This window comes from Rhinopithecus roxellana, chromosome 10 (genome assembly GCF_007565055.1).
Source record: "Rhinopithecus roxellana isolate Shanxi Qingling chromosome 10, ASM756505v1, whole genome shotgun sequence".
NCBI classification, from domain to species: Eukaryota; Metazoa; Chordata; class Mammalia; order Primates; family Cercopithecidae; genus Rhinopithecus; species Rhinopithecus roxellana.
Genome location: NC_044558.1, coordinates 54,421,436 through 54,489,291, shown reverse-complemented (window position 1 = coordinate 54,489,291; position 67,856 = coordinate 54,421,436). Strand labels below are relative to the sequence as shown.

The window sequence follows — 67,856 nt, the reverse complement described above, 5'->3', positions numbered from 1 at the left end:
CGCCTCCCGGGTTCAAGTGATTCTCCTGCCTCAGCCTCCGGAGTAGCTGGGATTACAGGGGTGCGCCCCCACACCTGGTGAATCAAGGTCACAAATGCCTCCCCTTTTTTTTTTTGAGACCGAGTCTCGCTCTGTCACCCAGGGTGGAGTGCAGTGGCGCCATCTCATCTCACTGCAAGCTCCGCCTCCCGGGTTCACGCCATTCTCTTGCCTCAGTCTCCAGAGTAGGCTGGGACTACAGGTGCCTACCACTGCCCCCAGCTAATTTTTTGTATTTTTAGTAGAGACAGGGTTTCACCGTGTTAGCCAGGATGGTCTCGATCTCCTGACCTCGTGGCCTCCCAAAGTGCTGGGATTACAGGCGTGAGCCACCGTGCCCGGCCTTTTTTTTTTTTTTTGAGATGGAGTTTTGCTTTGTTGCCCAGGTGGGTGTGCAATGACATGATCTCAGCAAACCGCAACCTCTGCCTCCCAGCTTCAAGCGATTCTCTTGCCTCAGCCTTCAGAGTAGCTGAGATTACAGGTGCCTGACACCAGACTCAGCTAATTTTTATGTTTTTAGTAGAGACGAGGATTCACCTAAAGAGGATTCACTAAAGAGCTTGGCCAGGCTGGTCTCAAGCTCCTGACCTCAAGTAATCTGCCCGCCTCAGCCTCCAAAAGTGCTGCTATTACAGGCGTGAGCCACCGCGCAGGCCCCAAGTGACTCTCATGGGCTGGAGACACAGGCTATTATGAATTGCTAACCACAGTCTCTTAGTCTCCCTTTTAAATAACAAAAGAGGAAATTTCTTCACTTCCTGACACAACTCTCCATCATACAAGAGCAGTTAGCGATTTTCATCCTTAATTTGTGTCCTTTGGGAGTTGCTGCTTTCTTAGAGTCATTAAATGCATGTAGGCAGTGTCTGCTTCTTTAAGCCAGATTTATACCAAATGAAAAGGCAGAAAAATATCTAATTTATTGAAGATTTCTTTTTCTTTTTTTTTTTTTTTTTTGAGACGGCGTTTCACTCTTGTCACCCAGGCTGGAGTGTAATTGGTGGTCTCTGGTCATTGCAATCTCTGCCTCTTGGGTTCAAGCAATTCTCCAGCCTCAGCCTCCCAAGTAGTTGGGATTACAGGTGCCCATGCCCGGCTAATGTTTGTATTTTTAGTACAGACAGGGTTTCACCATGTTGGGCAGGCTGGTCTCGAACCCCTGACCTCAGGTGATCCACCCTCCTTGGCATCCCAAAGTACTGGGATTGTAGGCGTGAGCAACCATGCCTGGTCTTAATGAAGATTTCGAAGAACTAGATCAACAAATCAGTGGGACTGTAAAGGCAACTCTTGGGACACAGGTCAGGAAACTTTGTGCTTAATTCAGAAATCAAAAATCCAGCAATCTCAGTTCTGGGTGTTAGAATTGTGGAAAATAAAATTTAGGCTGGGCGCGGTGGCGCATGCCTGTCATCCCAGCACTTTGGGAGGCCGAGGTGGGTGGATCACAAGGTCAAGAGATCGAGACCATCCTGGCCAACATGGTGAAACCCCCATCTCTACTAAAAATATAAAAATTAGCCAGGTGTGGTGGCGTGTGCCTTTGGTCCCAGCTACTCAGGAGGCTAAGACAGGAGAATTGCTTGAACCCAAGAGGCGGAGGTTGTGGTGAGCTGAGACTGGGCCATTGAACTCCAGGTTTGGCAACAAGGGCGAAACTCTGTCTCAAAAAATAGATAGATAGATAGATAGATAAAAAATAACATTTTAAGCCCCCGAACTGACTGAATGGATCCCCATTTGTCCAAAAGGACCCCTAAACTCCTGAAAAATTAGTTCAGGCGGGCCGATCAGGTGTTTCAGACCAGCCTGGCCAACATGGTGAAACCCTGTTTCTACTAAAAATACAATAATCAGCTGGGCATGGTAGTGCACACCTGTAATCCCAGCTACTCAGGAGGCTGAGGCAGGAGAATCTCTTGAACCTGGGAGACCAAGGTTGCCGTGAGCTGAAATCGAACCACTGTACTTTAGCCTGGGCAACAGAGTGAGACTCTTTCAAAAAAAAATAAAAGGGGACAAAAGAGACTAGCAAAATTCCAACCTGATGCTAGTATAACATCACATGAGAGATAAAAAAGGAAATAAAAATATTTTACCTCAAATACGTTTCTTTGCTATATTTTGAAATGGTGGGCACAGTGGCTCTTGCCTGTAATCCCAGTACTGGGAGGCAGAGGCAGGAGTATTGCTTAAAGTCAGGATTTAGAGACCAGCCTGAGCAACAAAGGCAGACTCTGTCTCTGAAAAATAATTAAATTAAATATAAATAAATAGGCCGGGTGCAGTGGCTTACACACGTAATCCCACAACTTTGGGAGGCCGAGGCAGGCAGATCACGAGGTCAGGAGATCGAGACCATCCTTGCTAACACGCCAAAACTCTGTCTCTACTAAAAATACAAAAAAAAAAAAAAAAAAAAAAAGCCAGGTGTGGTGGTGGGCGCCTGTAGTCCCAGCAAGTCGGGAGGCTGGGGCAGGAAAATGGCGTGAACCCAGGAGGCAGAGCTTGCAGTAAGCCAAGATTGCACCAGTGCACTCCAGCCTGGGCAACAGAGTGAGACTCTGTCTGAAAAAACAAAAATCAATAAGGCTTGGCGTGGTGGCTCACGCCTGTAATCCCAGCACTTTGGGAGGCCGAGGTGGGCAGATCACAAGGTCAGGAGTTCCAGACCAGCCTGACTAACATGGTGAAACCCCGTCTCTACTAAAAATACAAAAATTAGCCGGGTGTGGTGGTGTGCACCTGTAATCCCAGCTACTCAGGCTGAGGCAGAAGAATCGCTGAACCCAGGAGGTGGAGGTTCATTCAGTGAGCTGAGATTGCGCCACTGTACTCCAGCCTGGGCTATAGAGAGAGACTTCCTCTCTAAATAAATACATAAATAAAGGCCTACCAAGCCATCTTTTGTGGGGGAAAATTTGCATCTGTGAGTAATCTGTACTAACATAACTAGATCTTTCTCCTACCAGTTCCACCCAATCCTGAAGAGATTAACTGAGAGTCTAGCATTATTATTATTTTTTTTGAGATGGAGTCTCGCTCTGTTGCCCAGGCTGGAGTGCAGTGTCAGGATCTCAGCTCACTGCAACCTCTGCCTCCCCGGTTCGAGCAATTCTTCTGCCTCAGCCTCCCTAGTAGCCAGGACTACAGGAGCATGCCACCGCTAATTTTTTTTTTTTTTTTTTTTGAGGAGTCTCACTTTGTTGCCCAGGTTGGAGTGCAGTGGCACAGTCTCAGCTTACTGCAACCTCTGCCTCCCGGGTTCAAGTGATTCTTCTGCCTCAGCCTCTGGAGTAGCTGGGACTACAGACATGCACCACCAAGCCCCGTTAATTTTTTTTTTTTTTTTGTATTTTTAGTAGAGGTGGGTTTTCACCATATTGGCTGGGCTGGTCTCAAACTCCTGACCTCATGATCTGCCCGCCTCAGCCTCCCAAAGTGGTGGGATTATAGGCATAAGCCACCGCGCCTGACCTTTTTTTTTTTGAGATGGAGTTTTGCTTTTGTTGTCCAGGCTGGAGTGCAACAGTGGGATCTCGGCTCACCGCAACCTCCACCTCCTGGGTTCAAGCAGAGTTTAAGCAATTCTCCTACCTCAGCTTTTGGAGTAGCTGGGATTACAGGCATGCACCACCATGCCTGGCCAATTTTTATTTTTATTTTTTGTATTTTTAGTAGAGACGGAGTTTCTCCCTGTTGGTCAGGCTGGTCTCGAACTCCTGACCTCAGGTGATCCGCCTGCCTCAGCCTCCCAAAATGCTGAGATTACAGGCGTGAGCCACCGCGCCTGGCCTGTTTGTCTGTTTTTTGAGATGGAGGTCCCGCTCTGTCGCCCAGGCTGTTGTGCAATGGTGTGAGCTCAGCTCACTGCAACCTCTACCTCCCGGGTTCAAGAGATTCTCCCCCATCAGCCTCCTGAGTAGCTGAGATTACAGGCACCTGCCATCATGCCCGGCTAATTGTATTTTTGTAGAGAAGGTGTTTCACCATGTTGGTCAGGCTGGTGGGAGTATAGCAGTGAGGACGACCAGAAGTCACTCTGGTGGCCACCTGGGTTTTGGTGGGATTTAGCTGGCTTCTTTACTGCAACCTGTTTCTTTTGTTTGTTTTTCGAGATGGTGTCTCACTCTGTCTCCCAGGCTGGAGTGCAGTGGAGTGATCTTGGCTTATTGCAACCTAGGCCTTCTGGATTCCAGCGATTCTCCTGTGTCAGCCTCCAGAGTAGCTAGGATTACAGGCGTGCACTACCACAACTGGCTAATGTTTGTATTTTTAGTAGAGACAGGGTTTTGCCATGTTGGCCAGGCTGTTCTCTAACTCTTGACTTCAGGTGATCCACTTGCCTAGACCTCCCAAAGTGCTGGTGTTACAGGCATGAACCAATTACAAGCATGAGCCAACGCGCCTGGCCTGGTTTAAACACCTCTGACATTTACCCCATCCCTTTTATAAGAGAACCCTTAACCTTTTTTTTTTTTTTTTTTTTGAGATGCTGAGTCTCACTCTGTCACCCAGGCTGGAGTGCAGTGGTGCAATCTCCGCTCACTGCAACCTCCACCTCCTGGGCTGAAGCAGTTCTCCTGCCTCAGCCTCCTGAGTAGCTGGGATTACAGGTGCCCCTGACCATGCCTAGCTAATTTTTTTTTGTATTTTTAGTAGAGATGGGCTTTCACTATGTTGGCCAGGCTGGTCTTGAACTCCTGACTTTGTGATCCACCCACCTTGGCCTCCCAAAGTGCTGGAATTACAGGCGTGAGCCACTGGGCCTGGCCTTTTAAAAATTTTTTTTTATTTTTGAAGCAGAGTCTTGCTCTGTTGCCCAGGCTGGAGTCCAGTGGCATGATGTTGGCTCACTCCAACCTCCACCTCCTGGGTTCAAGTTATTCTCCTGCCTCAGCCTCCTGAGTAGCTGGGATTACAGGCATGAGCCACTACACCCGGCTCATTTTTATATTTTTAGTAGAAACGGGGATTCTCTGTGTTGGCCAGGCTGATCTCAAACTCCTGACCTCAGGTGATCCGCCCACCTCGGCTTTCCAAAGTGCTGGGATTGCAGGCATGAGCCACTGCGCCCGGCCTTCTGTAACTTCTTCAGGATGAATAGGGGCGATGATATTCCTGCTTAACTATTAGAATCTCTCAGTTAGAAAGCATTGGTATGGTGAGGGCCATTTATAAATCTTGAGTTCTGACCAAAGGTGATATCTGGAAGATTAGTTAAGTATTCATTTAAGAAAACATTCAGGGGCCAGGCATGGTGAGCTGAGATTGTGCCACTGCACTCCAGCCTGAGTGACAGAGGGAGACTCCAACTCAAAAAAAAAAAAAAAAAAAAAAAAGGAATCATACACTATTTGCCCTTTTGTGGATGGCTCATTTCATTTGGCATAATGTCAACAATTTATGTTTCAGCATGTGACAGAATTTCTTTCCTTTTTAAGGCTGAATAATATATATATTAATATATATAAAATAATATTTTATACACACACATACACACACATTTTTTTTTTTTGAGATGGAGTTTTGGAGTTTTGCTCTTGTTGTCCAGGCTGGAGTGCAATGGCATGATCTTGGCTCACTGCAACCTCAGCCTCCTGGGATCAAAGGACTCTCCTGCCTTAGCCTTCGAAGTAGCTGGGGTTAGGGGCATGGGCAACCACACCTGGCTAATTTTTTTTTTTTTTTTTTAACAACTGGTAATCAATTTATTAAAATAGTTGACTTAAGCATCTGCAATGGTGACTTCCACCTCAACTCCTGGCTCAATACTGATGGAAGTAATCTGCTTAACAATCTCAGAGGGCTGTGCAAGTCAATGAGTCGCTTGTGGATTCTCATCTGGAAACGATCCCATGTCTTAGAACCTTCACCACAAGGAGTTTTTCTTGTAGTGATTCTCAAAGTCTTGGTAGGCATTCGAACTGGTCCTTTCACTTTCAGGTTCTTTTCCTTTGCGCCTCTGATCAAGTCACCACACACCTTTTCCAGGGATTTAACGTTGCGGCTCGTTAGGGTGATTCGAATTCGGTGAATTGCCACCTCCGGCTCCACGGGTGTTTTTCCGGTATCCTTAAAAGCCATGGCTGCTGCGCGGCTTCCTGACCGACTTGTTCCTCGGCGAGAGCGAACAGCGGTGAGTCAGGAGCAGGAGCGTGTGAACCAAAGATCCGCAAGCCCTACAACCGCGTCTTCCTCGAAAAGTAATTTTGTTTTTTTTGAGACAGAGTCTGGCTCTGTCACCCAGGCTGGAGTGCAGTGGTGCCGTGTCAGTTTACGGCAACCTCCACCTCCCAGGTTGAAGTGATTCTTGTGCCTCAGCCACTTGGCTAATTTTGTTTTATATTTTTATAGAGACAGGATTTCACCATGTTGGCCAGGCTGGTCTTGAACTCCTGACCTCAGATGATCTGCCTGCCTCGGGCTGCCAAAATGTTGGGATTAAAGGCGTTAGCCATCATGCCCAGTCTTACATATATTTTTTGACACAGAATCTTTGTCACCCAGGGTGGAGTGTAGTGGTGTGATCATGGCTCACTACAACCTCTGCCTGCCAGGATCAAGGGATCCTCCCACCTCCACCTCTCTAGTAGCTGGGACGTCCCACTATGCCCGGCTAATTTTTTGTGTGTGTGTTTAGACAGAGTTTTGGTCTTGTTGCCCAGGCTGGAGTGCAATGGCATGATCTTGGCGCACTGCAACCTCTGCCTCCTGGGTTCAAGTGATTCTCCTGCCTCAGCCTCCCAAGTAGCGGGATTATAGGCGTCCACAACCATGTCCGGCTCATTTTTGTATTTTTAGTAGTGACCAGGGTTTCACCGTGTTGGCCAGGGTGGTCTTGAACTCCTGACCTCAGATGATCCACCCGCCTCGGTCTCCCAAAGGGCTGGGATTCACCATTTTGCCCAGGCTAGTCTCAAAAGTCCTGAGCTCAGACAATCCTTTATACTCCCTGGCCAAGCGATCCTGGCTTCCCAAAGTGCTGGGATTACAGGCATGAGCCACTGCGCCCAGCCAAATAATATTCTCCTGTTGGCTATATACCACATCTTATTTAAGCATTCATCTGTTGATGGACACTTGGGTTTCTGCTGCCTTTGTCTATTGTGAATAATGCTGCTATGAGTATGGTTGTAACACTGAGTCCCTGATTGTAATTTTTTTTTTTTTTTTTTTTTGAGACAGAGTCTCGCTCTGTCGCCCAGGCTGGAGGGCAGTGGCCGGATGTCAGCTCACTGCAAGCTCCACCTCCCGGGTTCACGCCATTCTCCTGCCTCAGCCTCCTGAGTAGCTGGGACTACAGGCGCCCGCCACCTCGCCCGGCTAGTATTTTTTTTGTATTTTTTTAGTAGAGACGGGGTTTCACCATGTTAGCCAGGATGGTCTCGATCTCCTGACCTCGTGATCCGCCCGTCTCGGCCTCCCAAAGTGCTGGAATTACTGGCTTGAGCCACCGCGCCCGGCCCGATTGTAATTCTTTTGGGTTTAAAACCAGAAATGGAGGCCGGGCGCGGGGGGCTCAAGCCTGTAATCCCAGCACTTTGGGAGGCCGAGACGGGCGGATCACGAGGTCAGGAGATCGAGACCATCCTGGCTAACATGGTGAAACCCCGTCTCTACTAAAAATACAAAAAAAAAACTAGCCGGGAGAGGTGGCGGGTGCCTGTAGTCCCAGCTACTTGGGAGGCTGAGGCAGGAGAATAGCGGGAACCCGGGAGGTGGAGCTTGCAGTGAGCTGAGATCCCGCCACTGCACTCCAGCCTGGGCAACAGAGCAAGACTCTGTCTCAAAAAAAAAAAAAAAAAAAAAAAAAAAAAAAAAAACCAGAAATGGAATTGTGGGATCATCTATGGTAATTCTATTTTTAATTATTTGAGGATCTGCCATACTCTTCCAGAGTGGCTGCACCATTTAACATTCCCACCAACAGTGCACAAGTTCTTCACATTTCTTCACATCCTTGCTAACACTTTTTTTTGATAGCCTAATGGGTTGAGGTGACTTTTAAAAAAAAATTTTTTTTTTTTTTTTTTTTTTTTTTTTTTTGAGGCACATTTTCGCTCTTGTTGCCCAGGCTGGAGTGCAATGGCGTGATGTCGGCTTATGGCAACCTCCACCTCCCAGGTTCAAGCGATTCTCCTGCCACAGCCTCCCTGGTAGCTGGGATTACAGGCATGTGCCACCACACCCAGCTAATTTTTTTTTTTTTTTTTTTTCGAGACAGAGTCTCGCTCTGTCGCCCAGGCTGGAGTGCAGTGGCGTGATCTCGGCTCACTGCAAGCTCCGCCTCCCGGGTTCAGGCCATTCTCCTGCCTCAGCCTCCCAAGTAGCTGGGACTATAGACTCATACCACCATGCCCAGCTAATTTTCTTTTGCATTTTTAGTAGAGATGGGGTTTCACTGTGTTAGCCAGGATGGTCTCGATCTCCTGACCTTGTGATCCGCCTGCCTCGGCCTCCCAAGGTGGTGGGATTACAGGTGTGAGCCACCGCACCCGGCTGGCCTCATTTTTTAAGGAGACCAAAAGACTGAATTCTATAAAAATGCCTTAACTTCTTTAGTTCTAAAGCCCAGTTTTAGATGTTAGCCACATTTATTCCCATTTTAACATCTTCCTTCTAGGTGTATTTTCACATATTCATTTTAGGATTCTTGCCTCTACATTTACTTGTAACTTTCCCATTTCTAAATTGTAGCCCTTTGATTTCTTTCAAACCATTCTCTGACAACTCAAACTCAGTTTAGTTTTCTTGGAATTCCTACATAGCTATCTGTAAACTGTTATGTTTTAGTTAGCCTGGGACAGTCCTAGTTTTCATTTATTGTCCTAATATATAATTATGGCTATCCCAATCAGAAGCTACTTTGTAGATTAAAATGTCTGTAGAAAATTTGCTTAAGAGCAGAAAGTTTACAATATGCTCAAAATCTTCCCCTTCAGGAGGTAGCCTTTTCATGTATCTCCTACCTCCTCTTCAACCCCCTACCAAGCTCTTGTATGTCGAGGAGTTACAATGTAAACTCCTCAGAGGACACAGAAGCCCCAGTGTGCATTCAGAAAGATTGGAGTTCAGTGAAGGGGCTGATTACTAGATACAGAAGAATCAGGATCTGCTAACATTTAACATCTGGGAAAGCGGAAATGAGAAACTAATTTTTTCTTGAGACAGTGTCTCTCACTCTGTCACCCAGGCTAGAGTGCCGTGGTGCGACCTCAGTCATTACTCAGTGATTCTATTTTTTGTAGACGCAGGGTTTTGCCATGTTTCCCAGGCTGGTGTCAAATTCCTGGGCTAAAGTGATCCACCTGCCTTGACCTCCCAGTGTTGGGATTACAGGTGTGAGCCATCCCGCCTGGTCAGAAATGAGAAACTTTATAGTCAAGTTGTATTTCCTAGTTAGGAAGGTCCTAATAACCTAGTATAGTAACTTTTTTTTTTTTGAGACATAGTCTCGCTGTGTCACCCAGGCTGGAGTGCAGTGGCACGATCTCGATCTCGGCTCACTGCAAGCTCTGCCTCCAGGGTTCACGGCATTCTCCTGCCTCGGCCTCCCCAGTAGCTGGGACTACAGGTTCCTGCCACCACACCCAGCTAATTTTTTGTATTTTTAGTGGAGACGGGGTTTCACTGTATTAGGCAGGATGGTCTCGATCTCCTGACCTCGTGATCCACCCCTCCTTGGTTTCCCAAAGTGCTGGGATTACAGGTGTGAGCCACTGGCCAGTGACTTCTTAAAAGACGTACAAAGTCTGAGATTTTAAGCGGGAAATCTGTGGCACTAAACCTTATCAAATGAGGGAGGCCTTAGGAGTAATTAATAAATTATTAGAACCTTTACAAGTTTTTTGTTTGTTTGTTTTGTGGGGGGCGGGGAAGAGACCAGTCATTGACTGAGTTCATCCAACAAGAAGCCATTAACTTTAATTATGATAGAAACAGTACAAATTTCAAACCAAGCTGCAGTTACTCCTTTGAGACACCAAAAAAAGTTGCTTTCAGATGGTTACATTGTTAATTCCTGTAAGACAGAAAAGATAATTAGTGGTTCTTATAGGCAAATCAGGAGAACTCAGGTCACTAAAACCTACGGCAACTCAGAAGAGGCTCTGGAATGAGGTTCCCTAATTGGCTGATATTTAGCAGACAAAATAAAGTCACTCGTAATTGGTCAGGGCAGAGGGAGTCAAGGAACAAAGGCTTGAACACTTACCATAATCGCATTTACAATATCATTACTGTTGTTCTTCAGGGCTCGGACTGCCTTTGCTCTCGACACATTTGCTTGTGACATGACCAATTCTATGTCCTTGACTTCTACACCTGTTTCATCGACCTGAGAGAGGAGAGGGAAAAAGCAGTAAATTAAAGGCAAAAACAATTCCAGCAGTTCTTTGGAGTCTCCTGAATCTAGTTTTTAATATAGCTCACCAACACGAACACATTGCTATATGGCAACAGTTAAAGTATGAAAGATTTCCTAGTATACCTCTTCCTCTTCACTCTCCTCTTGTACGGTTGGAGTCTGTGTGTTTTCTTGAATGTTTGAGACAGCTTCACCTTGAACTTTGAATTTCTCAGCAGCTGCTAGTTGTGCTTGCTGGGATAGATCTTCGATCTACAGGGTACAGAATACAGATTCATGTGAGTAGATCAGCAGTCTTTGAAAAATAAATCATATAGTTTCACAACTCTCTGTAAACCCACTTCAGGTAACTTATTGTATGGCTTTAAACTGCTTGCCCTCACTCGCAGTAGACAGATTAGTTTTTAGGTTTAGAGCGGTGGTTCTCAACTAGGGGGTAGTTATGTCTCCCAGGAGATATATGGCAGTGGAGTTTTTGGGTAATCAAAACTGGATGTAATGCTGCTAAGCATCCATAATGAACAGGATAGCCCTTCCATAACAGAGAACTACCAGAGGCAAAATGTCAGCAGTGCTGAGGTTGAGAAACCCTGGTCTAGAACAACGCCCAAGAAAAGTTTACTCACCTTGGCTTCCCCAAAAACTATGTAAGTATCCGAAGCAGGGCTCTTGTAGACATCTGGTTTTGTGATGACAAAGAGGATATTCTTAGATTTCCGGATAGTGACTCTAGTAACTCCTGTAACCTGTCGAAGACCCAGTTTGGACATAGCCTAAAGAAGAGAAAATAGTATCAAGTTTGCAACCTTTAGAAGCAGCCTAAAGAAGCAAGGAACATAATACAACATCCAAAGCAAAGCCTTTCCCCAGGCTGAGAAAAGTTCATACAAGAATAGAGAATGGGTTTTCTGCCATAGTAACTTCTGCTACTTTATTTTTTAATTTTTGGAGACAGGTCTCACTCCGTCGCCCAGGCTGGAGTGCAGTAGTGCAATCTTGGCTCAATGTAACATCCGCCTCCCAGGTTCAAGCAACTGCCGTGCCTCAACCACCTTCGTAGCTGGGACTACAGGAGTGTACCACCACGCCCTGCTATTTTTTTTTGGTATTTTTAGTAGATAGGGGTTTCGCCATGTTGGCCAGGCTGGTCTTGAACTCTTGACCTCAAGTGATCCACACACCCTGGCCTTCCAGAGTGCTGGGATTATAAGTGTGAGCCACCAATCCAGCTACTTCTGCTACTTTAAACAGGATTCTACCACTACTAAGAATTGGGTTCAGTGTATACTGCTTGGGTGATGGGTGCACCAAAATCGCAAAAATCACCACTAAAGTACTTACTCGTGTAACCAAAATCCACCTGTTCCCCAAAAACCTATGGAAATAAAGAGTTCCACTCTGTATAAAGGTGCTTCATTAGATCCTGAAATCCTTTTCAAATCTTACCTTCCGTGCCTTCTTTTCACTCCGACTCTGTTTTGCTTTACTGACTGGTTCTTCATCAATTTCAGCTGCTGCCGCCAGCTAAGAAGACAAAACAAGTATTAGTTAACCAGAATCCAAGATCTGGATAGCACAATTTCCTTGTGGGTTTTCCTTTATGAAGGTTCACAGTTCCAAATACAAAAGTTGCCCTGATCAACCCTGCTTCCTTGACCCAATACCAGTTAGTAAGAGAATACCCACCTGGGCTTGTTGTGTGGTTGCCTGGGTGGAATCCTGTTCTTCAAGCTCTGGTACTGATTCATCACTGTCAGATTCTGTTCCAGACCCTAAAATGAGAAACAACTTTTACTGCTTTATAGTAGAAATTAGAAGGTACTTCACTACAGCCTGCCTGGACTACAGGTCAACGCTTCATGCAAGACCTAAGAATGTTAAATGTAAACCAACTGGCTTGTGTGAAGCCAGCTTGATAGCCCCTAACTTAGTACTAACTAGTGGGTACACATCTAGTAAAGACCCAACCCTAACCCCAGAAATGAGAAGTAATCACTAGAAATAGCCGAGCAGTTTACCATACTGTAACTGCTTTCTTTCCCTCAAGGTCTTTGTTTCTTGGCACAGGCAAATAATGACCCATATGACTGACTCTAAATTTTACCCAGTAGTCCAATTATCCCTGTAAAGTTCTGTCAGAAGGTGCCCCCAGATACACGTAAGTGAAAAAAAAAAAAAAAAAAATCACACCATGGAGGCGCAACAGGTAGGTTGGATTTCCCCTCAACTTTTTTTTTTTTTTTGAGATGGAGTCTCACTCTGTCACCCAGGCTGGAGTGCAGTGGCGCCATCTTGGCTCACTGCAAGCTCTGCCTCCCGGGTTCACGCCATTCTCCTGCCTCAGCCTCCCCAGTAGCTGGGACTACAGGCGCCCATCACCACGCCCGGCTAATTTTTTCTCTTTTTTTTTTTTAGTAGAGACGGGGTTTTACCCTGTTAGCCAGAATGGTCTTGATCTCATGACCTTGTGATCCGCCCACCTCGGCCTCCCAGAGTGCTGGGATTACAGGCATGAGCCACCAAGCCCAGCCTTTTTTTGTATTTTTGGTAGAGACAGGGTTTCACTGTGTTAGCCAGGATGGTCTCCATCTCTTGAACTCGTGATCCGCCAGCCTCGGCCTTCCAAAGTACTGGGATTACAGGCGTGAGCCACCGCGCCCGGCCATTCCCTCAACTTTTAAACTGGGTTGGAGCAAGTCAAAAGCAGTCACGTGCACATATTCAGCCTCATTTTCAAACCATTCACCCCAGCAATGTGATCTAATCAATATAGTTAGAAGATTCTCAATGATGTTGACTTGTATCTCTTAATTTTTCCAAAATAATTCACATAAATTTCTTTCAATTCAAAGGCCAAGCATCAGTAAAGACTACTGAGGAAAAAAAGCATATACCTGCACCATTTTTAGGCTAGGAAAAACAGGTTTCTACATTTTTATGAAAAGGAAGTCCCTGGGCAACTGGTCATTACTAAGTCTAAGAATTGAAAAAGAAATACAAATAGTTCAATTCTCCAATGTTTTAGCAAATCTCAGGCTCAGGGACGAGGTTAGTTAGTGATGTGGTAGGGATTAGAGCAAATTAAAAGGTCTGGCAGGTCTTGGTTTTCAATGTCAGATCAATTAGGTAAAATAGATGGCATGGTAGGCTCAGGGTAGTCCGGGCCACATTGTACTGAATGATACACAATACACTATGTATCTATCTGAAGTCATGAAAACCAAGATTTAGTTTCATATTCCTAGAGCTTTGTTCTACGTCCAAACCCAAGCAGATTCACTTGAGAAAGTGGCGCATCACAGGTTTAGTATTGGTGGGTAGCCCCCAAGAGGGGTGTGGGCAACAGACACACCATGCACACGGCAAACCAAGGCAAATACCCTTGTTGTTCTTCATAACAGGCTGCTTGGCAGAGGGGGTTGGGACAGGGATTCCAGCAGCTTTGGGGGTGGGCATGTTGACGAGGACTGACTGGAAAGGCACTCCCCCAGAGATTGGTTCCGGGGGTATCAGAGGCGGCAGCTCATCCTCATCAGCAGGGGCTAGGGGTTTAGAGGGTGATTCCAACACCAGCCCAGGAGAGGACGGCAAAAATTGCTGTTTAGGAGGCAGAGTGGGAACTGGGGAGGGAGCAAGAGGCAGAGAGACTGGTGGGGTGGGTGGTGGAGAGACAGATGCTGATTCAGGTTTAGGAAGGACCTTCTCAGAGGCAGCTGCTGTTAGAGGGGTGGATGCCTTAGACTCAGGAGGAGCCAAGGGGCCCTTTGGGGAATGAGAAGCATCTTTGCCTTTTGATGTCTTTGAAGAGCCTTTCTGAGCAGGGAGTAGAGGGGCTGGAGCCACTGTGGAAAGGGGTCCTTCAGAACCATTCTTAGCTGAGGGATCTGGGCACATAGGAGGTGAAGTAGCAGAACTCTTTTGGGTCTGTGGACCTTTCCGAGTGGGAGCTGTGATGACTGGCGTACTTTCTGGAGCTGGGGCAACAAGTACTTCGAGAGCTGTGGGGCCTTTCTTTGCTGGAAGCCCTTTAGATGCTTGAGGAACAGTGGCCCCCATTTTACATGTGACAGAAACTGGGGACGCAGGGAAGTCTTTGAGGGAGGAAGGAGTCACAGGTGGGGAAGTGGGGGTCCCTTTGGGGGCTGGAGTTGCTGGGCCCTTTTTGGGGGATGGAGGAGTCACAGCTGGAGGAGTAGGGGCCTCTTTGGGAGATGGGGCCCCTTTGTAAGAGTAAGGAGTCACTGCTGGGGGACTGGAGGCCTCTTTGGAGGATGGGGTAGCCGGGGCTTCTTTGGGGGCTGGAATTGCTGGGCTCTTTTTGGGGAAGGGAAGAGTCATAGCTGGGGGAATGAGGGCCTCTTTGGGGGCTAGAGTTGCTGGGGTCTTTTTAGAGAGAGGAGTTGCTGTTTGGGCAATGGGGTCCCTTCTGGAGGATGGGGTAGCTGGGACCTCTTTGGAGGAAGAAGGAATCACAGCTGGCAGAGTGGGGGCCCCCATGGGGGCTGGAGTTGCCGGGGCCTTTTTGGGAGAGGAAGAAGTGGGAGCTTGTTTGGGGACTGGGGGCTCCTTGGGGGAAGGAGGAGTCACTGCTGGGAGGGTGGGATCCCCTTTGGAGGATGGGGTAGCTGGGCCTCCTTTGGGGGCTGAAGTTGCTGGGGCCTTTTTGAGGGAGACAGGAGTCACTGCTAGGGGAGTGGTATCCCCACTGGATGGGGTGGCTGGGCCTTCTCTGGTGACTGGAGTTGCTAGAGCCTTTTTGGGGGAGAGAGGAATCACTGCTGGGGAAGTGGGGTCCCCTTTGGGAGATGGGATAGCTGGTCCTCTTTTAGGGGAGAGAGGAGTCATAGCTGGACCTCCTTTGTGGGAGGGAGTTGCAGCTGGGGGAGTGGGGTCCTCTTTGGAGGATGGGGTAGTTGGGCTTCCTTTAGAGGAGGGAGTTGTAGTTGGGAGAGTGGGGGTCCCTTTAAGGGAGGGAGGAGTTGCAGCTGGGGGACTGGGGGCCCCTTTGGGGGGTGAGGTAGCTGGATCTCCTTTTGGAGAGGGAGAAGTTACAACTGAAGGACTGGGGGCCTCTTTGTGGGGTGGGGCAGCTAGATTTCCTTTTGGGGAGGGAGGAGTTGCTGCTGGGGGAGTGGGAGCCCCTTTGTGGGGTGGGATAGCTGGGCCTCCTTTTGGGGAGGGAGGAGTTGCAGCTAGGGGTGTGGGGGCCCCTTTGGGGGAGGGAGGAGTTACAGCTGGGGGTGTGGGGGCCGCTTTGGGGGATGGGGTAGCTGGACCTCCTTTTGAGGAAGGAGGAGTTGCAGCTGGGGGAGTGGGGGCCCCTTTGGGGGATGGGGTAGCTGGACCTCCTTTTGGGGAAGGAGGAGTTGCAGCTGGGGGAGTGGGGGCCCCTTTGGGGGATGGGGTGGCTGGGCCTCCTTTTGGGGGGGGAGGGTTTGCAGCTGGGGAAGTGCGGGCCCCTTTGGGGGAGGGAGGAGTTGCAGCTGGGAGTGTGGGGGCCCCTTTTGGGGATGGAGTAGCTGGACCTCCTTTGCGGGAGGGAGGAGTTGCAGCAGGGGGTGTGGGGGCCCCTTTGGGGGATGGGGGAGCTGGGCCTCCTTTGGGGGAGGGAGGAGATGCAGCTGGGGGAGTGGGGGCCCCTTTGGGGGAGGGAGGAGTTACAGCAGGGGGTGTGGGGGCTCCTTTGGGGGATGGGGTAGCTGCTGGACTTCCTTTTGGGGAGGGAGGAGTTGCAGCTGGGGGTTTGGGGGCCCCTTTGGGGGATGGGGTAGCTGGGCCTCCTTTGGGGGAGGGAGGAGATGCAGCTGGGGGAGTGGGGGCCCCTTTGGGGGATGGGGTAGCTGGACCTCCTTTGGGGGAGGGAGGAGGTACAGCAGGGGGTGTGGGGGCTCCTTTGGGGGATGGGGTAGCTGGACCTCCTTTGGGGGAGGGAGGAGGTGCAGCAGGGGGTGTGGGGGCTCCTTTGGGGGATAGGGTAGCTGCTGGACTTCCTTTTGGGGAGGGAGGAGTTGCAGCTGGGGGTTTGGGGGCCCCTTTGGGGGATGGGGTAGCTGGGCCTTCTTTGGAGGAGGGAGGAGTTGCAGCTGGGGGTGTGGGGGTCCCTTTGGGGGATGGGGTAGCTGGGCCTCCTTTGCAGGAAGGAGGAGTTGCAGCTAGGGGTGTGGGGGCCCCTTTGGGGGATGGGGTAGCTGGGGCCTTTTTGAGGGAGGAAGAAGTCCTGGATAGAGCGGGAGGAGCGGGAGCCTGTTTGGGTGCTGGGGTAGCTGGACCCTCTTTGGGGAAGGGCGGATTCACAATTGAAGGAGTGGAGGTCTCTTTGGGGGGTAGTGTTACTCTTTTGGGAGACAGAGGAGTCATAGCTGAGGGAGGAGGGGCCCCTTTGGGGGATGGAGGAGTGGGAGAATGCTTCGTGGCTGGTGAGTCTTTAGAGTCTTGGAAAGAAAGACTATTCTCTGGAAGAAATGAAGCTTCAACTGGAGAAACGGGGGACGAGAGATTTCCAACAGGAGTATCAGGGCCAGCAGAACCCTTCTTGGTTGGAGGTCTTTTAGTCTGAGACACACTAACCCCTAAAGGAGATGGGGAGTCAGCGAGGTAAGTCAGAGTTTCTTTGGAAGATGCAGTAGCAGAAGCACCAGAGTCCTCAGTTGGGCACTCTTTGGGAGAGGAAGCAACAGGTGCCAATGCTGAAGTATGAGAAATACCATCAACCTTTTTTGTACCTGGAGGAGTCCCAGCTGCGGGAAGAGAGGGTAAGGACACAGACTTTGGGATTTCAGGGGCCAGCACTAAGGTAGCCAGAGGAGCAGAGGTATTCTGGGGGGATGGAGCCACAGGGCAATCTGAAGCTGTAGGAACCAAGGATAAAGTAGTAAGAGTGGAAGTACCTTCCTTAACTGGGTGGTTTTCAGGAGCTAAAGAGACAGTTCCTTCTAGAAAAGGGCTGGCTGTAGCTGTATAAGTTGAGGTACCTTTGGCAACTGTGGGAGCCACCCCAGCAGGGTCAGCACTTTGCAAAGGAAATGCAGTCACTGTTGGGGTAATGAGAGAACTTTTGAGAAGCAGACCAGCAGAGTCTGGGTCTGCAAAAGAATCTGTCTTGATTACAGAGGCCGAGGAGTTAACACCCAGGGGGGAGGTCACAGTGCTGGTTGGCTTACCTATAGGGAGAGGGCCTCCAAGGCTTTTCTTTGCTACAGTGGTTTCAGGAGAAAGAGATATCTCTGGAGAAGAGGATGTACTTTGGAAAGAAGGGGAATTTTTACAGGCTGTCTGGGCTAATGGTAACACAGCAGGGTCTTTCTTGGTGGTGAGTTCTGCTTGGGCTGGAGAGAAAGCAGCTCCATCAGGAGAGGCAGGTACAGTTTGGAGGTCTTTTTGTGTTGGAAATTTAACCAATACTGAACTGGGAAGATTTTTGAGGTCCTCAGGGTCTGGCAGAGGAGGAGAGACTGGTATCCTCAGAGTGGTTGCTACTTGAGTAGAAGGCTCTTTGGGAGCCACAGGTGCCATAACCAAGGCAGCAGGGGAGGTTGGTTCTATATTACTTATGGGACCTGATGAAATTGGAGGAGAAACACAAGTAGCTACCTCAAAGGTAGTAGCTGCTGCATCAATTGTACAGGGGTTAGTCACCACAAGTGGGGTGGTTCCAACAGAAGAAACAGGCATTTGGGCCACTAAAGGATAATGATGAGTGGCATTAGGAGAGCTTTTGAAAATGAGAGGGGTTGTAGGAGATAATGAAGAAGAGGTAGCTACATTTAAGGAGCCAGAAGGGCTGTAGGTTATGCTAGTGATGGTAGAGGGACCTCTGTCAACAGATGGAGCCACCACTGGAAAGGCAGCCACAGTAGCAGGAACTACCTCATTTCTGGAAGGAAGGGGAGGAATTACAGATCTCTGAGAAGGATAAGAGGCCCCTGTGGAAGAATGATCTATAGAAATGGTCTTCACTGTAGGGTCTGTCAAAGCACTGGGACTTGTTTGACCTAAAGGTTGGACAGAACCAAAAGAACTCTGATGTAAAGGTGCAAGATGAGAGCCCAGATAAACGGGAAGATCTGGGGGGGTGTTGGGACCCGCAGTCTTTTGATAAGAGGTCACCACAGGAAGACACTGAGTTGAAAGAGGTAAGGCAGCAGATGGACTAACAGGCCCCTTCAGGCTGAGGCTTCCTGGGTTTTGCGGAGAAGTCAGAGCTGAGGAAATGGTGGTATCTTTGACTTGAGGGGAAGTGATGGCTAGGGAAGTTGTAGGTGTTGTCTGAGGAAGGGAGGCCATTCCAGATTGAACAGAGGCCACAGGAGTCACACAGTGGTAAGGAACCGTACTGACTATACATGGAGGACTGGAGGTGCCTTTTGGATTAGGGACTACCTCAGAGGGAACTTTAATAAGATTAGTCTTTGGTTCTGAGGGAGCAATGGGAGCTGACAGGGATATCACTGACCCTGACTCAGCTACAGCCACTGAAGGAGGTGAAGAAAGAAGGTTAGGTGGAAAAGCAGAACTCTTCTGAACTGAGTGGGGAGCCAGGGCAACCAGAGCTAAGGGAGCTGAAGAGGAAGGGGTCCCTTTCAGAGTTGGAGCTATCATGGGAGAGGCCAGAGCTAAGGCAGCTGGGGAGATGGGAGGCCCTATTAGGTTTGGTAGGAAGGTTGGGGCTTCAGGGGCAGTTCCCAAAGGTAGGGCTGTTCCAGAGGATGACTGGGTAAAAGGAACTTCAAAAGGGGTCGAGGCAATAGTAGAGGGGGAAGGGAATGGGGCAGCCTGGTTAGCAGTCGACAGAGGGCACTGTTGTGGGGCAGGAGAGCAAGGAGGGGGGAGGGTAGGTCCAGGCTGCCCTAAGGCAGCAGCGACACTCAAGGCTGAAGACATAGGTAGCACAGCTGGAGAAAGGCAAAAGGAGATAAAGAAAGGGGGGGGGGGGGAGAAAAAAGGTGAGTTATGCAGCCCAACTTGGTACAACATGCCTCCTAGGAAACACTGGAGTTTAAAATCTGACAGTCTAAGTGACCACGCAGGATTAGATAAAGGTGACAGGCAACAATAACCTTCCCCAAACATTTTTCAGTGGTCAAGTGAGAAGACATTCCTCTCCTAATTTCTCACACTTCCCCAAGTTCTACCAAAGTAAACCAACTATTTTAGGGTGAGAACAGTCTAAGAGTAGCCTATCTCTAAATGGGGAGCACAGACCCTTGGGAGGTTGGGAACAACATGCTTTCTACCCTTTCCCAGTTGTGCTCTCCCCTTACTACTTAAAATGGACTGTATTCCCAAGTCTTTCTCACAGCCAACAAAATTACCACAAAGAACAGCTAGCTATGCTACTCTGTCCACCCAAGTATCATGAACTAATGGAAAAAATATCAAAAACTGGAACAAAGAAGATAGTGAGCAGTGATGATGATGGGGAATCTGAAGTGAGTAAGAAAAAACAGGCTTTTATACTTTCAGGCTCCCACTAGGCTAGGAAAAATCTGAATCTGTTAGAATAATTTTGGGAAGGAGGTGCACAGCACAATTCAGTTCTTCCTAAAGTTGAAACGCTTCAGAATTTAATAGCAAGTATTAAAATCACTTAGCTTCTTTATACCTTACCAGTTTACTTACTCACAAAACCCAAACAAGAAAACCAATCACAAAAGGACTGTAATAGTCTCTATAAACCTTCCTAGATGATGTTAATTCTTCAGACATCAATCCAAGATGAATTAGACCTCCAGGCAGAGAGCTTACTCACAAGGGTAGGGACTGTATTATGAAACTGTAACCTAACTTGTTAAACCAGATCGTAGTGCTATTTTGGAAGAAGAGAACTGGAGGGCCGTGAGCTCACGCCTGTAATCCCAGCACTTTGGGATGCCTAGGAGGGCGGATCATGAGGTCAAGAGTTCGAGACAGACCTGACCAACATGGTGAAGCCCCATCTCTACTAAAAATACAAAAATTAGCTGGGCATCGTGGCACGCACCTGTAATACCAGCTACTCAGGAGGCTGAGGCAGGAGAATTGTTTGAACCCAGGAGGTGGAGGTTGCAGTGAGCCGAGATTGCACCACTGCACTCCAGCCTAGGCGACGGGGAGAAACTCCGTCTCAAAAAAAAAAAAAGAAAAGAAAAAAGAAAAGAAGAAGGGCCGGGCGCGGTGGCTCAAGCCTGTAATCCCAGCACTTTGGGAGGCCGAGACGGGCGGATCACGAGGTCAGGAGATCGAGACCCTCCTGGCTAACACGGTGAAACCTCGTCTCTACTAAAAAATACAAAAAACTAGCCGGGCGAGGTGGCGGGCGCCTGTAGCTCCAGCTACTCGGGAGGCTGAGGCAGGAGAATGGCTTAAACCCGGGAGGCGGAGCTTGCAGTGAGCTGAGATCCGGCCACTGCACTCCAGCCTGGGCGACAGAGCGAGACTCTGTCTCAAAAAAAAAAAAAAAAGGAAAAGAAGAAGAAGAGAATTGGAGTGGCGAGAATACACTGGATCCCCACTCCTTAACTTGGAATTTAAGTATTTCATTATGTCAAAATACACCAATATTTGGCATGACAGTAAGACAGTATCTCTGGCATTCAGGAGGTAACACAGAATTGGATCAACAAATGCTCAATGCTTAGAGGGCAATGTTAAACGGGGGGAAAAAAAGTCCATGGTACCAAAATTCAAATTTCAAAATTCACTCAACCAGTAATTCTGAAGTTCTTTTTTTTTTTTTTTTGAGACGGAGTCTCGCTCTGTCGCCCAGGCTGGAGTGCAGTGGCCGGATCTCAGCTCACTGCAAGCTCCGCCTCCCGGGTTTACGCCATTCTCCTGCCTCAGCCTCCCGAGTAGCTGGGACTACAGGCGCCCACCACCTCGCCCGGCTAGTTTTTTGTATTTTTTAGTAGAGACGGGGTTTCACAGTGTTAGCCAGGATGGTCTCGATCTCCTGACCTCGTGATCCGCCCGTCTCGGCCTCCCAAAGTGCTGGGATTACAGGCTTGAGCCACCGCGCCCGGCCAATTCTGAAGTTCTTATGGCATGCTACCATGGAAAAGACAAGGTGGCTCAACCAGTTTTTCCTGTAGAGTGGGTAGGCCAAAGTCTAACGATTACAGGAAAACACTACCAAACATAATGAATCAGAAAAACATGGAATGTATTTTCTTCTGACTGTACCTCAAATGGAATAAGGCCCCAAATACTTGCTTTGACACCATAACCAATTCCTTGAGCTTCCTACTTCATTCTAATAGACTATCATTACAGACAAAATCCTGTGTATTTATCATTGGTAATTCCTTAATATAAGCCTACTATACAACTCAGACAATTCACGAATACATTTAATAGCATTAAGGACTGTTGCAGAAGTAAATGCATTAGTTTTGAAGCTTGAATCAGATTTTTCTAAATTCATCTGAATTTCAAGTCTTCATATTTGTAAAATTAAGTTGTTCAATGACACAATCTCTAAAATCTCGTTTTGTACTGAAATCACAGAATCTTTAGAGAAGAGCACTTTATTTTTTCCCTTCCTTAAGCCCCTTGTACTTCAAGAATTTCATATTGTTTATACTCCAGCTCAGAACTCCCCATTCTTCCTAGCAGCTGTATTAATCCCTTCAGCTGCTAAAATCAAACAGGTGGGAAGCTTAATGCTTTCAACCATAAGCAACTCTACTGTAACTCCAAAAAGGGAAAGGACTTGCCCTTAAATAACAAATAAAATAAAAAAAATCATAAAAAGGTGAGAATGAAGATTACAGCCTGAAGAGTTCCTTCATTTAGCACTGCACAACTGACTCAGAAAGGCTATCATTTTAAGAACTTTTCACTACCTCCTCCTAAGTTTTTTACAGAGATATGTTTTAACCAGAATTTAAAAAGTAGCCTTCACAGTCACTACTTTCAACGTTGAGGATAAAAGAAGGATTTATTTCAATCCTGGGTTTCACACAATGATGCAGGAACTATTCCAGCACACTAGAAATATCTCAGTACCACCAATCCATAAACAAGTTATACGACCTACGAGGACTCTGGGGCCCAGTAGGACACACCTACCACCAGTACACATCTCATCCAGACATGTGATAAAGGCACAATGCCAAGCTCTGCTAACTAAAACCTTGATGCAACTTGCTGGCTGGAGCTTCACAAATGCTCCGGGCTCCTTGGCCTGTGTCATCTAGTTCCAATAGGTAAGAATCACCGAGCCCCTTCCCTGCTCAGTTTTCCTACGTGAGGTGGGGGTTCCACACGAGAGCTTCTTTAGAGGCAACAGGCATAATAGAAAGCAAGCTAGGGAACTTTTAACGTCCACGAATCTTAAAAATATTACTTTTACTCCAAATTCCTAAAGAAGTATCTCCAGGATAGTAATTTTACGGTCTATCCTCCTCGGTAAAGCTGCAACCCCATCCTCTTCTTACACAGTGTACTTCCTCTTGGTCATTTTGCAACCAAATGGCCTTAGGGTCAATTTTAATTAATGGCAAGTGGGGGTAGGGGAACCTACCTGTCTCAGCCTGGGGCTGCGGCAACTCCTGCTCTGTAGCAGGGACGGTTTCTGTGGCTTCGCCGGGCATTTCTGAAGGAAGGGAATATAAAGGAGGCCTGAATGGTTGGGATACATTCACTTGCCCAACCCAGAGACAAGTATTCCTAAAAACTCCGTGGAGGGCCGTTAGAAAAAAATCGTGAGTGTGTTCGGGGACAACTTTCCCCAAAGCACCTGGGAATAAGAGGTAAATATGTGACCCTCACGCCTCTATCAAGGCCAGCAATTCCCAGTTGCATTCTCAACCCGAGGGAGAGGTAATGGCTGGCTCCCGATCATGGGCGACTTCAGACGCTACCGTGAACCCCTTCTACTCCTAATACTCACACTGGCTGGGCTGGGGCCTCCTGGACTACGTTTGTCGACTTTGGGGACCCAGGAGGGGAAAGACGGTGCTGTAAATTCAACACTTGCTTGTCACAATGAGAACGGTGTTGGAGGTTCTAAGGCTGTGACCCCTGACCCTTTGCTGGATCCCTTGAAGCAGTTCCCAAAACAAGACGAACTTCTCTTCTGCCTTCAACACTGCAACTGCTTCCATCTCTGCAGGCTCGGATTCCGGGCCCGGCCTGCAGCCCTTCTACTCTGCTTTTGCCAGGACACCAACTGCAGACCCCATTTTGTCAGGAGGCCCAGGGGCGAGCAGGAACCCTGTGGCCCCGTAAAGCCTCCAACTCTCCTTAACTCTCAGTCCCCAGGGCAGCTTAGCCCGAAAGAAAGGCGGATGGCTGCGGATAGAGAGTAGCGGCACAGAAAGTACTTACTGTGCAGGGAACGCGGAATCAAGATGGCGGCAGAAAGAGAGCGAGCGAGAGCGTAACCCACGCCTGTTGCAGAAGGAAGCCTGGAGCAGAGGGGGTGGGACTAGGATCCCATTCCGGGTCAAGAGCTGCCGGCAGCCACTTCCTTTGACGAGTGGCCGTCAGGCCGTTCCCACGACGGAGGTGGTGTCAAGGACTAAATAAGGGTAAGAATTCAGAACAGGACTCGCAGGCCTAGCAGGAGCTCTCTGCGCGGAGCCACGCAGTCCTCAGAACGAAGCAGACTCCGCCCTCCAGTCCGCAAAGTGGCGACTGCGGTATTAAGGCGACGTAGCGATTTCTCAAATAGCTCGGGAAGATAAGACATTAAATAGCGAATGCTACAGAGACTGTATTCACAGCGTTGGAGGGTGGAAGTGACCTAGGCTAATCAATTATTTTTGGAACACACGATGTGAAAATTAACATTTAAAAGCTGCTGGACGCTCCCCCCACCAAAAAAACAGAACCCGTTTTAAAACTTGACAGATGTGATGGGTCACATATAACTTCAGATTATAAATTTAATTCGATTTATTTTTCTTGTTCTGTTCAATGACTGGAGAGACTCAAACGATGTCACCATATGACAGCAACTCATGAGTGTTAAACTCTCCGTAAAACAATGTTAGCTGTACCCCACCTCAAAAAAAGAAAAAAAAAAAAAAAAAAAACCCAAAACACTGCTTGTAACCAAATTCTGTAATTATGTTCCAACCTTGTATAGATAACGTAATCCAGCTAAAAACTTCTGTCCGCCTAAATAAATGAAATCTTAACTTCCCTACTTCTGAAGGCTGACCTCCATTCTTTGGAGTTGGTTTTTTGGTTGGTCCATCCTCACACTGCCCTTGAATAAATTCTTTAAACAGATTCTGGCCCTTTTGATTGTTTTAGGTTCACGACGGTTTAGGCTGATGTTGAAATTATAAAGCTGCAGATTCTCCTTTCCAGAAAAAAAGAACATAGGCACGTATACAATTCCTTTGCTTGCTATTTTGGGCACTTCTTGGATATTCTTTTTTTTTTTTTTTTTTTTTTTTTTTTTTTTTTTTTGAGACGGAGTCTCGCTCTGTCACCCGGGCTGGAGTGCTGTGGCCGGATCTCAGCTCACTGCAAGCTCCGCCTCCCGGGTTCACGTCATTCTCCTGCCTCAGCCTCCCGAGTAGCTGGGACTACAGGCGCCGCTACCTCACCCGGCTAGTTTTTTGTAGTTTTTAGTAGAGACGGGGTTTCACCGTGTTAGCCAGGATGGTCTCGATCTCCTGACCTCGTGATCCGCCCGTCTCGGCCTCCCAAAGTGCTGGGATTACAGGCTTGAGCCACCGCGCCCGGCCTCTTTTTTTTTTTTTGAGAGAGAGTCTTGCTGTGTTGGCCAGGCTGGAGTGCAGTGGCATGATCTCAGCTCACTGCAATCTCCACCTCCTGGGCTCAAGTAATTGTCCCACCTCAGCCTCCTGAGTAGCTGGGATTACAGGTGTTTGCCACCATGCCCAGCTAATTTTTGTATTTTTAGTAGTGATGGGGTTTCACCATGTTGGCCAGGCTGGTCTTGAACTCCTGACCTCAGGTAATCCGCCTGCCTCGGCCTCCCAAAGTGCTGGGATTATATGCGTGAGTCACTGTGCCTGACCTGTTTTGTTTTTGAGACAGAGTCTCGCTCTTACTGCCCAGGCTGGGGTGCAAAGGTGGGATCTCTGCTCACTGCAACCTCTCCATCCCCGGTTCAAGCAATTCTCCTGTCTCAGCCTCCTGGGTACCTGGGATTACAGGCATGCGCCACCATGCCAGGGTAATTTTTTTGTATTTTTAGTAGAGACAGGGTTTCTCCATGTTGGCCAGGCTGGTCTGCTCCTGACTTCAGGTGATCCGCCTGCTTCGGCCTCCCAAAGTGCTGGGATTACACGCGTGAGCTACTGCCCCCAGCACTTCTTGGATATTCTAAACTTACTCATTCTAGGTGTCTGGGACCCCACCGTAAACCATGCTATGTACAACTGTATTTTTGAAAAGTAGAATGTAAAATCAGTGTTAATGAAAAGGCTCCCATTTCTTCCCATAGCCCTACAAAAGAACTCAACAAATATGTGCTGTACCTGAATTAGCTAAACCAGTCAACGCTTTTTTATTTATTTATTTTTTTGAGGCAGAGTCTCACTCTGTCACCCAGGCTGGAGTGCAGTGGCGTGATCTCCGTTTACTGCAATCTCCGCCTCCCAGGTTCAAGCAATTCTCTTACCTCGGAGTAGCTGGGATTATAGGTACCCGCCACCCCGCCTGGACTCCTGACCTTAAGTTACCCGCCTGCCTCAGCCTCCCGAAGTGCTGGGATTACAGGTGTGAGCCACTGTGCCTGGCCTGATTTAATAGCTTTAAGATGACTGTGGCCGCCTTTTTTTTTTTTTTTTTTTTGAGATGGAGTCTTGCTCTGTCACCCAGTCTGGAGTGCAGTGGCGCGATCTCAGCTTACTGCAACCTCCACCTCCCGGGTTCTGGCAATTCTCCTGCCAGAAAAATTCTCCTGTTTCACCGTGTTGCCCCGGCTGGTCTCGAACTCCTGAGCTCAGGCAATCCACCCGCCTTGGCCTCCCATAGTGCTAGGATTACAGGCGTGAGCCACCGCACCTGGTGTGGCCGCCTTTTAAGGGAAGCAGTGAAAATTTAAAATGCTTTGAAAGCTACTTTAACATTTCTGAAATCCTTAGTGTAGTGAAATGAGGATTAGGATTGGTGAATTAGAATTAAGTGAGATAGTGGGGTTTGCCAGGAATGGGAAATTCTGAAATCCTCCTCAAATAGGAGAGGCAATATTGTGGAGTCATTACAGACAGATTCTGAAATAAGACTCCTTTGTTTGAATCTATGAGGTCAGTTTAGGCAATTAACCTATATATATATTCATCTCAGTTTCCTGATCTGTAAAATGGGAAAAATCGTAGCTACTTGATAGGATTGTTAGGAAGATTAAATTAGTCTGTGTATACACACACACTCTCACACTCTAATTGGAAGGAAAAAGTCTTATAAAATTATCACATGTAATCTTTATATAAAACTTAAAAAGTTTGTTACTATTAAATTGTAGATATAATCAGTTTCTACCTAATAAATACATGATCTGGAAGATTTTCAATGCAGTCCTTTAGTCCATTTACGTTCAGAAGTACCAGAAATAACCAGTCTCCTTAGACAAAACTACATATTGACAATTTTTCTTTCTTCCCCAGCAAGCCCACTTACTTTTTCCTCTCTCTGTGGTAATGACTAGCCAAGGAAGAATGTATTTTTTTCTTTTCCTTTTTTTGAGGTAGGGTCTGGCTTTGTTGCTCAGGCTGGAGTACAGTGGGGTGATTATGGCTCATTGCAGCCTCCGCCTCCTGGGCTTAAACGATTCTCCCACCTCAGTCTCCCGAGTAGCTGGGACTATAGGCGCACACCACCACACCTGGTTAATTTTTGTATTTTTTGTAGAGACAGGGTTTTGCCATGTTGCCCAGGCTGGTCTTGAACTCCTGGCCTCAAGTGATCTGCCTACTCGGCCTCCTAAAGTGCTGGGATTACAGGTGTGAGCCACCATGCCCAGCTAGTGTTTTTCTCAAGTTGGCAATTTTGAAGATAGAAGCCGTTTCTGTGACCCTTTGTTTCTACAGTTCTAATATGTTACTGAATTGGCAAATCAAGAAAAGGGGAAGTCAATAGTCTTTGGGTATATTTTTGCTATCTTTAAGAACTAAACATTGGCTGGGTGCTGTGACTCACACCTGTAATCTCAGCAGTTTGGGAGGCCAACGCAGGTGGACTGCTTAACCCAGGAATTAGAGACCAGCCTAGGTAAGATGGCAAGACCCCGTCTCCACAACAAAATAAAACATAAACCTAGCAAGGTGGTGCATACCTGTAGTCTCAACTACTCCAGCAGCTGAAGCATGAGGATCCCTTGAGCCCAGGAGTTAAGACACTTTAATGCTAGACATATTTATAAAATAATAATGAAAGCTTAAAATGTCTCTTTTTGAGGCTGGGCGCCGTGGCTCACGCCTGTAATCCCAGCACTTTGGGAGACTGAGGCGGGCGGATCATGAGGTCAGGAGATCGAGACCATCCTGGCTAACACAGTGAAACCCCGTCTCTATTAAAAATACAAAAAATTGGCCGGGCGCAATGGCATGCGCCTGTAGTCCCAGCTACTCAGGAGGCTGAGACAGGAGAATGGCGTGAACCCGGGAGGCGGAGCTTGCAGTGAGCCGAGATGGTGCCACTGCACTCCAGCCAGGGCCGCAGAGTGAGACTCCGTCTCAAAAAAAAAAAAAAAAGTCTCTTTTTAAAAGCATACTAATCTTTCTTTTTTTTTTTTTTTTTTTTTTTTTTTTTTTTTTTTTTTTTGAGACGGAGTCTGGCTCTGTCGCCTAGGCTGGAGTGCAGTGGCCGGATCTCAGCTCACTGCAAGCTCCGCCTCCCGGGTTTACGCCATTCTCCTGCCTCAGCCTCCCGAGTAGCTGGGACTACAGGCGCCCGCCACCTCGCCCGGCTAGATTTTTGTATTTTTTAGTAGAGGCGGGGTTTCACTGTGTTAGCCAGGATGGTCTCGATCTCCTGACCTCGTGATCCGCCCGTCTCGGCCTCCCAAAGTGCTGGGATTACAGGCTTGAGCCACCGCGCCCGGCCAAGCATACTAATCTTTCCACTGTCCTGAGTTCTTTACTGATTAGTTCTGGACTAATGAGTCTCTAGTGATTTTGTATTCAGGAATTTTAATCGACCCACTGTTTCTAGAACCTGAAGACTTAATAACCTATAGTACACAGAGCTCAAATAATGAAGAATTTTTGGGCCAGGCAAGGTGGTTCATGCCTAGGAGGCCAAGGCAGGTGGATTGCCTGAGCTCAGGAGTTCGACACCAGCCTGGGCAACATGGTGAAAACTTGTCTCTACTAAAAGTACAAAAAATTAACTGGGTGTGGCGGCGTGCGCCTGTAGTCCCAGCTGCTTGGGAAGCTGAGGCAGGAAAATCGCTTGAACCTGGGAGGCGGAGGTTGCAGGGAGGCGGATTGCCCCACTGCACTCCAGCCTAGATGACAGAATGAGACTCTGGCTAAAAAACAAACAAAAAAAACACAAACAAATAATGAGGAATTTCTTTTTTTTTAGATGGAGTTTCACTCTTATTGCCCAGGCTGGAGTGCAATGGTGCAATTTTGGCTCACTGCAACCTCTACCTCCTGGGTTCCAGTGATTCTCCTGCCTCAGCCTCCCAAGTAGCTGGGATTACAGGCGTGCATCACCAGGTCTGTATTTTTAGTAGTTTCACCATGCTGGTCAGGCTGGTCTGAAATTCCTGACCTCAAGTGATCTACCTGCCTTGGCCTCCCAAAGTGCTGAGATTACAGGTGTGAGCCACTGCACGTGGCAGGAATTTTCTTAAAATATAGGTCAAGGAATCAATGTGAGTCTGTTTCATATAAGCCAGAAGATAAAAAAAGACTGATTGTAGCAGAAACAATGTTAAAGGAAATGCAAAGGAAGGAAAATTTTCTTTTTTTTTGAGATGGAGTCTTGCTCTGTCGCCCAGGCTGGAGTGCAGTGGCCGGATCTCAGCTCACTGCAAGCTCCGCCTCCCGGGTTTACCCCATTCTCCTGCCTCAGCCTCCCGAGTAGCTGGGACTACAGGCCCCCGCCATCGCTGCCCGGCTAGTTTTTTGTATTTTTTAGTAGAGATGGGGTTTCACCATATTAGCCGGGATGGTCTGGATCTCCTGACCTCGTGATCCGCCTGTCAAGGCCTCCCACAGTGCTTAGATTACAGGCTTGAGCCTCCGCGCCCGGCCGGGGGAAAATTTTCATTGTCATTAAAAGCACCAGCCTGACAGCTTGCTTCTCAATGTTTCTCAGAAGACAGAATATAAACTAGAATGACTGTTTTGTTTACATTGGTTGTAAAACAGGGCAAGAGAAATCTGACACATTAAAACCTATCTCACAAAATCAAACTTTAAAAATTGAAGTACCTAGATATATAAAAAGTCCCAAGTGTTTTCTTATTTTTTTTTTTTGAGACGGAGTCTCACTCTGTCGCCCAGGCTGGAGTGCAGTGGCCGGATCTCAGCCCACTGCAAGCTCCGCCCCCCGGGTTTACGCCATTCTCCTGCCTCAGCCTCCCAAGTAGCTGGGACTACAGGCGCCCGCCACCTCACCCGGCTAGTTTTTTGTATTTTTTAGTAGAGACGGGGTTTCACCGTATTAGCCAGGATGGTCTCGATCTCCTGACCTCGGATCCGCCCGTCTCAGCCTCCCAAAGTGCTGGGATTACAAGCTTAAGCCACCGTGCCCAGCCAAAAGTCCCAAGAGTTTTCACAAGTGTAATAGGTTTTATTTATTTTATAATTTTTATTTACGTTGCCCAGGATGGAGTGCAGTGGCGTGATCTCGGCTCAGTGTAACCTCCACCGGGTTCAGGCGATTCTCCTGCCTCAGCCTCCCTAGTAGCTGGGATTACAGGTGCCTGTCACCACACCCGGCTAATTTTCTTGTATTTTTTTTTTTTTTTTTTGAGGCGGAGTCTTGCTCTGTCGCCCGGACTGGAGTGCAGTGGCCAGATCTCAGCTCACTGCAAGCTCCGCCTTCCGGGTTTACGCCATTCTCCTGCCTCAGCCTTCCGAGTAGCTGGGACTACAGGCGCCCGCCACTTCGCCCGGCTAGTTTTTGTATTTTTAGTAGAGACGGGGTTTCACCGTGTTAGCCAGGATGGTCTCGATCTCCTGACCTCGTGATCCGCCCGTCTCGGCCTCCCAAAGTGCTGGGATTACAGGTTTGAGCCACCGCGCCCGGCTAATTTTCTTGTATTTTTAGTGGAGACCAGGTTTCACCATGTTGGCCAAGGTGGTCTTGAACTCCCGACTTCAAGTAATCTGCCTGCCTTGGCCTCCCAAAGTGTTGGGATTACAGGTGTGAGCCACTGTGCCTGGCCCTCTAGATACAATTAAATGTCTAAAACTTAAGGAAAAAACAATCATTCACCCAAATATATGACGTATCAAGTGAGCTGAGAGTCCTATTACTGCTCACTTACCTCTATATATGGCAAGTAGTAGAACTGGGTATTTATATTAGAAGCCTTAGAATTATCCTTGTATAATACTCAATTTTACAAAATTATCTGCAATCCACTTATGCCTCCTTTTATTTCTCCTTCCAGGAACCTGACACTCTCCTTTGGTGGTCTCAGGAAATCTAATTTTTTTTTTGTTTTGTTTCTTTTTTGAGATGGAGTCTTGCCTGTCACCCATTGGCTGCGATCTTGGCTCACTGCAACCGTTGCCTCCTGGGTTCAAGCAATTCTCCTGCCTCAGCCTCCCAAGTAGCTAGGATTACTGTATGCACCACCACACCCAACTAATTTTTGTAGTTTTAGTAGAGATGGGGGTTTTGCCATGTTGGCCAGGCTAGTCTTGAACTGCTGACCTCAGGTGATCCGCCTGCCTCAGCCTCCCAAAGTGCTGGGATTACAGGTGTGAGCCACTGTGCCCGGCCAGGAAATCTTTTCAACATAAATTATTTCTCAAGTAAAGGAAAATGTACTTTGAGGTTTAAGACACATACATAGTTCTGCTGTATTTATTAAATGGCTTTTGAAGTATTTGATCTGTTGTTGAAGGCAGAAGATATCCACATTGGTTTGAGGAGCTCTGTCTTCAGAAATCTTTTTGTAAATCTAAAATAGAATAGATAATATATGGAAGAACAGCAAAGGAAAACAGAACAAAGCCTTTTTATTTTTACATTCTTTTTTGCCTAATGCTTCTATTTAACTCACATCGTGCACAAAGATTTGCTTACACATTTGCTGAAGTCCACATTATAGGCTGAGCTAATACGGAACAGTGTGGATACAAAGGACTTAATATGGCCAGTTGCAATGGCAGCTTCAACTGGGCTTTCCAAGCTCAGAGTCGTTCATTCAGTAATTACACATATAAGTGTCTACTGAGTAGAGCATTATCTTAGGCACTACTGCTTAAACTATCACATACTGAAATAAAAAATGAAGTGGCAAGATAATTTGTATTGCTATAACATTGCCACAGTTTTCTAGAGTATCCTCTTGAATAATATTCAATCTGCTGGTTTTTTTCCTATTGGTTTATACACATACTCAGATGTCTCCCATTCAGAGTACTCTTCATTTGGTACTGCTATCCTCTTTGCGTTTCCTTCCAGCTATTATATGCAACAGGATTTTATTAGTTTCCTACTGTACCTGACACTTGATAATCTTGCACTTTTCTTTTCCCTGGCTTCTATAACATTTTCCCTTCCATCTTTCATCTCTTCACTTCTAAATCATTAGCATGTCTCAAGGATGGTTCCAGTATTTGCACCTTTTGGAGATCTTCAGTGCTAATATTCTAGTGGCAATAGCTCAGTTGGCCTCTTGCGCTCTATTCTAGTCCCTGCCTTGCCCAGATTTATCTGTCTAGATAAAAACTACAAATCATGGCATTCCCTTCCTCAGAACCTTTAAAAGCTTCCTATTAAGCCCAAAACGAAGCCCAAACACCTAAGCTTGGAATTCAAGGCCATTCAGCTTGCTTCTTTGGATTTATAGCCCGTCACTTCTGGACGCACCGTTTACTAGATTAGCTGTACTACTTGATGGCTTCCAGAGTGACTGGATGCTTTCCTGTCTTTGCTCTTGCTGTTCCTTCAAGAATGAACAACCCTTGGCCTTTTTCCACCTCCATACCCTTATCTCATCAAATTTCTGCTTCTGGAAATCCTTTTCATACCTGATGGTATAGTATATTGGCATTAGGGATTAGTTTTTTTTTTTTTTTTTGAGATGGAGTCTTGCTCTGTTGCCCAGGCTGGAGTACAATAGTGTGATCTTGGCTCACTGCAACCTCCACCTCCCGGCTTCAAGCGATTCTCCTGCCTCAGCCTCCCAAGTAGCTGGGATTACAGGCACGCAATAACACGCCCGGCTAATTTTTGTATTTTTAGTAGAGACGGGGTTTCACCGTGTTGGCCAGGCTGGTCTTGAACTCCTGACCTCAGGTGATCCGCCCGCTTCGGTCTCCCAAAATGCTGGGATTATAGGTGCGAGCCGCTGTGTCCGGCCTAGGGATTTTTTTTTTTTTTTTTTGAGACAGAGTTTTGCTCTTGTTGCCCAGGCTGGAGTGCAATGGCATGATCTCCGCTCACTGCAACCTCCACCTCCTGGGTTCAAGCGATTCTCCTGCCTCAGCTTCCCTAGTAGCTGGGATTATAGGTGCCCGCCACCACACCCAGCTAATTTTTTGTATTTTTAGTAAAGATGGGGTTTTACTATGTTGGCCAGGCTGGTTTTGAACTCCTGACCTCAGGCGATCCACCTGCCTCAGCGTCCCAAAGTGTTGGGATTACATGTGTGAGCCACTGCACCCGGCTAGGGATTAGAATTCTTACAGCAGCTCACTGAAAGGAGTTCAGATACCACCATTTTCATATGAAATCTCAAGAGTCCATCAGATAAAATCTCTTTCTTAGCATTTTGTACATTTTTGTTTTGTACTAAGTTAGTACTTCTTTTTTTTTTTGAGATGGAGTCTCGCTCTGTTGCCCATGCTGGAGTGCAATGGTGTAATCTCAGCTCATTGCAACCTCTGCCTCCCTGGTTCAAGCGATTCTCATGTCTCTACCTCCTGAGTAGCTGGGATTACAGGTGCCTACCCCCACGCCCAGCTAATTTTTTGTATTTTTAGTAGAAAAGGGTTTCACCATATTGGCCAGGCTGGTCTCAAACTCCTGACCTCAAGTGATCCAACTGCCTTGGTCTCCCAAAGTGCTGGGATTACAGGCGTAAGCCATCGTGCCCAGCCAAGTTAGTACTTCTTAAGGGCAAGGGGGCATGATGTTAATTCATCTTTGTCTCCCTTATAGACCTGATACTTAGAATGTGTTTAATAACTATGTGTTAAATTGAATTAAGGAACCTCAATTTCCAAAACATTAAGGATAGTAAGATAAATCAGTAAATTTTGGGAGGAGGGCAAAGAAAGACTAGAACTCAAAAATTGCCCTTTTCTACTAATACTAAGATCTAACTAAATAGAAGGGAAAGGTATAGAGTCTTACCACTCTTCTTAAGAAGTTCTCCTTTTCGGGATTTATCCAGGTTTTCAAGAAAATGTTCAAAAACTTTCACATAAGGTGCTAGACTGGTCTTCTTATAATCTAAATTATGAAGAATGTACATTATAATTAGCATGGTGGCAGCAATAACATGAAAACGCAACTAAGTTTCTTTTTTTTTTTTTGGAGACGGAGTCTTGCTCTGTCCCCCAGGCTGGAGTGCAGTGGCGCGATCTCAGCTCACTGCAAGCTCCGTCTCCCCAGTTCATGCCATTCTCCTGCCTCAGCCTCCTGAGTAGCTGGGACTACAGGCGCCCGCTACCGCGCCTGGCTAATTTTTTGTATTTTTAGTAGAGACGGGGTTTTACCGTGGTCTCGATCTCCTGACCTTGTGATCTGCCCGCCTCAGGCTCCCAAAGTGGTGGGATTACAGGCGTGAGCCACCGCGTCCGGCACAACTAAGTTTCTTAAAATAATTCTCTAGAATAGTGCTGCCCAATGGACATATGAGAGAAACATATATACTTTTTTTTTTTTTGAGACGGAGCCTTGCTCTGTCACCCAGGCTGGAGTGCTGTGGCATGACCTCGGCTCACTGCAAGCTCCGCCTCCTGGGTTCCTGCCATTCTGCCTCAGCCTCCCGAGTAGCTGGACTACAGGTGCCCACCACCACACCCGGCTGATTTTTTTTTTTTGTATTTTTAGTAGAGATGGGGTTTCACCATGTTACCCAGGATGGTCTTGATCTCTTGACCTTGTGGTCCACCTGCCTTGGCCTCCCAAAGTGCTGGGATTACAGGCATGAGCCACCACGTCCGGCCACATATATACTTTTGAATACTATATTAGTCACATTAAAAAAGGTGAAATTATTATTATTGAGACAAGATTTCACTCTGTCACACAGGCTGAAGTTCAGGGGTGCCGTCTTGGCCCACGGCAGCCTCGACTTCCTGGGCTCAAGGGATCCTCCCATCTCTGCTTCCTGAGTAGCTGTAACTACAGGCATGTACCACCATGCCCAACTAATTTTTTTAATCTTTTTTTTGGTATCTGTAGAGACGAGGGCTCACTCTGTTGCCCGGGCTGGTCTCGAACTCCTGAGCTCAAGTGATCTCCCAGCCTTAGCCTCTGAAAGTGCTGAGATTACAGACACATGCCACCGTGCCCAACTAAAATATTATTTTTGCATGTAATAAAAATTGAGATATATGACACTCTCTTTCATAAAAGTCTTTTAGTGATATATATATATATATATATATATTTTGTTTGTTTGTTTGTTTGTTTTGAGATAGAGTCTGACTCTGTTGCCCAGGCTGGAGTGCAGTGGCGCGATCTTGGCTTACTGCACCCTCTGCCTCCCGGGTTCAAGTGATTCTCCTACCTCAGCCTCCCAGCTAGCTGGGATTACAGGTGCCTGCCACCACGCCAAGCTAATCTTTTGTATTTTTAGTAGAGATGGGGTTTCACCATGTTGGTCAGGCTGGTCGCGAACTCCTGACCTCGTGATTTACCCGCTTAGGCCTCCCAAAGTGCTGGGATCACAGGTGTGAGCCATCGCACCCGGCCCATGCCTTAAATGATCCTTCACCTCAGCCTCCCAAGTGGCTGGTACCACAGGGGGTGCCACCACAGCTGGCTAATTTTTTATTTTTAGTAGAGACAAGGTCTCGCTGTGTTGCTCAGGCTCGGGTCATGCCTTTTGGAGATTTAGAAGTTTTTACATTGAGTATGCTTTGTTTTTTTTTTTTTTTTTTTTTTTTGAGATGGAGTCTTGCTCTGTCTCCCAGGCTGGAGTGCAGTGGGGCAATCTCGGCTCATTGCAAGCTCCACCTCCCAGGTTCAAACGATTCTTGTGCCTCAGCCTCCCGAGTAGCTGAGATTATATGTGCCCACCATCACGCCCGGCTAATTTTTGTATTTTTAGTAAAGACGGGGTTTCACCATGTGGCCAGGCTGGTCTTGGAACTCCTGACCTCAGGTGACCCACCCACCTCAGCCTCCCAAAGTGCTGGGATTACAGGCATGAGCCACTCTGCCTGGCCTGCATTAAGTATTCTTTGATTTATAAAATAGTTTAAAAAATGTACATAACAAAAATTTGAATATAGGCAGGGTGCAGTGGCTCATGCCTGTAATCCCAAAACTTAGGGAGGCCAAGACAGGTGGATTACCTGAGGTCGTGAGTTCGAGACCAGCCTGACCAACATGGAGAAACCCCATCTCTACTAAAAATACAAAAATTAGCTGGACGTGGTGGCAGGCATCTGTAACTCCACCTACTCGGGAGGCTGAGACAGGAGAATCGCTTGAACCCAGGAGGCGGAGGTTGCAATGAGCCAAGATTGCACCACTGCACTCCAGCCTGGGTGACAGAGTAAGACTCTTTCTCTAAAAAAAAAAAAAGAAGAATATACAATTTTATTCATCCATTTAATTACATAACCTATGATACCCAACGGGAAAATGGACTGAGAATAAGAAAGGAGTTTCACGTAAAATTTGGATTTTAGTAGTATCCTATGTTTGCATGGAATTAAGAATCCTCATAATAGTTCTTTAAAAAGAGTAAGAAAGAAATTATACTTTTTTTTTTTGAGATGAAGTCTCACTCTGTTGCCCAGGATGGAGTGCAGTGGCGTGACCTCAGCTCACTGCAACCTCTGCCTCCCGGGCTCAAGTGATTCTTGTGCCTCAGCCTCCTGAATACCTGGGATTACAGGTGTGCGCCACCATGCCTGGCTAATTTTTGTATTTTTAGTAGAGATGGGGTTTAACCATGTTGGCCAGGCTGGTCTCAAATTCCTGACCTCAGGTGATCCACCCACCTTGACTTCCCAGAGTGCTGGGATTACAGGCGTGAGCCACCATGCCCGGCCATATAATTTTTATTTTGAGACAAGGTATCTCTCTGACACCCAGGCTAGAGTACAGTGGTGTGATCAGGGCTTACTGCAGCCTTAACCTCCTGGCTCAAACAGCCTCTTGAGTAGCTGAGACCACAGGTGTATGCCAGCATGTCTAGCTAATTTTTTTTTGGAGAGACAAGGTCTCTCTGTGTTGCCCAGGGTGGTCTCAAACTCCTGGGCTCAAGTGATCCTCTTGCCTCAGCCTCCCAAAGTGCTGGAATTACAGGTGTGAGGTGAGCGGTTAGCGGGCATTACTGCCTGAGCTCTGCCTTATGTTAGATCAGCAGAAGCACTAAATTCTCATAGGAGCATGAACCCTATTTTTTTTTTTTTTTGAGACGGAGTCTCCCTCTGTCGCCCAGGCTGGAGTGCAGTGGCCGGATCTCAGCTCACTGCAAGCTCCACCTCCCGGGTTCCCGCCATTCTCCTGCCTCAGCCTCCTGAGTAGCTGGGACTACAGGCGCCGCCACCTCGCCCGGCTAGTTTTTTGTATTATTTTTAGTAGAGACGGAGTTTCACCGTGTTAGCCAGGATGGTCTCGATCTCCTGACCTCGTGATCCGCCCGTCTCGGCCTCCCAAAGTGCTGGGATTACAGGCTTGAGCCACCGTGCCCAGCCTTGAACCCTATTGTGAAGTGCGCATGTGAGGGATCTAGGTTGTGCACTTCTTATCAGAATCTAATTCCTGATGATTTGAGGTAAAAAAGTTTCATCCTGGAACCATCCCCAACTCCTCCCCATCTCTTCGAAGTCCGTGCAAAAATTGTCTTCCACAGAACTGGTCCCTGATGCCAAAAAGGTTGGGGAGTGCTGCTATGCAGCATCTCTCTCTCTTTTTTTTTTTTGAGACGGAGTTTCACTCTTGTTGCCCAGGCTGGAATGCAATGGCGTGAGCTTGGCTCACCACAACCTCCACCTCCCAGGTTCAAGCGATTCTCCTGCCTCTGCCTTCCAAGCAGCTGGGATTAGAGGCACGTGCCACCACACCTGGCTAATGTTGTATTTTTTGGATAGACGGGGTTTCTCCATGTTGGTCAGGCTGGTCTCGAACTCATGACCTCAGGTGATCCGCCCACCTGGGCCTCCCAAAGTGCTGGGATTACAGGTGTGAACCACCGTGCCTGGCCTGCAGTATCTCTTAGGTGTTAGATTTGCCTTCCATTAGCAAGAAGATTTAGAAATTCCTTAGCTTCTTCAAATTCTTGTCTTTTTTTTTTTTTTTTTGAGACAGTCTCCCTCTGTTGCCCAGGATGGAGTGCAGTGGCACAATCTTGGCTCACTGCAACCTCTGCCTCCTGGGTTCAACCGATTCTTCTGCCTCAGCTTCCTGGCTAGCTAGGATTACAGGCGCCTTCCACTACACCTGGTTAATTTTTGTATATTTAGCAGAGATGGCGTTTCACCATGTTGCCAGGCTGGTCTTGAACTCCTGACCTCAAGTGATCCACCTGCCTCGGCCTCCCAAAATGCTGGGATTATAGGCGTGAACCACTGACCCAGCCAGCTTCTTCAAATTCTTGAATATACAACTCGGTAAACAGTTTAGACATATGTTTACCATAAAACCCACCAATATGCATCAGAAACAAAGAACAAAAGTACTGCACACGTAATAGTTGTTAAATAAATAGGTGGTGAATCTCAGAGACTGATTATTCATACTTATTGATAGTTTAATCTTATAGTATAGATCCTAGCATTTAGAAGTTGTTTAGGAAATATGTGTTGAATCAGACTGGATTCAGTAACACCACTTGGGTAACTGCTGAAGAAAGGACACAAACATTGTATGCAGTTCCAGGACAAATGCTGATCCATTCTGGCTGAATCAGAGAATTAATTATTGGAGTGACAGATGGATATCTATATAAAAACCCTGTATTAAAGTGAAGCTTCAATATATTATCTTACCTCTGGTTCTATGTTTGACATCAGATTCAGCTTCATTCTCCTCTTTTTCCTCTTCATTAGTGGAAATGGCATCCAATTCACGGCAGATGAAGCTGCAAGTAACAGAACAAGAGAATTTTTTTTTTTTTTTGAGATGGAGTCTCACTCTGTTGCCAGGCTGGACTGCAGTGGTACGATCTTGGCTCACTGCAACCTCCGCCTCCCAGGTTCAAGTGATTCTCCTGCCTCAGCCTCCCAAGTAGCTGGGACTACAGGCGTGTGCCACCAAGCCCAGCTAATTTTTGTATTTTTAGTAGAGACAGGGTTTCACCATGTTGGCCAGGATGGTCTCGATCTCTTGACCTTGTGATCCGCCCACCCTACCCTCCCAAAGTGTTGGGATTATAGGCATGAGCCACCGTGCCTGGCCACGAACAAGAGAAGTTTAATGTTAGTTTCTGGTCAGCATTATCCAGTGTATAATAGCATGTGAATCCCATAAAATTTACTGTAAAAAAATTATGTGGTCAACTTAAATTTGGGATATTCTAAACAGCATGATCTCTTCTTGGAGTTTTTCATGCATATTATCATATGAAAGACCGTGAAATACTGTAGTAAAAGATACTTTTAATCTGTTTAAGTCAGAATTTCCTAAATTTATTTGACCTTAAAATCTTTTTCTTACATAACAGCAGGTGAAAAGCTTGTATTGTTCTATTAGGGCATCATCATCTAACCTTTGAACCTTATTTGGTTTCCCTAACCAAATATACCGTTCCCATGCAACTAATTCTCTAAGAAGGAGGCTAATCCAATTTATTTAAAATTCAGAACAACAATTACAAACAAGGAGTGATCAATGATCTGAAACATACCTTATGGTTGGAACAGTAAATGGATCAAACTGGTCCACTTTCTGCAAATCAATAGGCACAGATATGCGACCTGTAAGAAGCAAAAGTTATAAACTGATGATTGTGGACTATAAATCATTATAGGCATCTCCTATAAGTTATTTTTTGTTACAATTTTTTATCTAAGGGTTAGACAAAGGGTTAAACTTATCTGTTAAGAACCGTATTTAGAAATATAAATTAAAGTACTTTCACATTAGCTGTGCCCTTACTTTTTTTTAGAGTTAAGGTCTCACTTTGTCACCCATGCTGGAGTATAGTAGCATGGTCATAGCTCACTGCAGGCTTGAAGTCCTGGGCTCAAGTGATCCTCCCACCTCAGTTGTCTCCCAAAGTGCTGGGATTATAGATGTGAGCTACTGCACCTGGCCTGGCCAGTTTTTCAATTTTTGTTGAGTTGGGGTCTCACTGTGTTGCCCAGGCTGGGCTCGAACTTCTGGCCTCAAAACAATCCTCTTGCCTCAGCCTCTTGAGTTGCTAGGATTACAGGTGTGAACCACCATGTCCAGCATGCCTTTTACTTCTCTTTAAAAAACAACTGGCCAGGCGCAGCAGCTCACACCTGTAATCCCAGCACTTTGGGAGGCTGAGGAGGGTGGATCACAAGCCTGGCCAAGATAGTGAAACGCCGTCTCTACTAAAAATACAAAAATTAGCCAGGTGTGATAGCGGGTGCCTGTAATCCCAGCTACTTGGGAGGGAGAGGTAGAGAATTGCTTGAACCTGGGAGGCGGAGGTTGCAGTGAGCCAAGATCACGCCACTGCATTCCAGCCTGGGTGACAGAGCAAGACTCTGTCTCGGAAAAAACAAAAACAAAAACAAAAACAAAAACAAAACAAAACAAAAAAAACACCAAAAAGCAAATGTGAAGACTGTTTTTTTTTTTTTTTTTGAGACGGAGTCTCACTCTGTCGCCCAGGCTGGAGTGCAGTGGCCGGATCTCAGCTCACTGCAAGCTCCGCCTCCCAGGTTCACGCCATTCTCCTGCCTCAGCCTCCCTAGTAGCTGAGACTACAGGCGCCCACCACCTCGCCCGGCCAGTTTTTTTGTATTTTTTAGTAGAGATGGGGTTTAACCGTGTTAGCCAGGATGGACTCGATCTCCTGACCTCGTGATCCGCCTGTCTCGGCCTCCCAAAGTGCTCGGATTACAGGCTTGAGCCACTGCGCCCGGCCCATGAAGACTGTTTTAATAAGAGCTATTTCCCAGTTGCTCTTATCCCTACTTTTATTTCTATATTTAGAAATAAAGTATATTTAAATATTCCATATTTAAGTTCAGGACAATCTCAGATTTAGTAAGTCCTGAAAATAGAACAAAATAGATGGAAATATTATATTTACATTAGCTTGGTTTTTTTTAATTGAGATCAATACAGATACCCACATGTCAGATACCTTTAAAAAGCATGCTGGAAATAAAATAGAAATTACTCTACTCTTTTAACCCCCTCTAGGATACCATACAGAATTTAACACATCTCAAAAATGACATGAGGCTGGGTGCAGTGGCTCATGTCTGTAATCCCAGCACTTTGGGAGACTGGGGCAGGTGAATTGCTTGACCTCAAGAGTTCAAGACCATCCTGGGCAATATGGCAAAACCCTGTCTACAAAATATTAGCTGTCTGTGGTAGCACGTGCCTGTAGCAGCAGCTACTCAGGAGGGTGAGGCAGAAGTATTGCTTGAGTTTGGGAGATTGAGCCTTCAGTGAGCCGAGACTGCATCGGTGCACTCCAGCCTGGGTGACAGCATGAGACTCTGTCTCGAAAAAAAAAAAAAAATTTTGTTTTTGTCAGTGCTAGGAGTAGAGTTCATCGCATTTCTTTCTTTTTTTCTTTTTTCTTTTTTTTGTGAGACAAGGTCTCACTCTGTCGCCCAGACTGGAGTGCAGTGGCACCATCACAGCTCACTGCAGCCTTAACTTCCCAGGCTCAAGTGATCCTCCTGCCTTAGCCTCTTGAGTAGCTGGAACTACAGGCATGCACCACCATGTCTAGCTACTTTGTGTATTTTTTGTAGAAAGGGGGTTTAGACATGTTGTCTAGGCTGGTGTCAGACTCTGGGGCACAAGTGATTTGCCTACCTTGCCTTCCTCAAGTGCTGGGATTACAGGAGTAAGCCACCACATATGGCCACACACAATTTTTTTTTTATGTCTTTGGATAAGTTACATCTTGGGCCACCGTTTTCTCATCTGTACAATGAGAGTTGTTGTCCTAAGATTTTGACGGTCCTCTCCAAATCTAATATGGAACCTCAGAAACCCAACTGAAAAACAGTTACATAGTAGAAACTAATCTGGTAGCTACTTAACTGACAATATAAAAAACTAATTTAGGTATTAGGTGACAGAGCAATTCTTCTACCTTTAAATCATAGACATTATATATATTCAGACCTAATGCCATGCTTACTAAAGCAAATAGCAACTCATTTTTCTTTTAGTTTTCCTTAGTTCCCTTGTGTAGTACCTGTTTTAGGATGAACACTAAAAGGGCTCTTCAGTAGATGATTGATTCCTTTGCTGACATTGATATCCAGCCGTGGAAAACAGTACTGGAGCATAATCTCCCACTCCAGCCAGGGTCCATATTTGTCATTTTTGATGTTATTCTAAAAGCAGATACAAGGCCAACATGAGGATCAGTAGGAACAGTTGAGGATTTCTTTAAAGAAAGTTAAAAAAATGATCTTCAGGCCAGGCGCAGTGGCTCAAGTCTGTAATCTCAGCACTTTAGGAGGCCGAGACGGGTGGATCACGAGGTCAGGAGATCGAGACCATCCTGGCTAACACGGTGAAACCCCATCTCTACTAAAAAATACAAAAAACTAGCTGGGTGAGGTGGTGGGCGCTTGTAGTCCCAGCTACTTGGGAGGTTGAGGCAGGAGAATGGCGTGAACCCAGGAGACAGAGCTTGCAGTGAGCTGAGATCTGGCCACTGCGCTCCAGCCTGGGCGACAGAGTGAGACTCCGTCTCAAAAAAAAAAAAAAAAGATCTTCAACCATCTTTAACTGACTAGGCAAAACAATCAACTTAATTAAGAATTGCATTATTATAGCTGTAATACAGATTTCAATGGAACATACCTGACATCTGCTGGCTACTTTCTTCAAGTGCTCCCAACGCTGAAGTGAATTTTGAGACTTTTGGAAGCCTTGTTGAAGTTCATCATGAATTGGTGATGGGTCATTAAGGAACAGACTCATTTAGGGGACATCAATGAACAACTTAGTTTTAAGTATGTATTACCACAAGGGTATCTTATAAATACTTAGAAAGTAGTTATTAATGTTCCTTGAAATATAAATGTTGGCCGGGCATGGTGGCTCAAGCCTGTAATCCCAGCACTTTGGGAGGCTGAGGTGGGTGGATCACGTGAGGTCAGGAGTTTGAGACCAGCCTGGCGAACGTGGTGAAACCCCATCTCTACCAAAAATAGAAAAATCAGTAGGGCATGGTGGCTCACATCTGTAATCGTAGCTACTCTGGAGGCTGAGGCAGGAAAATTGTTTAAACCCGCAAGGTGAAGGTTGCAGTGAGCAGAGATTGTGCCACTGCACTACAGCCTGGGTGACAGAGTGAGACTCCATCTCAACAAACAAACAACCCACCCCACAAATGTTAAACTCAACAGCTGTATTCGGCTGGGCACAGTGGCTCATGCCTGTATTCCCAACACTTTGGGAGGCTAAGGTGGGTGGATCATTTGAGGTCAGGAGTTTGAGACCAGCCTGGCCGACATGGTGAGACCCTGTCTCTACTAAAAATACAAAAATTAGCTGGGCATGGTGGCGCACGCCTGTAGTCCCAGCTACTTGGGAGGCTGAGGCAGGAGAATCGTTTGAACCTGGGAGGCGGAGGTTGCAGTAAGCCAAGATCGCAACACTGCACACTCCAGCCTGGGCAACAGAGTGAGACTCTGTCTCAAAAAACAAACAACCCCCAAAAAACAAACCAACACCAGTTGTATCACTGAAATCTTCCACTGTAAAAATACAGTGATGATATAACAAAAAGAATGCCAAAATAACTATAAGGTATGGTGTAAAGTTTTCTCTGGTCTGCATGTGTTTTGACTATGTGATTCACCACTCTTTAGCCATTAATTCTAGGACCAACTTCCAAAATGAGAAAACTGATTTGCAACATGGCCCCATTTTTTATTGTGTTCCAGACCAGAGATACTAAAATCCAGAAATACAAGAGATATTTTGTATAAAAAAGATTAAACTTATAAGTATATGAGAACTTACAAGCAGACATATCTAACATTTATAATATCACAGATCAAAACAACTAGCTCACACAGAAATGATCACGGGAAAGGATATTTTCAGGAACAAGGGCTAAAATCTTATCCCAGCTTTCTTTATTTTTGAGAATATCTTGATTAACCAAGGCATATTCTTCAAAGTATTTTTTTATTATGTTAATAGATTTTCTGTAGGAACAACAATAACAATGGAGTCCCAACACTATTAGTAACACATATGCCACATAGGTATTGCTGCCATTGTAGGGAAGACTACTGCTTATTTTCATGACATTTTTAGAACTTAACTAGGTAAAATGGGAATACCACCCTTTGCAGGATTATGATAATTAAATGAGACATTTTAAGGGAAAATAACCTGGCATAGAACCTGGCACAGAATATGTATACAAGAAATGTTTACTTTTTAAACCTCACAACTTAGAAGGTTAATATACGCAATAAGGGTAGAAAGTAACCAACCCAGGACACCATAATACATCAGTAGCAGAATGTGGCATGCAGCCTACACTTTCCACTGTGAATTGCTTGTATTAATATCTCAACAATCATATAATGTTTGCAGTTCACAAATATGCATCACATTTAACTTTCACTTAATCATTGATACAACTGTGAGACAGGTAGAGTGGATGTTGTTCTTCCAATCATAGAGATAAGGAAATGGAGGCAGCAATATTTTATCAAGATCATAGTACATGGCAGAATAGGAATTTTTACTCCTAATATAAGGTTTTTTCCACTATCTTAGAGAAGTAGTGAATTCAGTGGAAAAAGCATGGGCTTTGGAGTCAGGCAGACCAGGGCATGAATCCTAAATTTAACAACTAACTTGTTGTGTGATGCCAAGCTTATTATAAAATCTCTCTAAAACTCACTTTCCTTATCTATAAATGGAGATACCATCAAGTCTCTTGTGGGGTTTTTGTGAAGAGCAATGAGAACATCTGTAAAACACCTATTAGGAATACTGCAGCATAAAATAGGCACTCAATTAACCATAGCTATTATTATTATAAAATGCTACCCAGCAGTGAAAATTGATAGCAAGTTAACTCTAAAGGCACATGCCAGTAAATGAGACACCTTAAAGTGTATGGAGACTTTTCCAACAGACCTGATAAAAGGGTGAATTTTTTCACTTAGGTGAACTTTCTTTTTAACATCTTGACCACCCTGAAAAATAAATCATTAAAAAAGAACTTCATGTACACAATATAAATACAGTCATGTGCAACATAATGACATTTTAGTCAATGATGGACAGCATATAAGATGGTAGGCGTGGTGGCTCACACCTGTAATCCCAGCATTTTGGGAGGCTGAGGTGGGTGGATCACCTGAGGTCAGGAGTTCCAGACCAGCCTGACCAATATGATGAAACCCTGTTTCCACTTGACACCACACCTGGCTAAATACAAAAATTAGCCAGGCGTGGTGATAAGTGCCTGTAATCCCAGCTACTTGGGAGGCTGAGACAGAAGAATTGCTTGAACCCGGGACACGGAGGTTGCAGTGAGCAGAGATTGCATCACTGCACTCCAGCCTGGGCGACAGAGTGAGACTGTCTCAAAAAAAAAAAAAAAATTTCGTAGGCTGGATGCGGTGGCTCACACCCATAATCTCAGCATTTTGGGAGGCAGAGGTGGGAGGATAGTTTGAGTTTAGGAGTTCAAGAACACCCTGGGCAATATAGTGAGATCTTGTTTTTGCAAAAAATTTAAAAATTAGCTGGGCATGGTGGCGCATCCTTTAGTCCCAGCTACGCAGGGGGCTGAGGTAGAAGGATCACTTGAGACCAGGAGGTCAAGACTGCAGTAAGCTGTGGTCACATCACTGTACTCCAGCCTGGGGGACAGGGTGAGACCGTGTCTCAAAAACAACAACAACAACAAAACAAAATCAAAACCAAACTTTTACATGTTCTGTTATTTTATATACGATAAATCTATTTTATCTATTATTATTATTATTATTTTTTGAGATGGAGTTTTGCTCGTTGCCCAGGCTGGAGTGCAATGGTGCGATCTCGGCTCACCACAACCTCTGCCTCCCAGGTTCAAGCGATTCTCCTGCCTCAGCCTCCTAGTAGCTGGGATTACAGGCATGTACAACCATGCCTGGCTAATTTTGTATTTTTAGTAGAGTCGGGGTTTCTCCATGTTGGTCAGCCTGGTCTCGAACTCCCGACCTCAGATGATCTGCCCGCCTCGGCCTCCCAAAGTGCTGGGATTACAGGCATGAGCCACCGCGTCCGGCCTTATCTATTATTTTATATATGCCACAAAGGAAGATTTTTATAGCAAAATAAAATGAAATATCTTAAAACATGTAGCTACTATGACTTTAAATGATCTGTTGGTAAGATCATTTACTCTGCAATGTGAATGCCATTAAAGATAATTTCAGGCCAGCACGGTGGCTCATGCCTGTAATCCCAGCACTTTGGGAGGCTGAGGTGGGTGAATCACCTGAGGCCAGGAGTTCTAGACCAGCCTGGCCAACATGGTGAAACCCAGTCTTTACTAAAAATACAAAATTTAGCTGGGCATGGTGGCCGGTGCCTGTAGTCCCAGCTACTCCGGAGGCTGAGGAAAATTGCTTGGACCCAGGAGATGGAGCTGGCAGTGAGCCAAGATTGTGACATTGCAGTCCAGCCTGGGCAACAGAGTGAGACTCCATCTCAAAAAAAAAAAAGAAAAAAAAAAGATAGTCTCATTTTCTTTGATAGTAAACATATCAGGCTTGGTAACATCTAGAAACTAAAGCAATGCAAATTAGAATTAAGAGGACCTTACCTTTATAAGGCTCAAATACTCAACTATCCCAGAACGTACTGCAGAAGACAATTTTCTAACTGATTCATCGCAGACCCAACAATGAACACCTCTCCTTCCAGAATATACCCAGAGACGATGCTTAAACCCAAAGTCCTCTGAGGAGGAGAGAAATAATAGGTTTTAAAACAAATCTATAAACTCCTTAATTAATATATATTAAATTACTTGTTTCCTGTGCTCCCCATGTTCTTGCTTCATCTCTTTACCCATCCTAATCTCTCTGCTAGGAATTTCTTTCTTTTTTTAAAAATTATTTTATTAGGCTGGGCGTGGTGGCTCACACCTGTAATCCCAGCACTTTGGGAGGCCAAGGCAGGCGGATCACGAGGTCAGGAGTTCGAGACCAGCCTGACCAACATGGTGAAATGCCGCCTCTACTAAAAATACAAAAATTAGCTGGGCGTGGTGGCACACACCTGTAGTCCCAGCTACTCAGGGGGCTGAGACAGGAGAATCGCTTGAACCCAAAAGGCGGAGGTTGCAGTGAGTCGAGATCACGCCACTGCACTCTCACTTTGTCCGGCTGACAAAGTGAGACTCCGTCTCAAAAAAAAAAAAAAAGAAATTAATGAGATTTGATCACATAATACAGAGACTAATAGTAGTCAGAGGAAAACCGATTCTCACACTTGACCCCATTCAGAAACTGCTGATACTTGCCCTTCAATGCTCTGTCAATGATGCGTATGGCCATTGTCATGAGGGTCCAGCACTTAGGACATATGTCTGCAGAACTAGAGCAGAGTCATCATTACTCATTGTCAGTGGTATCACCCACCCTAACAGCAAGACACAGTGCTCACCTACAACATCTCCTCACATCGTCATAGTCTGTCATGTCAATGTCAAATACCAGTTCTTTTTCCTGAGCCTGGAAAGCTCCCAGCTTCACCGTATTGTGTTGATTGGGCTACAAATACAAAATGTTGATCAGTTTCTATAAGAGCTGCCACATTGCTAAATCTGCTTATTTTCCACCCATGTGGAAAAATATACCAAAGAGAAACAAAGAGACTATATAATGCCAACTTTATGGCAGTGAAAGTTCATTATTTTGGATCTCACACATACACAATTGATGAGAATCTTAACTTTCACCAACTTAAAGCAGAGTTTAATGAATACATATCCATTATAAATGTTTGTTGGTCAATAAGGATAATAATAAAGCTGTTTTTAGATTTCTGACAAGGGAACATATACAAATAATGGCCTATTGCAAGGTGTTTTAAGAACCTTTACTTGTATGTACTATACATACAAGTATTTAAAATTTTTCAGTAATTCAAAAAGATCTCCCCAATTAGTTTGAATTGAGACTTTATTAGAAAGAGGCTATGAGAGGCTGGGCGTGGTGGCTCATGCCTGTAATCCCAGCACTTTGGGAGGCTGAGGTGGGCAGATCAGTTGAGGTCAGGAGTTCGAAACCAGCCTGGCCAATATGGTGAAACTCTGTCTCCCTACCAAAGATACAAAAATTAGCTGGGTATGGTGGCATACGCCTGTAGTCCCAGCTATTTGGGAGCCTGAGGCAGGAGAATCATTTGAACCTAGGAGGCGGAAGTTGCTGTGGGCCAAGATCACGCCACTGCACTCCAGCCTGGGTGACTACGGTGAGACTGTCTCAAAAAAAGAAGAATCCGAGAGGGTAGTGCCACCATAAGTTTTTATAACTGTAAGTCAGAAGGGAGTGATAACTGAGGAGATTCATAAAAACGAAATCTTAGCCTGTTGGTAAGGAAAGATAAGAGGTGCAACCCAATTTATACCTCAAAACTCCCAAAAGACTCAGGGATAGGTGATACCAGGTATTGCTGGAATGAGTAAGTACATTTAGTGGTGAAGCTGAGATGAAAAACAGGAAGATTTTTCAAGGCCACCCTTGACTGAAGGAAAAAAAAAAGGAGGATTGGGTCAAAGCCTAGTTAAGAAACAGTTAGCTCCCCAGATTGGTACACTTAGCTTGCAGAGCTGGGTGAGTGCTCTTTCATTTCCCTGGCAGAAGACACCTGAATTATTTTCTAGAGAGCATAAAACAGAAGGTCTCTGGACTTGGACAACAAGTACAATTGAAGAGTGTGTTGTACTGATATTATGAATTGATATTAGGGGAATAATTAGACATTTATATGTGGAATGTTAAGACCCAGCCCTTTCTACCCACTTCTGTACTCTTCCACTACCAACTCAGGCAGGAGGCTGGAAGATTCCTCTCTAAATAATCTGATCAGGGCTGGGTGCAGTGGCTCATGCCTGTAATCCCAACACTTTGGGAGGCTGAGGCGGGCGGGTCACGAGGTCAGGAGATCGAGACTAACTTGGCTAACATGGTGAAACCCCATCTCTACTAAAAATACAAAAAATTAGCCGGGTGTGGTGGCACACGTCTGTAATCCCAGCTACTCGGGAGGCTGAGGCAGGAGAATTGCTTGAACCCCGGAGGTGGAGGTTGCAGTGAGCCAAGATCGCACCACTGCCCTCCAGCCTGGGCGACAGAGTGAGACCCTGTCTCAAAAAAAAAAAAAAAAAAAAAAAAAAAAAAAAAAAGACTTAGCTAAAAGAAAGTGGTTACTTCTGGGTCCCGGTGCAGTAGCTCATGCCTGTAATCCCAGGACTTTGGGAGGCCAAGGCGGGTGGGGTCACTTGAGGTCAGGAATTCGCGACCAGCCTGGCCAACATGGCAAAACCCCATCTCTACTGAAAAATACAAAAATTAGACAAGTGTGGTGGTATGCGCCTATAATCCTAGCTACCCGGGAAGCTGAGGTGGGAGAATCACTTGAGAGGCGGAAATTGCAGTGAGCGGAGACCAGCCACTGCACTCCAGCCTGGGCAAGAGAGCTAAACTCCGTCTCAAAAAAAAGATTAAAAAAAATAATAATAATAAAAAATAAAAAAAATAAAGTGGTTGCTTCTGGGTAGCCAAAAATGAGGGGGAAGGGTAGCAAAATTTTTTTTTTTTGAGACGGAGTCTCGCTCTGTCACCCAGGCTGGAGTGCAGTGGCTGGATCTCAGCTCACTGCAAGCTCCGCCTCCCGGGTTCACGCCATTCTCCTGTCTCAGCCTCCCGGGTAGCTGGGACTACAGGCGCCGCCACGTCGCCCGGCTAGTTTTTTGTAGTTTTTAGTAGAGACGGGGTTTCACCATGTTAGCCAGGATGGTCTCGATCTCCTGACCTCGTGATCCGCCCGTCTCGGCCTCCCAAAGTGCTGGGATTACAGGCTTGAGCCACCGCGCCCGGTCCTGAGACGGAGTCTCGCTCTGTCGCGGCCCAGGCTGGAGCGCAGTGGCCGGATCTCAGCTCACTGCAAGCTCCGCCTTCCGGGTTTATGCCATTCTCCTGCCTCAGCCTCCCGAGTAGCTGGGACTACAGACGCCCGCCACCTCGCCCGGCTAGTTTTTTGTTTTTGTTTTTTTTTTCCCAGTAGAGACGGGGTTTCACCGTGTTAGCTAGGATGGTCTCGTCTCGATCTCTTGACCTCGTGATCCGCCCGTCTCGGCCTCCCAAAGTGCTGGGATTACAGGCTTGAGCCACCGCGCCCGGCCAGAATTTTTTTTTAGACAGGGTCTCACTCTGTCACGCAGGCTGGAGTGCAGTGGCGTGATCTTGACCTACTGCAACCTCTGCCTACTGGGTTCAAGCAATTCTCCTGCCTCAGCCTCCTGAGTAGCTGGGACTACAGGCGTGTGCCACCAAGTCCGGCTGTTTTGTATTTTTTGGTAGAGGTGGGGTTTCACCATGTTGGCCAGGCTGATCTTGAACTCCTGACCTCAAGTTATCTGCCTGCCTCAGCCTCTCAAAGTGCTGGAGTTACAGGCATGAACCACCGGCCCAGCCTGGTAGATTTTTTTAAAGCTGAATAGAAGTACCTGATTTTGTAAACCATGTGCATACATAACTGATAAAAATCACAAAACAAAACACAAAGAGTAAATAAAGGTCTATAGATGTTTCTGTCTTGGCCCAAGAAAAAAATGAGACGTTTTCTCCCTTTAGTAATTACGGAGAAGGAAGTAGAGTGGCACCCTAACCCTTCTTAGAAGTTCATTTTCAGTTTTATTCTCAACCTATAAAGGGGAAGTAAAACAACTCCAAAGTATTTTTTCCACTTGCCTTTTATTACCTCTTCTCCCTACTTTGATGATGACAGACAGGTCTGGGATTTAGAGTCAGAAACCCTGGGTTTAAGTCCCAGCTCTATCATTTTGAAATAGTGTGTGAGCTTGGGCAAACTATTCAAGTTCTCTGGACCTGTTTCCTCCTTTATAAAAAGAATGAGGATTGATACAAGAAACAAGTTATATAACATATGAAAAACTCCACATAAAAGCTATTATGCTATGTATGTATTCCCTCCACCCACTAGTGTGTATATTTGAGAAGGGGAAGAAGGGCAATTTTGGTTTGTTCATTCACTCAACAAATATTTATAGTGTACTCTCTCTCGCCAGGCACTCTTCTAGGCACTTAGAATATACCAGTGGCAGGGGATGGAAGGAGTGGCAGACTGTAGTAGACTTCACTGAGAAGGTGCTATTTGAGCAAAGATTTGAAGGAGGTGAAGGGATGAATAAAGTATAGAAATGGGTTTTAGGCAGTGGAAACAGCTTGAGCAAGGGTCAGTGTGGCAGGAATGAATAAGGGGGAGAGAAGGACTTTTAGTCAGTGAAATGAGCAGCCATCAGATAATGTTTTGAGCAGAGGAATCACAGATTCTGAGTTGTTTTAAAAGGATCACTCTAGCTTCTGTATTGAGAATGGACTCTAGATTCTACAAGGGCAAACTGTTAGGAGGTTTTTACAGTAATTCAGATGAGATGATAATGTTGGTAGCACTGGCAGTAGTGGTTGGATTTTAGATATACTTATGGTAGAGCCAAAGGGATTTCCTAATAGAATGGGTATGGGAGTGTAAGAAAGAGAGGAATCAAGAATAACTCCAGGGGTATGAAGGAAAAATAATACAAATATTTATTATGACTGAACTGTACACTTAATTGTGGTAAAGATAATAATTTTGTATGTATATTTTACCTCAATAAAAATAAACAATTAAAATAAAAAAGAGGCCGGGTGCCGTGGCTCACGCCTGTAATTCCAGCACTTTGGCAGGCCGAGACAGGTGGATCATGAGCTCAGGAGATTGAGACCATCCTGGCTAACACGGTTAAACCCAGTCTCTATTAAAAGTAGAAAAAATTGGCCCGGTGTGCTGGCGGCCGGGGGTGGAGGCGGAGCTTGCAGTGAGCAGAGATTGCGCCACTGCACTTCAGCTTGGGCGACAGAACGAGGCTCCATATCAAAAAAAAAAGGAGTAACTTCCAAGGTGGGAGAGAATGTAATTCTCTTTTATTTCCCTCTTTTTTTTTTTTTTTGAGACGGAGTCTCGCTCTGTCGCCCGGGCTGGAGTGCAGTGGCCGGATCTCAGCTCACTGCAAGCTCCGCCTCCCGGGTTTACGCCATTCTCCTGCCTCAGCCTCCCGAGTAGCTGGGACTACAGGCGCCCGCCACCTCACCCGGCTAGTTTTTTGTATTTTTTAGTAGAGACGGGGTTTCACCATGTTAGCCAGGATGGTCTCGATCTTCTGACCTCGTGATCCGCCCGTCTCGGCCTCCCAAAGCGCTGGGATTACAGGCTTGAGCCACCGCGCCCGGCCTTTTTTTTTTTTTTTTTCCGTTGAGGCCAAGTCTCGCTCTGTCACCCAGACTGGAGTGCAATGGTGCGATCTCGGCTCACTGCAACCTCTGCTTCCCGGGTTCAAGCGATTCTCCTGCCTCAGCCTCCTGAGTTGCTGGGATTACAGGTACATACCACTACGCCTGGCTAATTATTTCCCTTTCTTAAATCTCATCGACTTCCTCTTCCTAATAGCCAGATACTCAATATTTTTGTCCTAGTAAGAATGCAACCAATTCACTCCCAAATGATTTCATCAGTAATGTAGAATGTCAAAGAACAAAAAAGGATTAATCACTTGCCAAACAATTAAAAAGTGGCTTTTCATCTAGAATAAACTCTAAAACTTTAATCTCAAAACGCAAGCGGAATTAACCCATTCTTGGTATACAAAATACAATAACAAAATACATTAAAAAAAGATTTCTTACTCTGTGGGAATATACTGCGCCTATATCAATCTTGTAGGGATTCATTTTCTGCATCTCCTTTTCCAGATCACTCTGGTTGTTGAAGGATTGGTAGCGAATGTAAATATCATCTTTCAATGTGAATGAAAATTCACGGTGTTGAAAGTAATTCTTTATCACTGCAAAATAAATGTACATTTTAAAGTTAATTTGCTCCTTTATTTGGTGCAGGACATTATAACTTTAGCCAATGAGAAGTTTTTTTTTTTTTCGGAAAGGGCATCTTGCTTCCTGCACTGTCGCCCAGACTGGAGTGCAGGGGCTCCATATAGGCTCACTGCAACCTCCGCCTCCCGGGTTCAAGGGATCCTACCACCTCAGCCTCCGGAGACTGTAGCTAGGACTACACGCACGCGAGCCACCACGCCCAGATAATTTTTGTATTTTTTGTAGAGACCGGGTTTCACCATGTTGGCCAGGTTGGTCTCGAACTCCTGACCTCAGGTAATCCGTCCTCCGTGGAAGTTACTCCTCCTTTCCAAAGGTAACTTCCACCTTGGAAGTTACTCCTCCTTTCCAAAGTGCTGGATTACAGGCGTGAGTCGCGGCACTCGGCCTGAGAAGATGTTTTTAATGAGCCCCCTATGCTCAACACCATGGTAGATGTAAAAGAAAAACAAAACAAAATCCCCAAGAACTAGTCCCTAATTTGAAAGCAGTTACCATTCCATATTTGCTAGGAAAAGGTACAAAAGACGAAACAGATACATAACTATTTTAAATATGTAACACCACCCCTCCCTCCTCGATTCGCACTAATAAATTCAGCTGCAAGGAAGAAAGTATTTCTCCTCTGCGAAAGGCCCTTCCGCTCCTGATGCAAACTATGTCTCTGCAGCTTCACGCTACACCCCAGTAACCCCCTGGGCACCGCAGCAGGTAAACGGGGCACCTAATGTGAGCTTGACCACGCAGAGGTAGGAGCGGTGGCTCTGCTTTTTTTTTTTTTTTTTTTTACCGTGTGTCCGCAGGCTGGCTATTATATCCTCTTTCGGCCCATTTACACCTAGGAAGTGGTGGGGCGCGCTCCAGAGAGCAAATGAAGGCGCGCGGCACAAAGCCTGGCGCATAGAAGGCGCTTCATATTGTCATTCTAAGGACACCCCGCCTCAAACCTCCTCACACTCCGCTCCCGACCCCATTCCTCGCCTCCATCACCTCCGCCGTAGTTGAGCCAGCGATAGTACTGGGAGTAGGGAAAGAGCCTCCGGTAATAAAGTTTAAGCAGCTCGGGCAGCTCGGTGGGGTCAAACGTCTCCATTGAGCGCTGAACTCGACACAGTCAGGACTACCACAGGAATTGGCGGGAACATCACGGCCGGCGGCTCCGCTACTGCGCAGGCGCCTAGGGCGGAGGCCAGCTGTCAGCCCGGGTTGCGGCCCGCCGTCTGCCGGGGCCGCCGGGAATTGTAGTTTCCACTTGGTGCGGGCGGGGACTGCGGAAGACGCAGCAGTTGACGCTCTGCACACGCGCTCGGGCACCAAGGCCATCGCTCTTGTGGGCAGAAGGCCGCGTCCATTCCAGGAAGAAGATCTTCTTCGGAAATGCGAGACCTATAGCATGTTGATTTAGGTTATTAAGATGAAGTAAAAAGGATGTTCCACGCAAACTTTTTGGATGTTTTAGAAATAGCACCAGTATCTTTTAAAAACGTTTGGAGGCCGGCGCGGTGACTCATGCCTGTAACCTCAGCACTTTGGGAGGCCAAGGCAGGAGGATCGCTTGAGGCTAGGAGTTCGATACCGGTCAGGGCAACATTGTGAGATCTGTCTCTACACACACACACACACACACACACACACACACACACCCCTAGCCAGTAGTAGTTGCGTGCGCCTATAGTCCCAGCTGCCCCAGAGGCTGAAGCGGGGCGGGGCGGGAGTGGCGGGTTGGGGGAGGCTGACGGACGGCGCGGGGCGGGGCGGGGGGGGGGCGATCAATCGCTTGAGCCTGGGAGGTCAAGGCTGTTGGGAGCCATGATAGTGCCACTGCACTACAGTCTGGGCAACAGAGAGAGACCGTGTCTAAAAAAAAAAAGTTTTGGAAATTAGTTCTCTATGGAATTTCATGAATTACTAGATCCAATATGTGGAAATAAACAAATATCAACCAAATGAGAAAAGCATAGGCTATTTATTCAGAGCTTACTATAGCAAGGGAGTCAGCCATCATCACTTGCATTTGGTAGGGACTCAAAGGCAGGCAGAGGATTAGGAAAACTATAAAAAAGGGAAGCCGTCAAGGTGTTCTTTGATTGGAGGCTGTTGGCATGGAGAAGCTGTACCTGGGCTAACGAGTAGTAGGATGCGGTATGTGATTGGTTTAGGGGTGGATGTCTGGCTTTCTTTGGTTGGACCTATGTTAGAAGCTGTGACAAAATTAAGGAAGCTGTAAGATACTAGTTAAGGCATTTGGGCCCATTGCTATAGGGGTTGTTGTTTGGCCTCCAGTATCATCATTAGAGATAGCAGTTTGATTTTCTACAAGTCTGACTTGTAGCAAGCTTGCTTCCTGTGCTGTTTATTATAGATAAGGGGGTTCGTTTCTGCTGTTCATATATTCAGTCTCTCAAATAGAACGCCCAGGTATAAGAAAATATGAATTATAGGAGGCTTGCGGAATCATGGAGAGCTTTACAAGTATGAAGGGAACCCATTTGCTATTGATGTGCAGATCTGCCAATCACTCTTTTTTTTTTTTTTTTTTGGCACGGAGTCTTGCTCTGTGGCCCAACCTGGAGTGCAGTGGCGCCATCTCGGCTCACTGCAAGCTCTGCCTCCCAGGTACAGGCCATTCTCCTGCCTCAGCCTCCCGACTAGCTGGGACCACAGGCGCTGGCCACCATGCCCGGCTAATTTTTGGTATATTTAGTAGAGACAGGGTTTCACCGTGTTAGCCAGGATGGTCTCGATCTCCTGACCTCGTGATCTGCCCACTTCGGCCTCCCAAAGTGCTGGGATTACAGGCATGAGCTACTGCGCCTGGCCAAGATCTGCCCATCACTCTTACTGTGTAATGATACCTATGGCAATTGTGGGCTAGAGTGGGCAGTCACGTGAATTAACATGTCACATGAAAACCATAGTTTTATTTTATTTTACTTATTTTTTTGAGACGGAGTCTTGCTCTGTTGCCCAGGTTGGAATGCAGTGGTGCAATCATGGCTCACTGCTACCTCGGTCACCCAGGCTCAAGCAATTCTCATGCCTCAGCCTCCCAAAGGGCTAGGATTACAAGTGTGTGCTGCCATGCCCAGCTAATTTTTGTATTTTTAGTAGAGACAGGGTTTCACTAGGTTGGCCAGGCTGGTCTGAAACTCCTGGCCTCAAATGATCCATCTGCCTTGGCCTCCTAAAGTGTTGGGATTACTGGTGTGAGCCACTGTGTCTAGCTTTGCCTTGCACTTTTATCTTATGGAGATGGTTTCTCTCCTTAAACCTCATGAACCAACTTCTGCTGGCTTCAAACTTCTGCAGCTTTCTCACCTGTCTCAGCTTTCATATAATTAAAGAGGGTAGCCTTGCTGTGGGTGAAGCTTTGGCTTAAGGGAAGTTATGGCTGGTTTGATCTTCTATTCAGCCTACTAAAAGTTTCTCCATATCAGCAATAAGGCTGTTTCACCTTCTTATCATTTGTGTGTTCCCTGAAGTAGCACTTTTAATTTTCTTCAGGAACTTTTCCAGGAAGGAACTTTTCCAGGCCAGGCCTGATAGCTCACACCTGTAATCCCAGCTCTTTGGGAGGCCAAGGTGGGTGGATTGCTTGAGTCAGGGAGTTCAAGACCAGCTTGGGCAACATGGCAAAACCCTGTCTCTACCAAACCAAATCAAAGAAACAAAAAAGCCCAGAAAAATTAACAGGGTGTGGTGGCATGCATCTGTGGCCTCAGCTGTTCAGCAGGCTGAGGTGGGAGGATCGCTTGAGTCAGACAGGCAGAGGTTGCAGTGAGCCAATATCGTGCCATTGCACTCCAGCCTGGGTGACAGAGTAAGACCCTGCCTCAAATTTAAGGCCAAGTGCAGTGGCTCACGCCTGTAATGCCAGCACTTTGGGAGGCCAAGGTGGGAGGATTGCCTGAGTCCAGGAGTTTGAGACCAGCCTGGGCAACATAGCGAGACCTCATCTCTATAAAAACTACAAAAATTAGTCAGGTGTGGTGGTGCAGGCCTGTGGTGCCAGCTACTTGGGAGGCTGGGGTGGGAGGATCACTTGAGCCCAGGAGGCGGAGGGTGCAGCGAGCCAGGATTGGGACGCTGCACTCCAAGCTGGGCAACAGACTGAGACCCTGTTTCAAAAAAAAAGAACTTTTCCTTCGTATTTACAACTTGGCTAACTGCTTGGTGTAAGGGGCCTAAGTTTTGGTCTGTCTCAGCTTTCAACATTGCTTTCTCACTAAGCTTAATCATGTCTACCTTTTGATTTAAAGTGAGAGGTGTGGGGCTCTTTTCTTCACTTGAGTACTTAGAGGTCATTGTAGGGTTGTTAATGGGCTTAGTTTCAATATTGTTGCATCTCAGGGAATAGGGAGGCCTGAGGAGAAGGAGAGAGACAGGAGAACAGCAGACTGGTGGAACAGTCAGAACACACACAACATTTATTGATTAAGTTTGTCTTCTTATATGGGCACAGTTCGTTGCACCCGCAAACAATTACAACAGTACATCAAAGATCACTGATCACGGATCACTGTAACAGGTACAATAATAATGAAAAAGTTTGAAATATTGCAAGGATTACCAAAATGTGACATAGAGACATGAAGCAAACACATGCTATTGGAAAAATTGCACTAATAGACTCACTCTATGTAGGGTTGCCACAAAGCTTCAATGTGTAAAAATGCAATATCTATGGAGCATAATAATATGTGAAGCACAATAAAATGAGGTATGCCTGTACATAGCTTTTGCCATGATGTCAGTTACCATTTAATGAATTTATCCCTCATGAGAACTCTATGTGATAGGTGTTATAGGATACATTATCCCTATTTTCTTTTTCTTTTTTTTGAGACAGAGTCTTGCTCTGTCACCCAGGCTGGAGTGCAGTGACTCGATCTCTGCTCACTGCAAGCTCTGTCTCCTGGGTTCACGCCTTTCTCCTACCTCAGCCTCCCGAGTAGCTGGGACTACAGGCGCCCGCCACCACGCCTGGCTAATTTTTTTTTGTATTTTTTTAGTAGAGACGGAGTTTCACTATGTTAGCCAGGATGCTCTCGATCTCCTGACCTCGTGATCTGCCCACCTCAGCCTTCCAAAGTGCTGGGATTATAGGTGTGAGCCACTGCACCCACCCTCCTTTTTTTTTTTTTTACCCTTTTCCTGTTTAGAAAAAAAAAAGTGCAGCTCGCTGCCGGCACTCATTTAATTTTACATAAGCACACTCTTTGAGGCTGAAACAAATCTGACTGATTTTCAATGTCAAAATAAAATATAAAAACTGTTCTTGGACTTCCTTCCTTCCTTCCTTCTTTCTTTTTTTTGAGATAGAGTCCCACTCAGTCACCCAGTCTGGAGTGCAGTGGTGCAATCTTGGCTCACTGCACCCTCTGCCTCCTGGGCTCAAGCCATTCTCCTGCCTCAGCCTCCCGAGTAGCTGGGATTACAGGTGCCCGCCAACATGCCTGGCTAATTTTTGTATTTTTAGTAGAGATGGGGTTTCACTATGTTGGCCAGGCTGGTCTTGAACTCCTGACCTCAGGCGATCTGCCTGCCTCAGCCTCCCAAAGTGCTGGGATTACAGGTAGGAGCCACCGCGCCTGGTCTCTTGGAGTTATTTCTAAACAGAACTAACATTAAAGTCATTGGAATAATTAGAATCGTTGTTTTGGAAAAATCGGGTTCATCAAATGAATCTTTGGCCAACAATTGTTCAAGAATGATGTTAACATCATACATAGGAATTCAGCATTTTCTAGGATTTGACAGTTTTAGTGATCAGAATTACTGTATTTTGTAAGTGGAAATACCACTACTGAAAATAGAATGCTGTGTCTTTTGTTTCCAAACATTATATTAGAGCAATGTGAAAATAATAATAACAGTGAGATATTTCACAGCAAAGTTATATCTGGATAAATGCTGCAGCTACAAGTGCTGCCAGCAAGTATTCTTGGGGCAAATAGGAAAAGGGCTAAATTTAAAATTTATTGTTATTTTTATTTTTTGTAGAAATGGGATCTCACCATCTTGCCCAGGCTGGTCTCGAACTTCTGGGCTCAAGCAATCAGCCCACCTCGGGCTCCCAAAGTGCTGGGATCACAGGCATGAGCCACCATGCCCAGCCTTTTCCTATTTTAAAGAAGGGGGAATATGCAGACAACTTAAGTAAATTTGTCCAAAGTCACACAGCTGGTAAGTGGGTAAGTGGGAGAGACATTAAGCAGAGAATCAGAAAAATTGGCTCTAGAGTATGTGCGTTTAACCCCAAAACTATATGCTGTATCTCTACAGGGAGTCATTGGGAAGGTTAAATGAGATAAACTAAGGAATGTCTGGCACACACACTCAATAGTTCAGAACCACTCAATGTGAGAAAGCTATTATATCATTCTTTTTTTCTTTTGTGAGACAGAGTTTCACTCTGTAGCCCAGGCTGAAGTGCAGTGGCACAATCCCGGCTCACTGCAAGCGCCGCTTCCCTGGTTCATGCCATTCTCCTGTCTCAGCCACTGGAGTAGCTGGGACTACAGGCGCCCACCACCACGCCCGGGTAATTTTTTGTATTTTTAGTGGAAATGGGGTTTCACCGTGTTAGTCAGGATGGTCTCAATCTCCTGACTTCGTGATCCACCCACCTCAGCCTCCCAAAGTGCTGGGATTACAGGCATGAGCCACCTCGCCTGGCCGAAAGGTATTATATCTTAAAAGTGCCCTGGGCCGGGTGAGGTGGCTCACGGCTGTAATCCCAGCACTTTGGGAGGCTGAGGCGGGCAGATCACGAGGTCAGGAGAACAAGACCATCCTGGCCAACATAGTGAAACCCCATCTCTACTAAAAATACAAAAATTAGCTGGGTGTGGTGGCACGTGCCTATAGTCCCAGCTCCTCGGGAGGCTGAGGCAGGAGAATCACTTGAACCAGGGAGTCGGAGGTTTCAGTGAGCCGAGATGGTGCCACTACACTGCAGCCTGGCGACAGAGTGAGACTCCGTCTCAAAAAAAAAAAAAAAAAAAAAAAAAAAAAAAAAAAGGTGCTCTGGCATAGAGGCCTTTATCTCAAATGCCACTGGGAGGCAGTATCATCATTCAGTTTGTTTCCCTTTGTGCTTTCATCCACATAGGTGCAAACCCCTTTTCTCCTTCAATCCTTTCACTACCTGGCTCTACCATCCTTTTAAGTCTTTTTTGGGAGTATATCTATCAGCCTCAAGTTTCTCTCCCCATGTTGTTTGCAGACTTTGACACTTGCCTCACAGATTGCCTGTATAGTTTAAGTCCTATTGTTATTCTGGATGTTTTTGGCATCTAAAAGGATGATCTGTTCTGTAAAGGTATGGTTAATTCAGTCATTCATGAATTCATTCATTTATTCCACAAATAGGTAATGAACGTATGTGTTGGGCACTGAGATGAACTGTGGGGAAAATAATTAATGACATGGTTTCTGCCTCTGAGAAAGTTATAGCATACTAGGGGCAACAGACACAAATAAAAAAGTGTAATGAATGAGCCAGGCACGGTGGCTCATGTCTGTAATCCTAGCACTTTGGTAGGCTGACTCAGGTGGATCACTTGAGCTCAGAAATTTGACACCAGCCTGGCCAATATGGCGAAACCGCGTCTCTACAAAAAATACAATAATTAGTGTGGCATGGTTGCTCATGCCTGTAGTCCCAGGTACTTGGGAGGCTGAGGTGGATTGCTTGAGTCCAGGAGGTCGAGGCTGCAGTGAGCTGTGATTGCACCACTGTACTCCAGCCTGGATGATAGAGCAAGACCCTGTCTCAAAAAAAAAAAAAAAAAAAAAGAAAAAAAAAAGAAAAAAAAAGAAAAGGTGTAATGAAGTGTTATAGGTGCATTTTTAACCCAATTGTCTATTTGTTTTGCCATGTTCTTAAGACGTGGATAAGATTGGTACAGGGAACACAGGCACAAAAGTATAAATGTCACTTTTGGGAAGCTGCCAATAGTTTCATATGGACAGACCCCAGACTTCAAGGGAGGGCATAGTGAGAGATGGGGTTAAGAGGTAAGCCATGGTCAGAGCATTGCCTGCCAAGTTAAGGAGTGTGGAAGTAAAAATTTTTCATCATCTACTTTATTTGGTTAAAATGAAAATAAACTATTGATCCTATGAATATTTGATGAGAAGCCTTGGAAGTTAAAATCCTGTTGAAGTAAGTTGCTTGAAAACTTGAAATAAACCTATGTTAGTTATTTTCCTCGTTAATAAAATAAAGAAGAGAAGATTAGAAAATACGTTACAGGACCAACAGCTTTGTATGCCCACTGCACAGCAACAGACCAATATGTTGAGACAGTAGGGTTTGCAGCAGAGAAAGAGTTTAATGATTGCAGGGTGGCTTAGCAAGGAGATGAGAGGAGATCTTCAAGTCCATCTCCCTGAGGAGTTCTGGGCTGGGGTTCTTAAGGGGATTGTGGAGAGTGAGGGGGTGGAAAATTGGGGTCATTGAGTGGTTGGGGTCAAGGGGATAAAGTCGTCAGGATGTGGAAACTGCATTCTTTGGTGAGTCAGCTCCTCGTATGATGCTTCAGAACTGCTGATGTCAATAGGGTCCTTCAGATCCACTGATGTCATTAGTTTCACTGGTGTGTAGGACCTGAAAGGATATCTCAAATGGAAAACAACATTTTATAATGTTCAAGTTGTCATCTATAATAGAGCAGTTAAGGGGAACTACACTATCCAATCTGTGTGATTCTAGGACAATATGCCCTAAACAACGATGAGAGAGCAGGTCAGAAAGCCAGCTGACATAATGACTTATGCTGAATGTGTTGCAAGCTTGGTTTATTTTCATTTCTTTCCGTCTCTTCTTTCCTGATTAATTTTAAAAGGTTTATAAGGACAGTTCCAAATATGTTCTATTGACACAGGAGCATAATAAACAAAAGGAGAATGGGGCCAAAGTCACATCTCAGTTTAAATATGATAAGCTCTGTCTCTTGTTATCATAAACTATTGAAAAGTAGCAGAGAGTACTGTCATATTTGTTTATATGCCGGAGTTTTAGATTGATCTCACAGGAATGTTCCCTCTAACAGAGCACGTGATGATCACAAAGCCAATAAAACATGTTCTGGGACATTGCAATTGCTCTTTAATCTATTTGATGCGTTTGGTATAGTAAACTGAGTTTTTAAAACCTAAACTATAAATTAACCTACCAGACTTTAGATAAGCAATCTGCCAACATAAATATTGTGTAGGTTCTTTTGTTAGCCATAAAGCTATACATCTTTTGGCTCTAGCTGTCTTCTAGTAGACTGCTTCACATAAAGGATTCACAGATTCACATTAAAGCACAACATCGTCTTGTTCCTTCACAGGAATTTGGATTTGTCTGAAGACAATGGGAAGCCATGGAAGGTTTTTTTTTTTTTTTTTTTTTTTTTTTTTTTTTTTTTTTTTGCGATGACTCTTGGGTTCAAGCAATTCTCATGCATCTGCCTCCCGAATAGCTGGAATTACAGGCGTGTGCCACCATTCCCAGCTAATTTTTTTGTATTGTTAGTAGAGGTGGGGTTTTGCCATGTTGGCCAGGCTGGTCTCGAACTCCTGACCTCAAGTGATTCACCTGCCTTGGCCTCCCAAAGTGCTGGGGTTACAGGCGTGAACCACCGTTTCTGGCCCATGGAAGGGTTTTAAGCAGAGTAGAAACATAATCAGAGTTGTGTTTTATTTATTTATTTATTTATTTGATAGCGTCTCACTCTGTCATCCAAGCTGGAGTGCAGTGGCATGATCATGGCTCACTGCAGCCTCCACCTTCCCAGGCTCAGGTGATCCTCCCACCTCAGCCTCCTGAGTAGCTGGGATTATGGGAGTATGCCACCACACCCAGCTAAGTTTTGTATTTTGTGTAGAGACGGGGTTTTGCCATGTTGGTCAGGCTGGTCTCGAACTCCTGGGCTCAAGTGATCTTCCCACCTCAGCCTTCCAAAGTGCTGGGATTACAGGTGTGAGCCACCACCCCTGGCCTCAGAGTTGTGTTTTATAAATAAACTCTGGAGCCCTGTAGAGGGAAAATAGGAGGGGAGAGAGCAACCAGAGGTGGAGCAATCCTAGCAGACTGTTGCTGGAATCCAGGTGAGAAATACTCATGGCCTGAACTAAGGCAGTAAAGTGGAGACGGAAGGGATGGGATAGACATAATGACTTAAGGAAGTAGAATTAATACTGATTGGACATGGGGGATGAGGAAGGGGTCTAGGATGATTCCCAGGTTTCAGACTTGGGCAACTGGATGGAAAGGAGTTGTCTGGCATCTATTAGGCACTTACTAAATTTGTTGACTACATGTGCAGATAGGGAATAACATGAAAATAAGGAGGAGGACCAGATTACAGTGAATCATCATTATTTTAGTTTTGAATGTGTTGAGTCTGAGGTACTGCTGTGATTCTCCCTAAGTATGATTTTACTATGGGGTCATACTGTGACTCCTCACATTTAATATAAAATGAAAAATGAGCAAAAGATTTGAATAGGCATTTCACCAAAGAAGGCAAACAAATAGCCAACAAGCACATTAAAGGATGCTCAACATCGTTAGTCATTAGGGAAATGCAAATCAAAATCACAATGAGATATCAATCCATACCAACTAGGATGGCTAATATTAAAAAAGATAATATGGCCAGGTGCGGTGGCTCATGCCTGTAATCCCAGCACTTTGGGAGGCCAAGGTGAGTGGATCACTTGAGGTCAGGAGTTCGAGATCAGCCTAGTCAACATGGCGAAACCTCGTCTCTACTAAAAATACAAAAATTAGCCAGGCATGGTGGCATGCACCTGTAATCCCACCTACTCAGGAGGCTGAGGTGGGAGAATCCCTTGAATCCAGCATGCAGAGGTTGCAGTGAGCTGAGATCGCACCACTGCCCTACAGCCTGGGCGACCGAGCGAGACTTCCTCTCAAAAAATAAATAAATAAATAAATAAAGATAGTGTTGGTGAGCATGTGGAGAATTTGGAATCCTCATATGAAGCTGGTGAGATTGTAAAATGATGCAGCCTCTTTGGAAAACAGTTTGGGGACTTCCTCAAAATGTTAAAAATAGAGTTATCATTTGACCCAGCAACTTCACTCTTAGGGTATATATATTCAAGAGAATTGAAGGCATATGTCTACACAAAAAACCTATATGTAAATATTCATTTCAACATTATTCATAATAACACAAAAAAGCAGAAACAACCCAAATGTTTATCAACTGATGAATGCATAAACAAAATGTGGAATAGTCACACAATGGAATATGATTCAGACATTAAAATGAAGTACTGATAAATAGATGAACCTTGAAAACATTATGCTAAACAGAAGAAGCCAGTCACAAAGGCCACATATTGTGTGATTCCATTTATATGAAATGTCCAGAATAGGCAAATCCACAAACATGGAAAGTAGATTACTGGTTGCCAGGAGTGGGGTGGGGGAGCAAAGAATGGGAGGTGACTGCTAAGGAGTATGGGGTTCTTTTTTTTTTTTTCTTTTTCTTTTTTTTTGAGACCGAGTCTCGCTCTGTCGCCCAGGCTGGAGTGCAGTGGCCGGATCTCAGCTCACTGCAAGCTCCGCCTCCCGGGTTTACGCCATTCTCCTGCCTCAGCCTCCCGAGCAGGTGGGACTACAGGCCCCGGCCACCGCGCGTGGCTAGTTTTTTGTATTTTTTTTTAGTAAAGACGGGGTTTCACCATGTTAGCCAGGATGGTCTCCATCTCCTGACGTCGTGATCCGCCCGTCTCGGCCTCCCAAAGTGCTGGGATTACAGGCTTGAGCCACCGCGCCCGGCCGAGTATGGGGTTCTTTTGGGGGTAATAAAAGTGTTCTGAAACTAGATAGTGACGATTGTTGCACAACCCTGTGAATATACTAAAACCCACTGAATTGTACACTTCAAAAGAGTGAGTTGTATGATATGTGAATTATGCCTCAATAAAGCTGTTATAAAATATATATATATATATGTACAACCCTAGGTCCAGGGCTCAAGCTATGAAACAACTGCAGTTCTTTCAGAAAGGTGACTGAGCCAGCCCCAGTTTGCAGCAGCTGATCTCAGGTTGGCAGTCTTAAGAAGTGGGCTTTGCTAAAATCAACGTGCCCTCCGACCCCTTTCCAGCAGGGGATTTGCATTCCAGCATTCCAATTTAAATTAGAGGATGGGGCCAGGCACGGTGGCACATGCCTGTAGTCCTAGCACTTTAGGAAGCTGAGGCAGGCAGATTGCTTGAGCCCAGGAGTTCGAGACCAGCCTGGGCAAGCTGGTGAAACCCCATCTCTACAAGAAAAAAAAAAAGAAAACAACAACAACAACAACAACAACAAAAACCCCCAAAATTAGCTGGGCATGGTGGCCTACGCCTTTAGTCCTAGCTACTCTGGAGGCTGAGGTGGGAAGATCACTTGAGCCTGGGAGGTCGAGGCTGCAGTGAGCCCAGATTGTGCTACTGCACTCCAGACTGGATGACAGAGGGAAACCCTGTCTCAGTAAATAAATAGAGGGCTGGGTGCGGTGGCTCATGCCTGTAATCCCAGCACTTTGGGAGGCCAAGATGGGTGGATCACTTGAGGCCAGGAGCTCGAGACCAGCCTGGCCAACTTGGTGAAACCCCATCTCTACTAAAAATACAAAAATTTCTACAGGCACCTATAATCCCAGCTACTCCAGAGGCTGAGGCAGGAGAATTGCTTGATCCAAGGAGGTGGAGGTTACAGTGAGCTGAGATCGTGCCACTACATTCCAACCTGGGTGACAGAGCGAGAGTCTGTCTCAAAAAAAAAAAAAAAAAAAAAATTAGAGGATGTGGGCTGAGGAGCATATAAGACTCTCTGTCTGGTCAGGGCAACTCTTTTCTTTCTTTCTGCTTTTCTTTTTTTTTTTTTTGGAGATGGAGTCTTGCTCTGTCACCCAGGCTGGAGTACAGTGGCCGGATCTCAGCTCACTGCAAGCTCCGCCTCCCGGGTTTACGCCATTCTCCTGCCTCAGCCTCCGGAGTAGCTGGGACTAGTTTTTTGTATTTTTTAGTAGAGACAGGGTTTCACCATGTTAGCCAGGATGGTCTTGATCTCCTGACCTCATGATCCGCCCATCTCGGCCTCCCAAAGTGCTGGGATTACAGGCTTGAGCCACCGCGCCCGGCCATTCTTTCTGCTTTTCATTTTGGCAATAACAAATCTGATTCTGCAGCTGATCAAGGACGACACTGGTGAGAACCCTGTGAGGGGGTGGAGCAGCCTGGACTCTTACCACGAGAGGGAGGTGTTGTGAAAACAGTGCGGAGGATGGGGTGGGCAGCAGTTGGGGCAGGAGAAAGCTGACTGCTGTCTGGTGTGCAAAGAAGTCCTTCCAAGTCTCCAGGACTGGACTCTTCCTGAGCAAGTCCGGTGTGTAGGTGTGTAGGGGTGGTGTGTGTGTGTGTGTGTGTGTGTGTATGTGTAGGGGATACGGTCTGTTTGGAGACAGGTTTTGATTATGATTTTTTATCATCTTAAAAGATCTTCAACTTTGATTCCTGAAAGAAATTTTGTCACGATTGCTTGCTCTGCTTTTTTGATCTTTACTCCCAAGAAGTTTGGGAGAGTACTGGTTACAAGTTGGGAGTGATTTCATACTTAAAAATAGGGACCCTGGGTATGCTCTGAAAATGGGATTCTCGGCGGTGGGGGAAACAAGCTCTTTCATGGTTAATGCTGATAGCTGTTGGGTAAGTTCATGAAACTTTGGGTAAGCGGAAAGGGGCCTTCTGTGATTGGGCCAAAATTCCAGAACTCTGAGAGGTTGAGGAACGAGGATCCCTTAAACTCAAGAGTTTGGGACCAGCGTGGTCAACATGGTGAAACCCCATCTCTACAAAAAATACAAAAACTTAGCTAGGTGTGGTGGTGCACACCTGTGGTCCTAGCCACTTGGGAGGTTAGGACCTCAGTATAGTGTAGTGGTTGGATGCAAGGCTTCTGCAGGTGAACACTCTGGATTTGATTGTGTCTCTACTATTCACTCTGTTTCACCTTGGAAAAGTCACTTAATTTTTGCCTTAATCTGTGCTTCAGTTTCCTCATGTGAAAAATGGGCATAATAATTGCATATACCCTCTATTGTCTGTATATATATTATATATACATACATACACACACACACACACACACACACATACACACACACACGGTTTCAAACAGTGCCTGGCAAGGAAAGTTCTCTGTAACTGTTTACTATTATTATTATGTGTCAAGCTGAAGAGTTCTGACTTTATCCTGTGGGTGACAGGGAGTCACAGACAGAATCCAATGAGAGCACAGCACAATCTGAAAGCAATCTCCTTCTTCACCGAAGGTCAGGTTAGAATCTAAAAATCAGATAAAATCATAAGAAAAAAGAAGGGAGGATCACCTGAGCCCAGGAGGTTGAGGCTACAGTGAGCTGTGATTGCACCACTGCACTCCAGCCTATGCGACAGACAGACCCTGCCTCAAAAAAAAAAAAAAAAAAAAAAATCAAAAAGAAAAGAAAAAACAATTATTGACTTGAAGAATACTTAGTCTGTATGCCCAAGGTGGGAAGAAAACAATGTCATGGTGGATCAGTTCAGGGAGCCATGTGCTGTTTACAGACTTGCTCTTAGGATCAGTGACTAAACTGATTGGAGTTTATAGACAAACCCAGATCTGAAGATTTTAACCAAAGAAGGGAAAGAGGTCCTTTGCTTGAGACAGAAGAAAGTTAAGGTGCATGAGCTAGCCCAGAATAGTGATAAAGAGCTGATAGAAATGATTAAGGATGTTGCAATATGTGGAATTATGCATACTACAGAAAAGTGGTGGTGTA

General features: G+C 45.9%; 4 protein-coding genes and 1 pseudogene across 15 annotated transcripts in view; 1 reads left to right on the top strand and 4 right to left on the bottom strand.

Moving 5' to 3' along the window:
- Positions 1-5,718: 5,718 nt before the first annotated feature.
- LOC115899913 lies at positions 5,719-6,245 on the bottom strand (annotated as a pseudogene). The gene has a single exon (XR_004059503.1). The product of XR_004059503.1 is annotated as a 40S ribosomal protein S20 pseudogene (transcript).
- A 3,694-nt stretch (positions 6,246-9,939) lies between these two features.
- Positions 9,940-24,756, bottom strand: NACA (nascent polypeptide associated complex subunit alpha). Of its 3 annotated transcripts, XM_010377770.2 has the most exons (8): positions 23,717-24,756; positions 22,911-22,982; positions 12,098-12,183; positions 11,858-11,935; positions 11,038-11,184; positions 10,535-10,663; positions 10,259-10,381; positions 9,940-10,066 (listed from the first exon to the last, which is right to left on the bottom strand). In XM_010377770.2, exons 2-8 carry the CDS (start codon positions 22,978-22,980, stop codon positions 10,052-10,054), a joined length of 648 nt encoding a protein of 215 aa, XP_010376072.1. In that variant the 5' UTR covers positions 22,981-22,982; positions 23,717-24,756; the 3' UTR covers positions 9,940-10,051. The 3 variants fall into 3 exon arrangements, with proteins under 3 accessions (XP_010376072.1, XP_030794296.1, XP_030794297.1); XM_030938436.1 differs by lacking the exon at positions 9,940-10,066 and having other exon boundaries at positions 10,133-10,381; XM_030938437.1 differs by lacking the exons at positions 9,940-10,066; positions 23,717-24,756 and adding an exon at positions 23,280-23,368 and having other exon boundaries at positions 10,133-10,381.
- On the bottom strand, positions 12,987-20,334 carry LOC115899912 (nascent polypeptide-associated complex subunit alpha, muscle-specific form-like). Of its 4 annotated transcripts, XM_030938434.1 has the most exons (3): positions 17,572-20,334; positions 17,383-17,442; positions 12,987-13,953 (listed from the first exon to the last, which is right to left on the bottom strand). In XM_030938434.1, the coding sequence occupies exons 1-3, from the start codon at positions 19,478-19,480 to the stop codon at positions 13,688-13,690; spliced, it is 2,235 nt and encodes a 744-aa protein (XP_030794294.1). In that variant the 5' UTR covers positions 19,481-20,334; the 3' UTR covers positions 12,987-13,687. The 4 variants fall into 4 exon arrangements, with proteins under 4 accessions (XP_030794294.1, XP_030794293.1, XP_030794295.1 ...); XM_030938433.1 differs by having other exon boundaries at positions 17,383-20,334; XM_030938435.1 differs by lacking the exon at positions 17,383-17,442.
- A 6,592-nt stretch (positions 24,757-31,348) lies between the features above and the next one.
- Positions 31,349-54,191, bottom strand: PRIM1 (DNA primase subunit 1). Its single transcript, XM_010377768.2, has 13 exons — positions 54,004-54,191; positions 52,807-52,964; positions 47,501-47,607; positions 47,358-47,431; positions 46,656-46,792; positions 44,975-45,033; positions 43,916-44,025; positions 42,671-42,762; positions 42,054-42,195; positions 39,540-39,609; positions 38,683-38,774; positions 33,863-33,961; positions 31,349-31,460 (listed from the first exon to the last, which is right to left on the bottom strand). The coding sequence occupies exons 1-13, from the start codon at positions 54,104-54,106 to the stop codon at positions 31,441-31,443; spliced, it is 1,263 nt and encodes a 420-aa protein (XP_010376070.2). The 5' UTR covers positions 54,107-54,191; the 3' UTR covers positions 31,349-31,440.
- Positions 54,192-66,132: 11,941 nt separating this feature from the next.
- The window catches only part of HSD17B6 (hydroxysteroid 17-beta dehydrogenase 6), a 27,146-nt gene continuing 25,422 nt past the window's right edge, over positions 66,133-67,856 (top strand). For 2 of the 6 annotated variants that reach the window (XM_010377767.2, XM_030939782.1), the window contains exon 1: positions 66,133-66,240. The gene's annotated coding sequence lies outside the window, so the exon portion shown is untranslated. Of the gene's footprint in view, positions 66,427-67,856 lie in introns of all 6 variants that reach the window. The other 4 variants (XM_010377764.2, XM_030939780.1, XM_010377766.2 and 1 more) reach the window with 3 other exon arrangements.

Excerpts from the sequence above, each read along its gene's own strand:
- LOC115899912 (XM_030938432.1), bottom strand. The coding sequence starts at position 19,480 with ATGTTTGGGGAAGGTTATTGTTGCCTGTCACCTTTATCTAATCCTGCG. Across the intron at positions 17,443-17,571 it reads TGGAGGCCCTCTCCCTATAG|TGACTGCATTTCCTTTGCAA; the intron begins GTAAGCCAACCA and ends TTACCCCAACAG.
- NACA (XM_030938436.1), bottom strand. The coding sequence starts at position 22,980 with ATGCCCGGCGAAGCCACAGAAACCGTCCCTGCTACAGAGCAGGAGTTG. Across the intron at positions 12,184-22,910 it reads GCAGCCCCAGGCTGAGACAG|GGTCTGGAACAGAATCTGAC; the intron begins GTAGGTTCCCCT and ends TTCTCATTTTAG. Across the intron at positions 11,936-12,097 it reads CAACCACACAACAAGCCCAG|CTGGCGGCAGCAGCTGAAAT; the intron begins GTGGGTATTCTC and ends TTGTCTTCTTAG.
- PRIM1 (XM_010377768.2), bottom strand. The coding sequence starts at position 54,106 with ATGGAGACGTTTGACCCCACCGAGCTGCCCGAGCTGCTTAAACTTTAT. Across the intron at positions 47,608-52,806 it reads GCGCAGTATATTCCCACAGA|CCCAATCAACACAATACGGT; the intron begins GTAAGAAATCTT and ends TTGTATTTGTAG. Across the intron at positions 31,461-33,862 it reads AGAACTTCTTAAGAAGAGTG|ATTTACAAAAAGATTTCTGA; the intron begins GTAAGACTCTAT and ends ATTCTATTTTAG.